Source organism: Cornus florida, unplaced genomic scaffold (assembly GCF_030987335.1).
Source record: "Cornus florida cultivar Cherokee Brave unplaced genomic scaffold, ASM3098733v1 CherokeeBrave_3.0.0_Hap2_Chr03, whole genome shotgun sequence".
NCBI lineage: Eukaryota > Viridiplantae > Streptophyta > Magnoliopsida > Cornales > Cornaceae > Cornus > Cornus florida.
Genome location: NW_026775573.1, coordinates 3728668 through 3779683, shown reverse-complemented (window position 1 = coordinate 3779683; position 51016 = coordinate 3728668). Strand labels below are relative to the sequence as shown.

At 35.1% G+C, this 51016-nt stretch overlaps 6 protein-coding genes across 7 annotated transcripts; 3 read left to right on the top strand and 3 right to left on the bottom strand.

The window, feature by feature from the left end:
* The first annotated feature begins 248 nt into the window (after positions 1-248).
* Positions 249-938, top strand: LOC132300954 (uncharacterized). Its single transcript, XM_059798255.1, has one exon. It carries the CDS (start codon positions 249-251, stop codon positions 936-938), a length of 690 nt encoding a protein of 229 aa, XP_059654238.1.
* Positions 939-1252: 314 nt separating this feature from the next.
* LOC132299109 (glutathione S-transferase 2-like) lies at positions 1253-6713 on the bottom strand. The gene is made up of 10 exons (XM_059795567.1): positions 6681-6713; positions 6458-6575; positions 6265-6321; positions 6025-6110; positions 5839-5910; positions 5228-5281; positions 5057-5132; positions 3537-3598; positions 3165-3224; positions 1253-1615 (listed from the first exon to the last, which is right to left on the bottom strand). Exons 1-10 carry the CDS (start codon positions 6696-6698, stop codon positions 1517-1519), a joined length of 702 nt encoding a protein of 233 aa, XP_059651550.1. The 5' UTR covers positions 6699-6713; the 3' UTR covers positions 1253-1516.
* A 985-nt stretch (positions 6714-7698) lies between these two features.
* LOC132299106 (peptidyl-prolyl cis-trans isomerase FKBP43-like) lies at positions 7699-22781 on the top strand. Its single transcript, XM_059795564.1, has 13 exons — positions 7699-9115; positions 9663-9736; positions 9953-10185; positions 18656-18795; positions 19399-19777; positions 20088-20327; positions 20464-20700; positions 20836-21075; positions 21483-21756; positions 21927-22014; positions 22104-22145; positions 22269-22317; positions 22424-22781. The coding sequence occupies exons 1-13, from the start codon at positions 9103-9105 to the stop codon at positions 22503-22505; spliced, it is 2091 nt and encodes a 696-aa protein (XP_059651547.1). The 5' UTR covers positions 7699-9102; the 3' UTR covers positions 22506-22781.
* A 924-nt stretch (positions 22782-23705) lies between these two features.
* Positions 23706-35814, bottom strand: LOC132299107 (ATP-dependent DNA helicase 2 subunit KU80). Its single transcript, XM_059795565.1, has 12 exons — positions 35633-35814; positions 34523-34615; positions 34398-34449; positions 32194-32325; positions 31150-31553; positions 29594-29880; positions 29286-29481; positions 28981-29187; positions 25434-25601; positions 25019-25342; positions 24118-24248; positions 23706-23992 (listed from the first exon to the last, which is right to left on the bottom strand). Exons 1-12 carry the CDS (start codon positions 35645-35647, stop codon positions 23923-23925), a joined length of 2079 nt encoding a protein of 692 aa, XP_059651548.1. The 5' UTR covers positions 35648-35814; the 3' UTR covers positions 23706-23922.
* Positions 35815-37394: 1580 nt separating this feature from the next.
* On the top strand, positions 37395-39548 carry LOC132299105 (uncharacterized). Its single transcript, XM_059795562.1, has 7 exons — positions 37395-37609; positions 37697-37753; positions 38000-38125; positions 38654-38732; positions 38940-39032; positions 39124-39237; positions 39353-39548. The coding sequence occupies exons 1-7, from the start codon at positions 37485-37487 to the stop codon at positions 39404-39406; spliced, it is 648 nt and encodes a 215-aa protein (XP_059651545.1). The 5' UTR covers positions 37395-37484; the 3' UTR covers positions 39407-39548.
* A 313-nt stretch (positions 39549-39861) lies between these two features.
* LOC132299104 (proteasome subunit beta type-1) lies at positions 39862-49433 on the bottom strand. 2 transcript variants are annotated; one of them, XM_059795561.1, is made up of 8 exons: positions 49281-49433; positions 49097-49204; positions 47586-47667; positions 42749-42878; positions 42523-42665; positions 42345-42431; positions 40263-40287; positions 39862-40196 (listed from the first exon to the last, which is right to left on the bottom strand). In XM_059795561.1, the coding sequence occupies exons 1-8, from the start codon at positions 49325-49327 to the stop codon at positions 40147-40149; spliced, it is 672 nt and encodes a 223-aa protein (XP_059651544.1). In that variant the 5' UTR covers positions 49328-49433; the 3' UTR covers positions 39862-40146. The 2 variants fall into 2 exon arrangements, with proteins under 2 accessions (XP_059651544.1, XP_059651543.1); XM_059795560.1 differs by having other exon boundaries at positions 39862-40287.
* Positions 49434-51016: the final 1583 nt, after the last annotated feature.

The window sequence follows — 51016 nt, the reverse complement described above, 5'->3', positions numbered from 1 at the left end:
GTTCACAGCCATCGCCGGAATCGCGAGTTCACTCGTCGCTGTCCCTGTTTCCGCCGGAATCCTCTCTTGTCCGAGGATCAGACCTTGCTCGCCGTCCGCCGTTCCAAGCCCTCCACCGACCGGACCCGTCCTTGTCACCGGTTATCTCTCTTGACTCTCACAATCGGCCCTAATATCATTTTCCCCCACCCTAACCTCCTTACTTCTCATCTTCATCTCTCTCTCATTAATATTTTTCTGCCCGAAACATGATAATCCGAACCCATTCATGGAGGCTGAAGAAACGCATTTATCATGTGGAAGATAAAACAATGGATGCTTTTGTCATGATAGCTAAAGTTCACAGAGTTACATATGACAATGCCTTTGACGTAGAAGAGAATGACATCGATATTAAACAATCAGACCCAATTTCGACGGAATCTTTGTTGGATGAAACATTGTTCTCTCAAATCCTGGATCAATTCCTCTCTACAGTTCGAATCAAGACGAGTGAAGTCTTTGGAGACCATAATCGCATTCTATCTATTTGTCGTGCAATGACGAGTATTGACACAATAATTCGCAGTACTACTGCGGTGCCTGTTTTTATCATGGACATCTCGATTGTGATAAAGCCGGATGTGATGCCAATGAGGGCTCTAAGGAATCCGGATGAGACACCAATGAGGAGGGCTCTAAGGGATTCAATGGTAGAGGATGTAGTGCGGACTGTACCGGCAAAAAAATCATCGGTGGCGGCCTTACAGACGGAGATGCTACTTGACGGTTGTTCCTCCATGGATCAATGTGTCATCTGCTTCGAGGAGTTTCGTATTGGATTTGATATGGTTACTCATTTGCCGTGCAATCATATCTACCATAGAGACTGCATTTTTCGTTGGCTAGAGACCAGTTACTTTTGTCCGGTTTGTCACTATGAGTTTCCAACCAATTGATTCGAATCATCCATATCATTTTCTTTGTAATGTAATTGTTCATGACAAATTGTAATTTGTGATAGTTTTCATTTTTTCTTACCTATAAGAGGGAATAAAAATGCTTACTTTTCTAATCTGTCTTTGTCTTGTAATTATATGACGATAATTTAGCTCTCTTAGTAAATAGTATGTAATGAATGTTGCTTCCCTGTGCAAAAATTTTAGTTAGAGTTGAGTTTTTGCGAAGAATTGAAACCGTATACATTTTGCTGTGAGAACACCAATGGCTTAAAGCCAGTTTGGAAACAAAACATAAAAGTTAGTCGTGTGCAAAAAGGAAAAGGCAATCTTCTGGATTCATTAACTCCAGTTCACTCAAAAAACACACACACACAATTTCACTTCCATTTATCTAGTCTAGGTGATACAAACTCCCTTTTTCCACATTCAAGTGGCAGTCTTTTGAACAAAGCTAGCATTGGGGAAGGCAGCCTTCCCATATAAATACATGAATAAACGCCAGAATCCAGAAACCATATAAAGCTGATAGTGTAAATACAGATTCATTGCGTCTCAGATGCACAGATAAAGCAGACTTAATGTACAGCATCAGGCTGTCTTTCGGGCAAAGAAGCTTGGAATTCTGGTAAAGCCTTGCATGACTCGTATATAGCACTTAAAGTGGGGAAGTTGGACTGCAAAAACAGTCACATAATTATTTATCTTATGAAAGTTGAGGGGTTAACTGGTAAATAGAGTAGTTATCCCGAAAGCCATATATTGGAAGAATAATGAGATCATTCTATCACATTGTATTGCAATTCTGGAAAGCAACCATGGACAAAACGCAATCCTATGTAGTTGGATGTTTACTTAATGTCAATTGTTCTTTGTCTTTCAATACTGCATTACAAGATTTTTGTTTCACTAGCAATCTATCTATTTTAAATATTCAAGAATTAGGGGTGCCAGTGAGTCATGTCAAGTTGGATTTGTGTAGGGTTGAAATTAGCATGCTAGGCAAGATAACATGATCAACCCGAACCTCTTTGACTAAAAGTATACAATTTTGAACTGCATCTTACAATCCTATGCTGTGATGATCTAGAAATGTTAAATCAAGTTAGGCAACATTAAAAATTTCTGTAGGGCAAAACCCTTGTGGTCTCCCTATAGGATTGCTAGAAATGTGGGATTGCAAGTTGGCTCCCATCTTCACTGATCCTACTCTTTGGCCTTGAAATAATATTCTCGCCACCTCTTGGAAAAATTAGTGTATATTGCCAAATAATATTAAAAAATGAAGACTTGCTTATCAAAAAGTATTATAAAATGAAAACCAAGATCCACTGAAATGGTGGAATTGAGATATTTGTACAAAATTTGACCTCATTTTGACTAGTTGACCGCTTAATTTAGGTCATACCTCTTTTTTTCCCTTTTGATTGGTTTATCTTGCTATATAAGTAACGTAAGAAAGGACAAACTTCTCTCCCTAAAACTCAACGAATTTATTTCATACCCATTAACCTCTTACCTTTATATTTACATATAGGTATATATTTTATCAAGATATGAGATGAAATTCAATTCCTTGTCCTCTCTCTAGTTCCAGAAACTCTTTCAATGTCCTGTTTACGCTATTATAATACTCTCTAAAGATATTCTACTTATTTTAAAGCTATTTTATTGTCTTCTATTCCTCCTCCTCTATTCTCAACCATCCACTGCAAATGTTAATTTGACCAACTCTTCGCACCAACTAATTAATATCCCATGGAATTCATGAATATATACAATAGACCCTTTCCACATGCATGGACAAATCCTTCTAAACGGATACTCTGAAATCCTAATTATAACTATTTTATGTCTGTCCATATTGTAGACCTTCGTTGTGGACTTGGCACAGCCTTTCATAATTCTTCCACAGCAGCTGTTTCTTAAATGATCTTACTTAGATTAATCTGGTACTAAGGAAATGAAGCACTTAAACTTAGGTGGGAAATTATATGCTTTTGTGTCTAGGCTTTATTTGGAAATGATAAAATGAATGAATGGAAGTCGGAAACAAAGATGCTTTCACCATATGCAGCAAGAAAACAAGAAACAAACAATTTACAGTGAAGCAATAGCTATTAAGCATTATATGGAATTGAGTATTGGTATCTGATATAGAAAAAACATAGTACAGTGCTGTGTGTGTTTGACTGAGGGGAAGGCGGCAATGGGAAGAGGGCATACCATGTCAACATTAAACCTCTTAGTGGCTACAGCGATTTGCGGGGCCAAAAACACATCAGCCTGCAAATGACAACCCCTAGTTAGTCTTGGCTCTTAGATATTTTCTGTTTAAACACCATAATTGTTTTTCTGTTTTCCTCTTCCTCATCAAGCATCGGCTAATATCAGAACAACTCGGAATTCCTAATCAGTGAAGCATCATATATATATGACAATTATTAATTAAATAACACCAAGAAGCACAACAGTGAAACAGTTCCAGAAACAAACCTCTATAATTGCAGTAGCACAATATATATATATATATATATATATATATATATAAATTGTTTGAGTCAATGTGAAAGAGAAAACAAAGTATTAGAGAGATACCATGTAAACTTTGTCACCAGTAGCATATCTGCCAGTGAAATCTTTCAGTAACTTTTCAAGAGCTGTACAAAAGATGTATAAATAGTCAGGAAAAAATGCTTTCTGTTTCAGTTTATTCAAGTCCAGTGCAATAAAACTTTCAGGTCGCATTCAGCTCATTATTATGATTTGAACTCAGTGAGGTATTACAACTACAGCTTGGAAGCAAAAGAACTTTTAATTAATTTTTTTTTAGATAACTAAAATTGTATAAAAAGCGCTCAAAAGGGGAGCGAATCCCAAGAGAAATACACAAGCCCAAAAAGAGCCTCTAAGCCTTCAAAGAGGCCAAAGAATCAACACTCTCCTCTAAAGATCTATAATATCTCCCTGAAACCCAACAAAAAAGAGTGGAAAGCATAGAGAATTTAAGCATAGAAATAGGCATCTCCTTTCCTTCGAAATATCTCCTATTCCTCTCGAGCCAAATACACCACCACACACACAGAGGCGTAGCCCTCCAAGCATCCTGAATAAGAGCCCCCACTGGACAACCTCTCCAAGCCACAATCAACCCTATGGAGGATCTAGGCATAACCCAATGAATCCCAAACAAACCAAGCAACAAATCCCAACAGTCCATTACAGCAGAATGTTCCGGATTGGAGGCCAGCAAAATAGAAATTTATTAATGCAGAGTGTATAGGAAGTATTCCATGTTGAACCTAAGAGATCTATCAACAACGTGACCCACATAACATCTGGTGATTTGATATAGTCATACCATTAGTTTTAGTTGCCAAATATCACTTCAATGACAAAGTAAAACTCACTTGCACAAAGATAATAAATAAACAATAAATATATTTTTCAAGGGTTGCTGCCAGCCTGCCAATAGCAACTAGTGCCTATTATTGAGTCTAGCAGCTTAGAAGGATGCGTCTTCACCTCAACAGAATGATGTGACTGAAGAAACAAGTACCTGTAATGGTATTATGCATATGATACCAATAAGGCTTCAACCCAACAAAGTAGGTTTCAGCGAAAATTATTTAGTATAACTTCGTTACCTACCCAAAAAAATGAACGGGGTGCCAATATAATAAAAATATGAAACTTATCAATAAAATATATACATATATATAACAAAAGTATGAAGGTCTTTACTACATGAATGAAGTTATCTCAAGAGATGGTCAAGGTCATTCAGAATCTTGTCATCAACAAAGTAGATATCATCCAGAGGAAATATAATTGGAGAAAATTAAAACAATTTATCTATCCCATACCAAACATCAAGTCATCAACATATATATATATAAACAAGGGCCAAGACAAGGGCACATTATTTTGAAACTCAATGTTTAATATTGTGTGGTTAATATGAATCTACAACAACTAAATTCTAACAAAAAACCTTCAGGAAAACAAAGGTATCTAAGCAGAAAACTTAACCACCGTGATAAGGCGATGAGACAGAATAGTAAATGAATAAAAAGATAGAAAGAGAACACCTTAGAAATACAAAGATATTTACTTACCATTGAAACCTTTCACTATGCTGTATTGAGCCCATGATAGTCGCTCTTCAGGACCAACTTTTTCCTCAATATACTTCTATATGAAGAGGATATATTCAAAATTTAAGTGCAAGTAACCAACTCAATCCGTAATATATATGTGACTCTAAATCATAAGCAATCTAGACATACCAGCACTGCCAACATATGAAGGGGCTGTATACTGGAACTGACAATACTTGCAGCCTGTGACATAACATACTTCTTAGCTCTTAGCATAGTGGACACGCACTACAAAAAAATCTATTTGAAAATCATCATACATCACAAAAAGACATAGAAATTCAAAAATGAGTGTCTGATTCAACGTATCCACTATTTTTTTTTTTTTTAAATTGACCCATAATGAAGGAATCCCTCTTGTAGCCTACACGCTTCAATATTTAATAGTTTTATTTATTGGCTCCTTTGCAATGGATTCCACAGTCAAAGTCATTGACTGTCATGAGTGCATTTAATCCAGTAATTCTAACTACAAACAACTTTAATTAGCCTTCGTTTCTGAATGTGACACATGGCCCTTTATTTTCTGATTAATTATTTAATGAAAAAGGAGCCTACTAAGTACTAACGTAACACACGCACATTCAAAAGAGGAATCCATGACATTAATCTCAGTGTACATTTTTTAATCCCACATACAACTGCACAATGCCAAAAGAAAAATCTCAGTGTAAATAATGCAGCGAGTCTTTATAGGAATACACTTCAGCATGAAGAATAAACAATGATTTCAGATCTACCTGGAGATTGATAGCTCTTAGACGAGGATCAACGGGCAATAGTGCATTTTGAGGATACTTCTCTTCCAAATACTAACCAGAAAACGAGAACAATAATTTGCGTTCGCTTAGAAATGTAAATAAATATTTGATAGAAAAGGAAATCGTAATAAAACCACACACTGGAAGTCAATCAATAGTACCAACCAGCAAGATTGCATGTGAGTCCGAAACAACCAAATCACTGTCAACTAAGACCGGAACGAAATGAAGTGGATTTAATTTCTCAAATTCTGCAAACTCAGGCACATCATTCATTAATTTTATCAATTAAATATACAATTATGTAATTAATCACCGACTTATTTTTGCATAAATAACATTTTTGAAAGAACAGTGACAGTACGAACCAAGATCTTATACTGAAATTGTGACTAATGTATTCACCTGGAGTAAACTGCTCTCCTTTTGCAAGATGGACTGATTTGTATTCATAATAGAGTCCTAAGCATCCAATTTAAGTAAGTCAAACACACTAATATGTGCAGCACACAAGCTTAAATTACAGAGATTTACATCGATTCGGCCTTAATTGGAGCTCAAAATTCAAAAATTAGGCTAAACATAGTACAATTTTAACCTTTGAGTTGTAATGCGAAGCGTACACGCCACGCACACGAGCTTTGCCAGTGTGAGTACAGAACGAGCTTCGAAGCCGAAGAAGACAATGTTGATGATGAGGAATCGCCAGGATTTCCCTGCAACGCAAATTGATCAGAGAACTACACAAATCGAATCGTGCATTTGGATATTGGATGTTCGGAACCCTAATTTTGTGTGTTCGCGCGTGTGAGAGAGAATACCAGTGTTTCCGAGGCCATGGTAGAGAGAATTGAGTAAAGTTGAAGAGCGATAATTTAAACCAATCTTCACACAGTTAAAACATAAAACGCCATCGTTTTGTCCTGTAAGTGGACAAACTGTCAAATTCGGTTGGTCCACGAGTTCGGATGCAAAGTTGGACTACATCGAGAATGGGTATAGACTTTTGTGTCTTTATTAAAGTTCTAAATTCTTAATATAGTTTATAAAATTTCAATAAATAAAAAGATTTGAGATGGTTTAAAAATAAACAAACGGATGAAGTTATTAAAATGGATAGAATGAAATTAATTTATCAAAGATTTAGTTGTTTATTTCTTACTATAATAATTTCATTAAATATTATAATAGATAGAATGAACAATAAAATGTGGATTATTATCCATTAAATATAAAAAAATTTGCGAATGCAAGGATATTTGCGTGTAATTGAAAATTGGCTAAAGTGTACTACACAGCTGAGATTCTAGTTTTAGATCATTATATTCCACTTATTAATTCGGCATTCTTCATTTTAAATTTTTTTGTGCGGATAAGTGACATTTTTTATTTATTAATTAAACTCAATGACCTCTAGTGAAGTCACATTTATTTATTCTTTTACCACGTTTTGTTTTTTTATTGCTATATAATTCAATTTTAAAGTCACTTGGTTAGTGGTTGGAAAACATACATTCTATCAAAATTTTCAATAAAAATATGAAAAAAAAGAGTAAATTACACCGACATTTCCTGATGTTAGGTCATATTTTAGTTAGATAAATATTTTGGTTTTAACTTTCACTTACACCCCAATTTACTTTTTGGCATTGACACATGCAATTTGACCATTTTACCCTCAAATTTTTTAATACAAAATATATATAATCTTAAATGAAAAAAAAGGCCCCTCAGTGTATATACATATATACGTACTGTTTGTAAATGTCAAAATCTTCATTACCAGCCACAGCTGGCCGCAGTGCTTGAACCATCAAATCCCCGTCTTCGATTTTCATTTTCATTTTCAGCCCCATCATTTCAACTTCACACATCAAAAAACACACAAACCACAAACTCATTTTCATACCAAACCCATTTCATACCCGTCTCTGCAACTTCACACACCAGAAAGCAAAAAAAAGAAAACATTTTGTATGTATATACGACAGTGGTGTTCCTCGTCAACCACCTCATACCCCTTGCCGAAATCCAGTCTTTAATTAAAAAATTGAGAACCATCATAATCTTGACATACCCCTCATCTCCTCGGTGGTGGTAATTGACAAGGAAATAACGGTAATAGCGTTTAAGACAATGGTGGTTGTGATGGAGGTGGCGATTAGTGATGAGTTGGGATTGGACTTGTGTGTGTGATTTTGGAGCTGATTTGCGACGGCAATAATGAATTCACAAATTGGCGCCCGCGCTATGCCTCGCATCGGTGATTGACGACTCGTCAGTACTGTTGCCGCAGACGCCTTGACGAAGCAGGTTACCTCAAGATCTCCGACTTCGGCCTTCTCCACCCTATCGGATTAGCTCGACTGCCCCCCTGCTCCTCTGCCAGAACCATTCGACGGAGCTTGGTTCGTCACCGGCAACGGAGCCCTTTGCTTCATCGGCTTTTTTACTGCCCTCCATGTTTTTAGCAAGCTCTACTGCTACCGATCTGGTGCCGCACGAGGTTGTTGACAATGGATATTCAAGGCCAAACCCCTATCATCGATCTGGCCGACGCTTGTTTGGCTCCCCCGTGTGGCTGTTTGTATGCGTGTATATATCTATATACATATATGCGTGTGTGTATATGTTTGGTTGTTTTATATATCTATATTGATATATATGTGTGTAATTTTAAGGAGTTTGTTTTGGGTGGTGGTGGTGGTCCGATAGTTCTGTTTAAGGTTGAATTAGGGATGATAATAGTTCGAGGAGAAAGAAGAGGAAGGTGTATGTTAGGGTAGTTTGGTTACAAAAATAGTTAACAAGAGATCAAATGGTAGTATAATTATTTAATATCTCAAAAGTATTATGAGTCACAAAAAAAAATTGACATAGTTGACATTTGAAATATAAGTGAAATATTAACTATTAATTTAAATATAAGTGAAATTAAAAATTAAAATGTTAATTTATGTGTAAAATGATGACTGTAATTCACCCAAAAAAAAAAAGAAAAAAGAAAATTGAAACAAATGATACTTTTTACTGTCGCTTCTCCCGCGCTTACCTAATTGGCGCGCAAGGTCCCACAATCCAACATGTTCACTCCTCACGCAGGTGGTCCCCACTCACCACCTCCGAATAGTCGTCGTTTAAACGAGTGCATACACAGTTATACACACACATGGTTTAAGAGAGAAACCCTCGTATGCCGTTCGTTAGGGCTTCGTCTAAACCTCGAACGATTCAGCTTGAAGGATGGCTTTTTGGGGTTAGCGCTCTCTCTAAATACCTATATTTGTATGTAATTTATACATTATATCATATTTTTGTATGTGTAAATTTGTATATTTACGTTTGAGTTATACAGATTATCAGAACTTTGTTTGCTTGCTAAGAAAAAGAACGAGAACGGAAAACAGAAGGAGATTTTTATCATATCGCAATTTCTATCATTGTAGACATGAAATTAAAAATATGTAAAACACTGAATCGTGTCTAAGTCAGCTAATTGTATTGTCCGAATTGAGTTTTATGTTTCCTGAAAATGTTTCGTCAGCAACCAATAACAGGATGCTTTTTTTTTTTTTTTTCCTAGTACTCACACACCCTTGTCTCTTTGGAGACTTGAATCCTGACCTCCCAAAGGCTGATACCGTTAGGCCACTGGCCAGTTGGTGTATGTTTTATTTCTTTTGTTATTTTTATAATCGCTTATTTGCAGATAATCAATGTGCGCGTGTTCTTTTGACTCCGTATGTATTGGTGTTCATCTATTAAGAGTGCTAAGATTCATTTAATATAATTTGTCCATTCAGGAATTGAAGTTAAACCCGGTAAACCGTTCAGTCATTTGTTTGATATAGCGAGAGGAAAACTCCACATTTCCCAGGTGTTTACTTACTGAGAAACTTTGTATTTGCTATATAGTTTCTTTATTGGTTTATTGCTTAATATTATTTATTTATTTATTTATTGCTTGTATTTGAGGTTCTTTGAGTGATTTATTACACCCTTTATGTGTTATATTTCAAATTTGCGGAAATTTTGAGATTTTATGAACTGTGATATTATTGTGTAGTTAATCTGATATATTGTTATTTCTTAGGCGACATTGGGAATCGGTTCCTCGACAAAGAAGAGTTTAGTTCAGTGTAATGTAGGAGATAAGAGCCCTGTTTTTCTATGCGCTTTGTTGCCCAATAAGACTGAGTCTTGCCATTTGGATTTGGAATTTGAGGAGGCTGATGAAGTTCTTTTCTCAGTTATTGGTCCTCGAAGTGTTCACCTCACTGGTTACTATGTGGGAAATAGCCGGCATTCAAATTTAAATGATGATACGTATCTTTTGTTCATTTATAAGATTATTGTCTTTCATCTGACTTTTTATATATTTGATTACTTTCTTGCAATGCTATGCATAACCAACAAAGTGCTACACATCATCAATGAACTGTCATGAATCTTGGGTTCTTATTATGACTCCCACGACCACCATCTTACCTTTTTTCTTAGACCACTATTTTCACTATTTTCACATTTTAAGAGAGTTTTTCCTACCATGTTATGCAGTTGGTTGGGTTAGTAGAGCAAAATACCACCTATAGTTCTTTATTAAATCTTTTTATTTTTGAAGGGTATTTTTGGGAGCTACTAAAATATGTCCCGCACAGTTAAGAAAAGAAAGAGGTTCTTGCAAATGCGAGAGAGTGGGATATAGTGTGGCACCCCATTGTGGTGCTGGGTCTAGGGAGTTGATTTCTTCCAAAGAGACTTTCTTCCTTTCTTGATGTAATAACTCATGCAGAAATTTCAAGGCTCGTGGATGGTTGGACTTGCTATTACAAGTTGGTCCAGCATACATATTACATACTATCATGTATTTGATAGCAGGTTGCAATGAAGTCAAGAACTGCAGTTTACAACGGTTTGGAATTCTTAAGCAAATTAGAGAGATGTTTGTGGTATTCACCAGCTTATTTCAAGGATAGTTAATCCACAAAATTTGTACTTTTCAAGTTTGTATTGAACTACTTCCTTACTAGTTTGCCCCATGGATGTAGTTCTTTGTCGAATAATGTAACCTTTGTTCTTGCTTGTGACATGTTTTGTTTATTTTTCTTCACTTCTTTGATTTCACACTTGCACATGATCTTGGAGGTAAGGTTGCTCCATTTTTGACGTGGAGATCAAGGGTTTGAAACAAGGTAACAACCTCTCTGCATGCGGAGATAAGGCTGTTTATTCCTAACCCTTCCCCAAACCCTGCAATGGCTGGGGCCTCATGCACTTTTGCCCGTAAATTTTTACATGATCTTTAGGGTATTGTGCGTATACATTCCTAACAACCGGTATCATATTTCCATATGTTGAAAAGGAAAGATTCGGTAGCAATACTACCAAATATTATTAGCTGTAAATATAATATTTAGGGGATATTTGTTGTAAATAGAATATTGGTCAAATGCTGTAAATTAGGAAATTATTAATTAGGCCAGCTAGTTATTGTAATCAGTTTTCTGATTTTGTGCGTGTATTATCTCCTATAAAAAGAACTCGTGTAAACTTGTGAATTGGGAGCTAAAATAGAGAAAAGGTTTATTCCATATTTCTTTTCTTTTAAATTTATATGGTATTAGAGCCACCCTAAGAAAAAAAAAAAAAAAAAAAAAAAAAAAAAAAAAAAAAAAAAACCCTAATTTTCTTTTCTGCATAATTTCTTTGCTGATCAGCCATGTCTGACGTTTCCTCCATCGCCTGTCACAACCCAGCCAACCAATCCTGTAACCCAAGCCCCCTATACCGATTCTCACTCGGTTCAGATCACCAATATTCGCCTTAATAGTGACAATTATTTACAGTGGTCCCAGTCCGTTCGAATGTAAAACAGAGGGTGGGGAAAGATCGGATACCTGATGGGAGACAAGAAGGCACCAACATTGGAGGACCCAACGTACGTGACCTGGGATGCAGAAAATTCAATGGTGATGACTTGGCTTGTGAATTCCATGGATGATGATATTAGCTCCAACTATATGTGCAACTCCACGGCCAAGGAGCTCTAGGACAACGTGAATCAGATGTACTCTGATTTGGGAAATTAGTCTCAGATCTACGAATTGACTCTAAAACTTCGTGAGATTTGGCAGGGAGAAGACTCGGTCACCAAGTATTTCAATTCATTGAAGCGTCTTTGGCAGAACATGGATCTGTTCAATGATTATGAATGGAAATCCACTGAAGATGCCAATCACTACAAACAGACCGTGGAGGCTCATCGCATTTACAAATTCCTTGCTGGGCTCAACGTGGAATTTGATGAAGTATGGGGACGGATCATTGGCAGGACTCCACTTCCTCTAATTGGCGAGGTGTTTGTTGAGGTTCGAAGAGAAGAGAGCCGCAAATATGTAATGTTGGGGAAGAAAACTACCAACGGACCTGTTGAGAGTTCTGCCCTTATTGTTGCCGAGACTGCTGCTAATAAAGCAGTTAATTTTCAGCGAAAACCTGAAGAGAAGCCACGGGTCTGGTGCGACTTCTGCAACAAACCGCGCCATACTTGGGAGAACTGCTGGTAAGGCTGCAAATGAACCGAGCAGTTCGTGAACAGCTCTGGCTCGGCTCGTTAAAAGCTCGGTTCGGGCTCGTTCATGAAGTAAACGAGCCGAGCTTGAGCGCATTTTTTAGGCTTGTTTAGTAAACGAACCGAGCTTGAGCAACGCTAAGCTCGGCTCGTTAGGCTCGTGAACAGGCTCGTTTCGTAAAATTATTAATTTTTATTTTATTTTATACTTATATACAATTGTGTGGCCCATTTAATATAAAGTTCGCCAATCTAAATACATATAAAGCCCAATTTCATTTAACTTTAAGCCCAATTTTATATCACCTTAAGCCTAACTCTACTTAACCTAACCCTATCATCATCATTATATATATATATATATATATATATATATATATATATATATATATGTAAATATCTCTCTCTTTATATCACGTTGGATTTTCTGCCCTAATTCAGTACAGTAGCCGCAACAAAATTCGCAGCATCACACCTCTCTTCTTCCTCTCTAGCACCTGGCGACTGTCTCCAACAAATCTCTGCAATATCTGTTATGAAACCCTAAACAAATCTTGCAACATCCCATCCCTTTCAACATCGATACATCATGGCTTCCTCCCTCTTACAGTGAGGGTTTCCAATAGACCTCTCTCTCCAATCTTTCTTTGGATCCTGATGTGTGAATCCCGTTTTAGTGTTGGGGAGATCAGAAGCTAATGCTCTTCAATCCATTATCAAAACACTATCAAATCTGAAGCTTTCGTGTGTTTTTATTTATTTATTTATTTTTATTTTTTATTTTTTGGTTTGAAGGCGAGCTCGAGCCGGAGCTTGCCAAAATATTGGCGAGCCGAGCCTAGTTTGGCCAAGCTCGCCTGAGCCCGAGCACCCTCCTGAAACTGGCGAGCCGGGCCCGAGTAAGGTAAAGCTCAGCTCGGCTTGGCTTGGCTCATTTGCAGCCCTAACTGCTGGAAAATCCACGGAAAACCAGCAAATTGGAAAAGTAACAAGCCTGGTGACAAAAATTGGCGTGCGGTTCCTACTGCCAATGAAGCTGAGACAAGTCCCTTAAGCAAGGAGCAGATGGATCACCTTCTGAAGCTGCTGAAATTTAATTCCTCATCTGGTATTCCTAGTGTTTCTCTTGCACAAACAGGTAATGCACTTAATGCCCTTTCTTGTTGTTTAAATTATACTCCATGGATCATCGATTCTGGAGCCTCTGATCATATGACCAGCCTTTCCAAACTTTTTAGCACTTACTCACCACGTTCTGGCCTTGAAAAAATTAGAATTGCAGATGGTAGTTTCTCACCTATTGCAAGAAAAGGTTTGATAAAATTATTCGAGAATATAGATCTTAAATCTGTTCTCCATGTCCCTAAACTAGCCTGTAACCTTTTGTCTATTAGTAAACTAACCAAAGAATCTAATTGTCGTGTAATTCTTACTGTGAATTTCAGGACTAGAGCTCGGGGAAGAAGATTGGCAGTGCTAAGATAATAGATGGACTTTACTACTTTGATGGGGACTTCTCCAGTAATAAAAAGGCCCAGGGCCTTAGTAGTGTTAGTTCTAACTCTGTTTATGAACAAATAATGTTTTGGCATTTAAGACTAGGACATCCTAGCTTTTTATATCTTAAACATTTGTTTCTTACTTTATTTAAAGGTTTGGATTGTTCATCTTTCTATTGTGAAAGCTGTTGCTTATCTAAGAGTCATCGTACTACTTATTTGCCAAAACTTTATACTTCTTCAAAACCATTTTATTTAATACACAGTGATGTTTGGGGACCTTCAAGAGTCACTACTATCTCTAGGAAAAAATGGTTTGTTACTTTTATAGATGATCATACCTGTTTATGTTGGGTTTATTTGATGAATGAAAAGTCTGAGGTTGAAATTTTTTTTAAGAATTTTTACACAATGGTTGAAACTCAGTTTCAAGCAAAAATTAGCATTTTTTCACACTGATAATGGAACCGAGTATTTTGATGAAATTTTGGGGAGTTTTTTGAAAGAAAATGGTATCCATCATCAGTCTACTTGTGTGGATACCCCTCAACAAAACGGAATTGCTGAAAGAAAAAATAAACATTTATTTGAAGTGGCTCGTGCTATAATGTTTTCAATGAATGTTCCAAAATATCTTTGGGGAGAATGCCAACACGTATTTTAAAATATAGCATGCCATTAGAATGTTTCAAAAGAATTTTTCCATTATCAAGGATATACTCGGATTTACCTTTAAAGGTTTTTGGCTGCATAGCTTTTGTTCATATACCCAATAATACTCGGTCCAAACTTGGTCTTCGAGCTAAAAAATGTGTTTTCATAGGGTATGCTTCTAATCAAAAGGGATATAAGTGCTATAATCCCTAAACAAGAAAATTTTATGTGAGTATGGATGTCTCTTTCTTTGAAAATAAATCCTACTTTCACAAAAATTCTCTTCAAGGGGAGAATGGGGGGTGATGGAAGAATTTTTTTGGGATTTATTTCTTACTCCTTTACCAAATGTGATTTTGACTATTTCACCTCATCCTACTGTTATTCCCGAAATTCAAAGTCAGGAACAATGTGATAAAACCAATGAAAACAATGAAGGGAATCCTAGTCATATAGTGCCAAACATTACTGTATCTGAAACAGGGGAAGAATCACTACAACCGGGCACAAAAGTTCCCAATACTGAGCCTCTGGTTTATACTCGGAGAATACCTCATCAAAAGAGTCAAAGTCAGCCTATTCCTCTTGGAAATGATCAATCTCGACCTTCGGGAACTGGACCTTCAGATATCATAGGTAATTCTGTTCCTAACTCATCTTCAGTTCCTGTTGCTTCTCCTAACCAAGAACCATTAGACCTTGATATTCTTATAGCTGTTAGGAAAGGTATTCGAATCAAATATCCAAATCCAAAATATCCCATTGCCAAATACCTTTCTTATGAAAAACTCTCTCATACTCGTAGGGTTTTTACCTCAAAAATCTCACACTTGTTTGTCTCGAGAAACATTCAGGAAGCTCTTGATGATCCGAATTAGAAGTTAGCAGTGATAGAAGAGATGAATGCTCTTAGAAGAAGTGGTACTTGGGAGATAGTTGATTTACGTAAGGAGAAAAGAACAGTAGGCTGCAAGTGGGTCTTTACTGTGAAATGTAAAGCTGATGGTATCACAGAGAGGTACAAGGCAAGACTAGTAGCAAAAGGGTTCACCCAGACCTGTGGAATTGATTATTAGGAAATTTTTGCTCCTGTAGCCAAGATAAACTCAATCAGAATTTTGTTATCTTTGGCTGTGAATTTCAGTTGGCCATTACACCAGTTAGATGTAAAAAATGCCTTTTTAAATGGAGATCTTGAGGAGGAGGTCTTTATGAATCTATCACCTGGGTTTGAGGGAAAATTGGGACCTAATAAAGTCTGTAGACTGAAAAAATCTTTATATGGTCTCAAACAGTCCCCTAGAGCTTGGTTTGAGAGATTTGGGAGAGCTGTGAAGAATTGTGGCTACTGTCAGAGCCAAGCTGACCATACCATGTTTTACAAACACAGTAAAGAAGGCAAGGTTGCAGTCTTAATTGTCTATATGGATAATATAGTCTTGACTGGTAATGAGAATGAAGAATTGGAGAGACTGAAAAAGAGACTTGCAGCTGACTTTGAGATCAAGGATTTGGGTGCATTAAAATACTTTCTTGGAATAGAGTTTGCTAGATCCAAAGAAGGTATATTTGTGAATCAACGTAAATATGTTCTTGATTTACTTAGTGAGACAGGTCTGCTAGGATGTAAACCAGCCGAGACACCCATTGAGCCCAACCTTAAGCTGCAGCCTTCTAAAGATGAAGATGTTCTGAATAGAAAGCAGTATCAAAGACTTGTTGGAATACTGATCTACTTGTCACATACACGTCCATGTATAGCTTTTGCAGTTAGCCAATTTATGCATTCACCTGGACGAGAACACTTTGATGCAGTCTACAGAATTCTCAGATACCTATAGGGGACCCTTGGAAGAGGTCTACTGTTAAAAAACCGTGGGCATTTGCAAGTTGAAGCCTATACTGATGCGGATTAGGCTGGGAGTGCTATTGATAGACGATCAACTTCTAGCTACTGCACCTTTGTTGGAGGTAACCTTGTCACTTGGCGGAGTAAAAAACAGAATGTGTTAGCAAGAAGCAGCGCAGAGGCTGAGTTTAGATCAGTTGCTCATGGAATTTGTGAGGTGTTATGGATTAAGAGACTATTGGAAGAATTAAATGTCTCTAATTCGTTGCCTATGAAATAGTACTGTGACAATAAAGCTGCTATTTCAATCGCTCACAACCCAGTGCTTCATGACAGAACAAAGCATTTGGAGGTAGACAAACACTTCATCAAGGAAAAGCTCGAAAACAGATTGATTTGTATGCCGTACATTCCTACTACCGAGCAAGTTGTAGATGTGCTTATAAAGAGACTTCCTACAAGACAGTTCGACAGACTAATTGGCAAGCTGGCTGTAGAGGATGTCTTCAAACCAGCTTGAGGGGGAGTGTTGAAAAAGAAAGATTCGATAGCAATACTACCAAATATTATTAGCTGTAAATATAATATTTGGAGGATATTTGCTGTAAATAGAATATTGGTCAAATGCTGTAAATTAGGAAATTATTAATTAGACCAGCTAGTTATTGTAATAAGTTTTCTGATTTTGTGCGTGTATTCTCTCCTATAAAGAGAATCCGTGTAAACTTATGAATTGTGAGCTAAAATAGAGAAAAGGTTTATTTCATATTTCTTTCCTTTCAAATTTATACCATAGTTGGTGTGCAAGATGTTTGATGGATTTCTTGTGGTGCTTCCAGGTTAAGTATTTCGGTGGCATAGGATGTATCTAGTTTCAGGTAGAGAATCTTGAAACAACATTATAATTCAACAGATGTATCGGAGTTGCTTTAGTAGTCATGGTTGGAGTCAAGCATAGAACTTGTGTTGCTACCGTGATTGTAGTAGTGCATTATGTCTACAAGCGGATATTGGATTAGTTTAGTTTGATGAGTTTTCAGATTAGAAAGTGAATCATGGGTTTTCCCACTGAGTATTCTCATGGTGTATTGATGTGGGGGATAATCACCTAGGTGGAGGTGATGGGTTGGCATTGTATGGGTGGTTTTACCATCAAGTTGAAGATTTGTCAAGTTGGTCATTAGAGATAGTAATAATCACGAGTTCAATCCATGGTTCTTTCTTAGTATGTTATTGGTGAATTTTCATCGTTGAGTACCAATATACGGTGGGAGTTGGACTCTCCCTTAAGACATTCTTTTTCTCCCTTGGTGTAGCAGTGTTTTTATATAACCAATATGTGTGTGTGTGTGTGTGCATCAAGGCTCAATGATCATGGGCCTCGCCATTAGGGATGTCAATTTAATTCGCCTTGGGTTTGGGTGCATTCTAATTAGGTTAGTTATGGGAAAAGAGTGAAAACCACCTCTATTATTAACTAAAGCCTTTTTTTTCATGCCAATTTACAATTTTAACTACGAAGTTAAGATTATTATTATTATTTTATATGTAAGAATATTTATGATTATGTTTGTAAAGTATTTTTTTCCTAGTTGTTTGTAAAATATTTGTTTATAGGTAGATTCTTCTAAAACTTTACCATCAATTTATTCAAAGATCGGACTTTTTTATTTAAATAGTATGCATAGTGGGGTGACCCAATCTAGGACCGAGGGCCTATGAGGGGTGGAGCTGGTTTGGGATAGGGTGGCCTGCTTGAACCTGCCCTGTTACATCCCTAGTTGCCATGACATGTGAGAGACTAATGGATTGCAGTGCAGCAATGGCTTTGAGTTTTTTTTATTGAGTTGTAAGATACAGGTTGTAATAGATTTAACCAGATTATCTTATGGAATATGGATGGTCAAAATGGTGAATATTACAATACCAGCATTGTCTTGTTTTTTTCCTCTCGCCGAACCAGTTAAACCCCTGCGTTCTTGATTGCGCTTCTGATTTTCAAACACTTTCTTTGATTACACAATTGCACAGGGTCTTGGGTGTTTTTTACATATTTATCCCTAACAATGTTGGTGACTTGTGACAATTCTATTATGAGGAATATCTTTATCCTTCTGCTTACACTTGTATCAGAAAAATGAGCTAGATCATTGTCCATTTATTCAAGTGTTCTCTTTGTTTTGGTTGCTATGTATCTACTTTTCCTTTACCATGATTGCAAAGAGATTCCTATGGGGAGGATATTGCAAACACTGAGACAGAGGAATCTAATCATCGCAGTGATGAAGACGAATACGACGATAGTTTTATTGATGATAGTGATGCAAAAGTTATCCCACATTCGCCCGTTTCAAGTGATGGAGGTCTGTTCTGCACCTGATACACATCCTTTATCCTATTAAATCCACAATTGTGATTATTAATTAACTCTGTCTTATTAACTTTATAGCCTTCTATTGAAAGAATGTGGAGGAAATTCTATATGTTTTACACATCACATCGTCTAATTACTTGATTTTTGTTTTGTTTGCTATTATAATCCACTTATACTTTGTGCTACTTCAAATATGGTAAGAAGACTTATCAAAAAAATATATATGGTAAGAAGTCCAGTGCCTTTGTTTGGACTTGGGTGACACCCATTGCAAAGCTTGTTCCTGTCTATTGAATCAGAATCTAGATGTTAACAGATTTTACAACTCTATTAGCGAATCATAGTTAGATGATCTGCATAAAATTCAACTCTGCATGATCTTAATGGAAGGTTTTCCTTTCCAATAATTTAGACATGCCTCAACCCGAATGAGATAAGTTTTTTGTTTTTTCTGTTGCATAAATTGATTTTGCGTGGTCCATGTTCATTAGAATAGTGCATTTATTAAGCAATTTCTATTTTGAGGGCTTCTTTTTTTTTTTTTTATCTTTTTTTTTTTTAACTGTCTGAGATACATTGCTTCTGATTCCAGTGGTTGATGAGGAGATGCTGGATAACAAGAAGCCAAAGGACAGGAAAGGCAGCCGTAAACGACTTAAGAAGAAATGCCAGTCTGTTGAGTCAGATGATGACAGTAGTTTTTTACAGAAAAAAATTGGCAATGGTAGTAGGAATGTTCCAGGACCAGAAAGTGAAGGGGAAGACAATTGCCCCATTCCATCTCTATACAAGTGTAAATCAAATGAGACAAATGTGGTATTGAGAGCAGAAGAAAATGCTGACAGGGTAATAGGTGAGACGGGCTACAAGACAGAAAACAATGGCACATGTGCAAAGACTGAAGATGATGGCACTCCTGTCATTGAATCAAAAGGAAAACCTAATGTAGTTATAGATGGTGAGCCAGAAAGGTGAGTGCTTTATAACTGATCAGTCACGACATATTCTCTGCATGAATTGGCTAGTTCCTAATCCCAGTAGTTCCTTTTGGCTCTTCTTGTTTGAAGTTTATGGAGACTGACCATCTCTGAACAAAGAAGTTGATAATCCATAAATTATTAAACTTAAAGAAACAAGCCTTGAAATCACTAGCATATACTCGTATTGGGGAATTGTAGTGATGCATGCGTGGACATCTTTTTGCATAACTGTGTCACTTGGAGAATTTTGCTGATCATTCTTTTCATTGCTTCTGTTCATATCATTTGGTGTATCAAGCAGGGAAAGGGACCCGCAATATAGTTCTATGCAGCCATGTGATGAAGTGAGCTCTGAGAATGACTCAGAGCCAAAGAAGAAAAAACAAGTACACAGTGAGGGAAAAACTCCTGAAATTGGTAGTATTAATGTTAGCAATGCGTTCAATGAGGATAAAATGCAGCACGAAGAGGCAAACACTGAGAGTATCAGCCAGTATCTGCTTGTTAGAAATGAACAAGATGAGAAGCTAGCCACTGATAAGTGAGTATTATAGTCTCTATTTGGATGTTGAATCTAAAATATTGCATGCAAGAGTGCATATACACACATTGTATCTCATTGGTAATTCTGTTATTTGATCATTGTTTTTCTTCGTCTTATATGACATACCGAGCAGAGGATCAAACCTGACATATAATTCCTTGTCCAATTCTACTGAATTGGGCACTGGAATCTGTACAAAGCCTAAGAAGAAAAGGAAAGAACGATCTGAGGGAAAAACTCTGGAGTCCAATAGTTCTAGACATTGCAGTGCCCTTGAAGAGTATAAAACCCATCAAGATGAAGCAAAGGGTAATACCACGGACCATGAGCTTGTGAGAAATAAGAACAAACCGAAGCCAGCCACTAATAAGTGAGTATTATCAGTTCCTGTAAAGCTGTGACATCTAATTGATTCAGCATGATGCGTGCATAAGTACAGACATGGAAACATTGGATATTTTTGATGATTCTGTTTGTGTCCACTTGATACGACATGCTCAAGCAGGGGAACTGACTCGTCATATAATTCCTTGCTGTCTTCTGCTGAAGTGGGCTCTGAAAATGGCACAAAGTGGAAGAAGAGAAGGAAAGATCGGGCCGAGGGGAAATCTCTTGAGGTTAGCAGTGCAAACCATAGTAATATTCTCTATGAAGGCCAAGTAAAGCAGGATGACGCAGAGATTGGTAAGAGGGGCATGGCTCCGCCAGATAGAATTGAACAAGATCAGAAGCCATCCAATGATAAGTGAGATTTTTCTCCTCTCTCCCCTTAAGTTCCGATTAGATCCTCGTTTTTGTTGTGACATCATCAACCACCCACCCTGTCCTTCCTTGCAGAGTGAGGAAATGTATATCTGAAGCGTTAGTTTTACAACCATTCTACTTGAAACCAGATAGAGCGTTTTTACCCTCCCAATGTCCATTTTTATCTCTTCACTTGAAACATATGCAATAGCTCTGACTATTGCAGCCCACTTGTCAATCTTTGTCCATCTGCGGTTCCTATAGTGGGTGCCTGTCTGTACATTCATACATTCTTGTCCTCATCTGCTGAAACAGTCATTTTCTCTGCTACCTTTCATATCGTATATTTAAGATATATTATTTTTTCTCTGATTGTTATAGAAAAATTTAACTCTACATTATGTGCAGGACTATCAAAATTGACTCAGAGCAGTTAGCTGGTGGATACCAGTCTGTGGAGAAGAAAATTAAGAAGAAAAGGAAGAGTAAAACGCTGGAGGAAAATGTGAATGTGGATGTACCTATGTTGTCAACAGGAGAAAAGAACAAGTCCAGCTTGGAATCCGGGGATAAGAATTCAGATGCCAAGTTATCTCAAACAAGAACCTTGTCTAATGGATTAATTATTGAAGAGCTAGAAATGGGTAAACCTGATGGCAAAATGGCTGCTCCAGGGAAAAAGGCAAGTTTGTTTGTTAACCGACTTAATGATCATACTGTTTTGAATGATTATTGGTGTATATAGTCATCCAAGTCAAGATCATGAACCGGAAGATTAACTTGGACCATATTGTAGAGAGGAGCACCCACACGTACATATATGTTAATTTAATACACACTTATTTGTTTCAGGTCAAAGTCAATTACCTTGGTAAGCTAAGGGAGAACGGAAAAGTTATTGACTCGAATATTGGCAAACCGCCCTATAAGTTTCGCCTAGGTATTAACATGACAAAATAAGATATATATATATATATATATATATATAGCCAGGATATTTTACCAAGTCCTTCCATGTTGTTCATGCAGGTACTGAAAAAGTTATAGACGGATGGAATGTTGGTCTTGATGGTAGTTACCTGAATGACTCAAATCAATTCTCTCAAGTTCCATTTTATACTTATTTCTGTTTATTTATATTTCACAAGGTTAGCTGTAATTATAACCTTAACCTTATTTGTGCATAATTCTCAGGTATGCGAGTTGGTGAGAAAAGAAGGCTCTTTATCCCACCATCAATGGGGTATATTATTGAATATCTTGCTAAGAAATATCTTCTGAGGTTTATGTTTTCTTTCTTGGTTTTTAATCTCCCTTGGATGACACTTTCTATTGTTCGTGATTTGCAGATATGGAAGTGAAGGAGCTGGTGAGAATATACCACCAAATTCTTGGCTGGTATATGAAGTTGAATTGGTTGATGTCCGCTGATTCAACTGATTCGTTGTTGTAGATTTAACCTGAAAAAGAGCTCATTTTTGTGCTAGATTGGTGGGGAGATCATTTTATGACAAAATGAGCTATATTGGTTTTTTGTTTTTTGTTTTTTTTCAAGCTACAATATGGCGAGGGGTAGTTGTATGGTAGAAATGAGCTATTAGTTGTATGATAGAAATGAGCTCTCTGTTTTGTGATTCAAAACTGCAACATGGTGATGGGTAATCTTAATTCTTATATGATAGGATGAGCCTCATTTGTGATTCAAAACTTCTTTGCTGTTATTATTATTTTAATTTCCTTGCTTTATTTTATAATAGTGGTAGCGACAGTATAGACAAGAGAATTTTTTTGATTTTTTTAAACCATTTAAAGATATATATTTTCTGTAAGGAGTTATTTCCACTGTTAAAGCAAATTTGCTAATCAGTTCCTTTTGGTCGAGGGGATCAATCACCGGTCAATTAGTGGTTGGGTGATCCTTATAATCTATCCTACCAAAATTTACAGTTTTATTTAATTTTTAGATAATAGTTTTTCGTCTTAGTGATTGAATAGAATGAAAGTTCTTTCCGTTTGATTAAATTGACTGAGTTTTGAAAGGCTTGTTTGGGAGAATAATAATTTATAAAAACGTTTAAGGTCTGCTTAGTTCAATTTTCAGTAAATGGTTTTTCAAAAACTTAAAAAAATAAAAAATATTAAAAACAGTTCTCTAAAAATGGTTCCTAAGAATTCTGAAAATTGAAAATTGTTTTTAAAAAATTGTACTAAATTTTCATAAAGCAGTTCTCAAAAACCGACAAGTTTTTGTATGATTTTCGGAATTTCAATTTTCAAAAAATAAAAAATTGTTCTAAGAATAATACTAAACCAAGCAAGCCAATATATTTTTTTAACTTAGTTTTCGGAGAAGAAAAAAAGAAAAAAAACCAACTAAACAGACCCTTAGGTTAAACACAATATCCTACATATTGGACATTATAACATTTAAGAGAGAATTGTTAAGAACAATTTGTAATTTTTAAACAAACTACTTCAACAATTAGCTCCATTCAAAGGAACCCCTATTTTTTTTCCCTTTTCCCATAAGGTTACAAAAGGATTGGTATAGCCCTTGGTATTGCAATCTCAGGTACACTTATGCCCACTCCTCCCAATATGGAAGGTGACTATTAGTCTATAAGCACCAAATTTCACTAAATGAGTTCCCCTAATAGTCCTCTGATATCCAAAATATAGCCTGTAACGGAAGCATATTCAATAATATATCCAATAATGGAAGCTCCAAGGACAATCTTAAAGCTAATCTTCATGTTACCTCAGATAATTTACATCCGATACAACAAAACGAATATTTTACCACAATAACAACAAAAAGAAGCAAAATAGAGCAGACCATGTTATTTCCTTAACGACTTTGCTCGAGTTTTGGCACTGTTTTAACCATAAAGCTTCTAGCCTCATCCTCTGTAACATCACTGCTTGGGGAAACAGAAAGAGGAACATTAAAATAAGCGATATTGATCAACAACGAGAACATGGTGAACAGTTTCTGAATGGAATTATGAAATTGGAATAACAAAGAAATGTGACAATATCAAACCTGTCTATGGCTTCTGTCTTGGTGATCAACATGATCCCTCTAGATGCAAGAAATTCATTGAAACTGTTGAGGTCTTTCTCGTGGCAGAATTTATAAAGATTGTGCAGGACATCATTGAACTGTTTTGGTTCCTGCAAAGGATAAAGTTTCATATAAAACCAACCATATAGGTATATAATTTATAATACTAACAATTTTTTTGTGCCCAGTTGAAATAAATTCCTAAGACTAACAACGACTTCTATTCTCATTTTACAACATACTGAAACTTTTTTTGTCCAAAGTCAGAGCAACACAAGAGGTCGCGTTCCCACCATCCAAGGTGCTGCCACCCTTCGATGTAGGCGGCATTCAATCCCAAGTCTCTAGTATAACTACCAGATTGACATTTTGACAGTGTCTCACATAGACAACTTCATGACTTCCAGTGGAATTTCATAGGCTTTAAGTTTTAACTGAAAGCAGGGAGTTAAGAGATTATCTCCATGCTTCATTTTGTCCCTAAACGATGAACGCGTGGTGATTTTGACAGAAGTTTCAAGTTTTTGAAGACAGATTATAGGTATAGCTTTTTAACTGCATACTTGAAGGAACTGCATGATCGATTCAGCAGAATTATATGCAAAGTGTTCCCTGTGAGTAAAAATGTCACAAAAAAGCCACCCTAATTGTTCATGATTTTACTGGAATGAGAATGGAAATAATTATGCTCTTGTACTTCTATTTTTTCTAACAGTATTTATAATATAGACACAGAGTTCATCAGATGCGACATGAAACCTAAAAATTCCATAATTAACTATCTAGCACTTAACTCCAGTTATAAATTAAAAAAAGAAAGAAAAAAGAATGTATTCAACAGAAATCATTAAGGGAGCAGGAATAAAGGAAGTAGGCATACTTGCTCAAGAATGCAACCCTTGCGCAGAGCTACTAAACATTCCACTGCTTTATGATATGGATATGTATCTCCTTCAACAGCGCTTTCCACCAATTCAAAAATTTTATTTTTCATATCCTTGACTGCTTTACTAACCCATTTTGGGCTATCCCTGCGAGACATCATGGCTTCAAAATCTTGAACAGGAGTTGAGTCCCCTATTTTCTCGACTTTGAAAGTAGATGCATTTTCTATAGAATTGACAGCTTCATTCCCAATAGCCTCTCCCTCCTCATTTGATCCAGAAGGTTTATCTCTTAATAATCTTCTAGTTGACTTCTTCAGCTGCAAGACTGATCAAGTTTAAACCCAATGTTTAAAGAAATTGATAGCACTATACAATTTTTTTAATTAGAACTGCTTCAGTAAAAATGACCTTCGGATTCTCCTTGAGTTCAAAGTGCATGCGAAATTCATCAATGACAGACTTGCTTTGCAACAGAAGTTCCCGGTCAGGTTCAGTTATCTTCCTGAGAGTGTCATCAAGTGGAGGCACAGCTGCATCTGGCTGCTTTGATTTCAACTCAAGGTGATGATAAAAGCGCTGAAAATGTACAACATCCGCCATTAGAATCAATCTATAGAAACCATGAGGGAAAAAAGAACAATTAAAAAAAAAAAAAAGCAAGTAAAGCAAAAGGGAAAAAAGATAAAAACGAAAAAGCAACACAACAAAATTTAGATCCCGATATGTTCATTCTTCTGATTGTTCAGTCAAAAAAATGGACATCAACTCCATGAGGTCCAACTCCTATTGTGCACCTCTACGTAATCTTCCCGTCTACAATAATCATGGCATGTTCTAATACTGTTTACATCATTTTCCTTCTGTTTGTATTTATCTTCTTCTTTTTACCAAATGAATCACCTTTCCACTACTTAAGCAGTTAAATTGATGGAACTTTTTTCCTTTTTAGCTATTACTTTTTCCATGTTCGTTTCACTTTGAAAGTAAAGGGTCATAGACCATGCTATTGTGCTCAATGAAGAGACAGCTTCATGAGAAGTATTTCTTCTTCATATACATATATATATTATTTTTTAAGGAAATATCCTAAATGAGATATCATGGAACATGGAGCCAGGAGATCCAGACCACAAAATCAGTATTACACCATAGAACCTGACCTGCAATTGTTCCCATCATTGGCATTTCCAAAATTAATGAGAAATTTCCAAACTTTTCAATATTTTACCTCTTAATTTATCATCTGAATAGGTATTGAAGAAAATAAGTTTGGCAATACGTCAGACAACTAATGCATTAAAAAGAAAAACTTACTCCAAAGAAAATCACAACCTGAGGGTTTTCCCCTTAATTTACTAGTTGAAAAGAAACATTGAAACATGTACACATATCAAAAGGGAAATAATATGCTTCCAAAGTAAACTCCATTAGAAGAAAACAGACTCGTATTTGAACATGGAAAGCCATCAGGCTAAAGCTCAGGGGAGGCTTTTATTTCGGTTAGTGCAGGCTGTCATGCTAAAACTACCTTTTGAGCTTGTAGACAATAGGTTTCACTCCTCGCCAACAACTCTGAACACAGCCAGAGAACAAACTTCAGAGTATAGGCCTGCAATGGCAACTCTAGAGGACAGGGACCTCCTATCCCAAGCCTGTTCCGCTAAAGTCTCGGATTAGTCCCATCCCTTATCCCAGATTTCCTCTCCAATTCCATCCCCAGCCCGTTCTGCCTCGCTTACAAGAGAGTTGAGTTCAGATTATTAGATATGTGAGAAGGTGTCGACCTAAGAAGAATGGATACGGACACGATACGACACGGGTACGACACATTAAATTCTCAAAAAGTAGGATACGGACATGGCATGGACACGACTAATATAAATAAAAACTTTCATTTATATATCTATTGAATGAGACAATAATAGAATTTTAATTAATTATAAATTCTATACAAAGTTACATAAGTTAGAAGATGACGCTATTCGAATATAAAAAAGAATATGTTATATTATATACGATATTACTGTCTAGTCTTGTCATTATAGTTATGTTTTTGTTCCTTAGAGGTTGACACTTTGATGTATGTCCATAATGTTATTTCCAGGATAGTTGTGTGTTTGTTTTATATAAGACGAAGAGTGTAGGATGTGTTGGTCAAGTGTAAGTGTTCGAAATAAGTCACCAAGTGTCCGAGATGTGATAACCAAGTGTCCAAGATGTGTCAACTAAGTGTCCAAATAATAAAATTAATTTTTAACTAACAGACACAGCCATGAAGTGTCGGACACATGTCTAGGAGTGTCCATGAAATGTCGGTGTCTAACGCGATCAGTGTTATTAAAGGCCCAAGGCGCACTAAGGCGCTAGAGGTCCTTTGGAGCCTAGGCGCGAGGCGCCTTTACACTAGCATAAAAACATTCATATCTCATAAGTCATATCAATATTCTAAAAATTAATATCAAATATAAAAAAGTAAATCCATCAACTATAGAAGCATCCAACAACCATAAAATAGAGCACAAATTTGTTTTCTTGAAATCAGTGAGGCACGCCTTAGTGAGGCACGCCTAACAAACAGGACGAGGCGCAATCGAGGCGCACACCTAGTAAACATTAGTGAGCCTGGGATGACAACAGGCTCTAGACTTGTGCCTCGAGCGTAGGCGCGTCTTTAACAACACTGGACGCGATATTGGACACAAACACTGACACTGACACGGCACCTCATAAAAGTGTCCGTGCTTCTTACGTGTCAACTGTCAACAGCAAGAACAAGAGGTGTGATGATGATGACAGAAGTTAGTGATGAGTTATGGATGTCAGATACTTTCAACTAGGGAGAAGAAAAAAGAAGAAATAATGCACAAAACAATCATTAGCAGATATGGTGATGACATTCATAGCAAGCTCTGATGATAGAAACGGTCGTGGCAAGGAACATTGGCAGAGGACAGTGGAGATCGTGTGAGGCGACTAAAAATAGAAGGGGAGTAAAAACGCATGGGAAACCCTACAGGGTACTAATAAAAGGGGGAGGAAGGCATTTACATAGGCATCCTTAAATAGGCCCAAAACGGTTGTTTGACATTTAAAGGGTACTAATAACAGGGGGAGGAAGGCATTTATGAAAGGAAGTAAATGTTTCAATACTTGAGAAATGATGATCATAAAGATTGAAAACAATATGTACCTCATCATCCTACAAACTAACATGCAACATCTAGCTTCCTGAGAAAAGGCATGGACTGAACCTGATTGTCAGAATTCAAACACCAAACATGTTCCACGTTGAACACATATTCTGAAAATAAGTAAGTAAATCAATAATTACTGATTCAATGTGTTGTAGAATAAAAGTAGGTTGGGTTCAGACTTTCACCAATGCTTTGATTATGCATGGCATTATTAATTTCTGGCTAAACGTTTAGCCCAATTTGTTTTGTGAACCATTACAACTAACAATTACAAGCCAAACGACATTATAATTGCTCACAATTCCACCAGAAACAACATTCATCCTACATAACAAAAAACCCTAGTTCCTATTGAAAAAGGACACTACTTTGTCTTGTTAATTTTGGACAGCTAAACCTGTGTAGATATGCAAAATCATACGCCGTTACAGTCTTTTGGAGGAAAGAAAGTTGGACCCCTCAAGTCCATCTTGAACACCAACACTTGTATCTTTGATACAGCTTAAATAGTCAAAACAGAATATTTGCAAAATGAAGCAATGCATTCGGGAAAAGAACACTCTAAAGGCAAATAAAATGTCAAACCATGATCAGACTCCTGAATGCCATCTTAAACCCGAAAGAGTACCAAACTAGTAAAGAGAATACTCATAAACAAAAGGGGGGTTAAATTGCTCAGATGAGGATTTGCAGCATAGTGTGTCCATGCCTGGGGGCCAACTTCATTAAACTAGTAATATGATAATTACATAATTAAGTACCTCTAAAACAGGATTTGGCATAAAGTCAGGCTGCAGAGCTTCCTCTTTGCCAGTTGGTGCAAGGTCAAGCATCTTTACCAAGTTATCTGTAGCCTCTTGCTGTTGTTTGTTCGGCTGGCATGATGAAGGGAAATTGCTGAAAGAGGGAAACTGGAACTCTCGAACATCCTCGGCGAAAGGAAGTACATTAAAGTATAATGAATCGGGCTGACCAGCAAAATCCAACAAGATTGTTGAATTAGAAGGCAAATGCTAAATAACAGTTTGAAATAAAGGATGGGGTAAAAGTTCACATTAAGACTTACAATATTATCATTGTCAGATACATTAGGAGTCAGTACCCCTACAACTACATTCCCCTGTCCTTGTCTCCATACGCAGCGGACAATAGCTACTTTTTTCATTTCCTTCATTGCTCTTGCAATGGCAGAAACTGCAATAATGGCCTTTGTATTGCCCGGTTCAGCAATGAAGATGTTGACATCTTTCATATAATAGTGCCTTTGAGTAGATGATGTATAGGGACAAGAAAGACATATTAAAAGATATGAATCATTTTAGTTGATATTAACCAACACCATATTATATGACAGTCTAAGCAGATAAATTTTACCGCATTATGTTTGAGGCATCTGTAAATCCTAGGAGCTTCAAACTCTTCTCTGCTTTAAACTTCACAGCTTCCCATTCAGCAGATGAGATAGGAACTACTTGAGGACCATAACGATAACCTTTAATCCTTTGGTCTGGGGGCACAGTCTTACTTGAATCTTCAACACTTTTATACTCAAAATCCAACTTGATTTCATGAGTGGCAAATTTATCCGTTGGAGGCGCTTTATCAGAATATTTTTTCAGAGTAGGGAACTTCTCTTCAGATGTTTTTTTGTAAACCCATACCTAATAATTAAAGTTAGCAACAAAATATATTGAAATGTTATTTTCTTATTTCAGAGGGAAAAAATAAAATTGGTCCACTAATAGCCACCAAGTTGTAATGGTAAAACAATAAAATAAGTATTAGTTCATATGAAAGAATGAGCATATCTGGCTCCAAAATATAACGTGAATAAAGCTTCTGAACATCAATCGTATACACGCAATTTTATTGTTATGTCATTTATAAGAATGCTCAATTATACAACACCGCAAGGTTCCACCAAATGAAACATGTGGAATCACCCATCACCGATGCTGCCCATTCTGCCACTCACCTCTGGGTGCTAACTGCAGTACGCGGAACTATGTGGCATCATGAGTTTCTTTCTAAGGACATTCATCCATACCTCTACGCTACTAGTACTAACTCTAGGTGAAGGAAAACAAAGCCCAAAATTCTGTACGCTTGTCTAAGTCAACAGTGGAGCCCCAAGGGATTCAAATGAGTTCATTTCTGCTCAACAGTCACCAAGAATGATTCTGCCACCAACTTACAAGATTCATTGAGGGTGTCCTGTCTTGTTACCTAAAAGAACTAAAGAAGCCCCCAAACTACAAAAGAGTTCTGCCTACAACTTTAGACAACCATTGTGTAATCTAATATGTAAATAAGTTGGTATAAAACTGCCTTCACTCTATCCTCTCTGATTAACTAAAGTTCTAAAGCTTAAGGTGGAAAAGAAAAAAGGAAGAAAAAAAAAGAGCCAACCTCAGATTGTAATGCAGGTGAAAAAATAACAGCACATAAAGTTAGATAAGCAACTGTGTGCACTTTGTGCATCCATTTGGGTCACACCAACATATAGCCGCATCACAAAGAATGTCCAGTGTTATAAATCCATTTGCAGCATATCAACAGAAAAAGGCCAATTTTTTTTCCTAGTTAACGAGGCCAATTGATGAACAAACAGAAAGCATCAATGAGCCGTGGTAGCGGAAAGCCCCAATTTTCCCAAAAGAAAGCTTCCCGAGTAATCTTTAATATACCAATATATATCATTTATAACAAAGCTTATGACATCGTCTAAAATCTTATTACTACAAGTAAAAGGAACAAATGCATAAGGTCACATCTTTTTCCTAATGATATAACAAACTAATTAATTTTCCTCCCTGTAAAACCCTTTTTTTTTTTTTTTTTTTTTTTTTTTTTTAATATAGGGACAATACAGTAAAATACAACAATTAAACATATAAGAAAAAGGACAGCACTGTTTGCTGGACTCTCACCTTGATCTTCATTTTGGGGCTTATTTCAAAATCACCCCTATATATTGTGACGGGAGATATATTCCGAGTTCTAAGTGCACCCAATAATGAAGCAGGACTCTCAACATACACGGTCTTTGAACAAGTTTTAGTCGAAAATATACTCAAAAGAAGATCATTCTCCTCCACTGTTCTTTTGTTTGCAACACAACTTTGCTTTCCCCTCGCAACTATAGATTCCAATTTCATGCCATGTTCAGTCATTCCTTTAGCAATGATGTTGACTTGATCTTCCTTTGTTCCTACCATTGGATCTTTAAGAGGACAAAGTGCTTTGGTAATAAGGCAAAGACGTTTCTTTCCCTTGTTAGTTATTCCATACTTTTTAATCAGCATATCCATTCCAACAACAATGGCATCGAGAACTAGCAACAAAGTCAAGGCATCACATATCAAGAAATCAAGAATAGATGCAAATATATAAGCAAGTCACAACCTAAAGACAACTAAACTGAGTTCACTTCGTAAAATAACCAACTTACAAATAATAGTAAGACAAGTCTCCCCCAACCCTTCCAATGAAGCAATTGATAGACTAACACATTTCAGGAAAATAAAATAACCATATATTCAACATACCATATACAATCTTATGCTATGCCACAATTGAAACATAAGCTATTTACCTTATACTAAACCTACATACTTCCACCTACCAAAAGAAAAGGACCTGCATACATCTTGGCAAGTTGGCTTAACGGATGAAATTTGTCAAACATAGAAATCCAGTAAAAAAAGTGAGTTAGTAGTCATGAATCATATTTCACACAATACTCAAAGAAGTATGATTGAGTCTTTTTACAAGCAGAGGAACTACAATTAGAAGAACAGTGACATCTTTGTAAAAAAAAAAAAAACCAATTTCTAGGATGCCAGATAACCTAAGGATGGCACTACTATGAAGCAGAAGACGCATGTTTGAAATAAAACTACCGTGATGTGAATTTCAACAAGCATTGGAGAATATATAATTCCACAAACTAATCTAGCACACTTCATGGATACAATCACCAGCAACAGTTCCTCGAGGAAGCTGATGTAAAGCTTCAACAAGATCCCCATCAACAACTTTGACATTCTGCAGAACCACCACATGTTCATATCCTCCTATTTCCTTAGTCAGCTGGTTATTAGTATCTGAAGATTTCAAGAGTAGCACATTCAACAATATTTCCTGATAATTGGAAAGAAAAAAAGAAAGGCCACAACTTCTCAATATATAAAAATGAATTCTGAACAGCACTGAAAATAAGCAAGGAACAAAAGTACTCTTAACATAAATGACCAAAAGGCAACATTGATGCTCGCCCTAGCAAAAAGTACGATATTATTTCAACTAAACAGGCATCTCTTCGTAGTTAGCTGCTGAAACAAATATTGGGAGGTAGCCACAGAGAGAAAAAAAAAAAATATACAACGGTTAAGTTATTGATTCTTGAATCCCTCTAATTACCAACAGGGTAAATTACTTCAACCTCCCTTGAGGTTTTAACAAACACCCTGAAATGAAACTTTTGAAAACTTTGTGTTCAACCTCAAGTTTGCAGAAATTATAGATTCCCCCTTGTCATTAACGGGCCATTAGGTCCGTTCAAGTTTTTTGTATTGAATGATAAAGTACCATTCTTTGAAATGAAATGTCAAAACTACACCTACTTATCCTTCTAAAAATACTACTATACCTACAATCACCCAGACCTCTTCTTTCTACCATTCCTTCTGTCCTCCTTCTACTCTCTCTCTATGAACACTCAAGTGGGTCTTCTTCTATGTATAGGCTCTTCAGTTCGCCAAGCTCCATTCTTCCCACTCTATTCACGTATATACATATGCTATTCCTATTATAGGTTCTATACAACAACAACAACAAAAACCACCAAACCTTTTCCCAATTACTTGGGGTCCTATTATAGGTTCTATATATTTGATACATACAAATATAAATTTTTAACCAGATCGTTTTGACAAAGAGCTTTACTACCATATATCTATTCTTTCTCAACCTATTCCATATACCACATATATATTATCCCGTCATACAGACTCTCCAATTCACCACTTTACTCCTCGTCACTATTCAGTAGCCACCACCTTATTGCCCCCTTTACTCTTCTCCTACTCTTTTCCTTTCCTTTCAATCTAGAACTCGGTTAGAATAAACTTGAATGGTTGGGTTGCCCGTGACAACATCAATTGTCTGCAGTAAGTTGACAATAGTTGCAATTGGTTGAGTTTATGGTTGGTTAGATGTAAATGGCATTGGCGCTCTAGGTTGAATGGAACGTGGACCACAAAGAATTGAGGACGCTGCAGTGGTGTTCTGCGACAGAGGTTTCATTGGGCATGGTCATTGGCAGTGATGGAGGCTTGTAAATAATGTGATTTGGTTGATGCAGTGCTACTTATTATTTATTAAAGTTAGTAATTATATGTATACATTAAATATAAATTGACACATATATATAATATATTTGATATATATATATATATTTTAAATTAAGAGGGGCGTGAAAAGAAAATTAGGAGGTTCAAAGAGGGCATAACTGTATTTTCCATTTTAATTTTTATTTAGAAACTATTAAATAAGGTGAGGGTAAAATTGCAAATTACACTTATAATTTAACAGTTTTGTTGTCAAACTCTGACAAGAGGTGCCACAGTTATTTTTACAGAAGTTTCATCAGAGAGTTATTTTCTAAAATTTCAGAGGAGACCAGCATAATTTTCCCTTACCAATATCTGCAACCACCATATTGGATGATAATAATGTACAAAAATTCACATATAATCTGTCATTTTTATGTCTTTGCCAAGTTCATTAATGATCACAATGAGAATTAGAGAGTTATATTGCATAAATAACTTTAGACTAAATTAGTCATGATACACATCTTGATACTTCTTTTTGAATATCCTGAAAAAGTTACATTTTATTGTTCAGGACTTGTTAAATCTCCAAGTATTTGAGAAGTATTTCATTATTTAAGACTTGTTAAACATGCATTAGAAGTATAATATACATGGTCGAAGTATAATTTACGTGTTAGAAATAAAAAATATATATATGTACACAATTTTAAATATGTTTACGAAGTATCAAACGCGTATCCACACATTAATGAGAGAGAGATTCCAACATGGATACGATGTGGATACACCCCTTATAGAAGTATCATTGCTCCATATCACTTAGGAAAGCATAAAAGTACCTTCAGTTCCGAACAAAATAACTCCTACTTCATCATATTTGCTGTAAACAAGCTGCATAGATACAACAAAATATTATTAAAATAAACTTTGTAAAAGGGAAGGAATTTGAAAGTGAAAAACTTACCTTCTTTTGTACTAGCATAGAGCACAATTTCTCAACTTCAGGCAAAATATTATGCATTGATGGACCCACATCAAGCAACAAAAGCAATGCTTCCTGTTAATATAAAGCATTGGGAAAGATACATTTTCATAATTATTAATACAGCAGAAAAATGGTGTCCATTTACACGACTACCAAAAAAGGAAGCTATCATCATACTTCTACAGTTTATGATCCTAACGTTTTTATCACTTCTGAATTTTTTCCTACCTAATTTGCCGACACTGTATTTGATTGTGCAACCCCCTTTTGCCATAGAAAATGTCCCCAATTATCTAGTTACATCACACACAATTGTAACTTCAAACAAAAGTAAATTTGCTTTTCATAAAGTTGTGACAAACTAATGAACAACTTGCATTACAGCCCATACATTGCCACAGCAAGCAATTCATATGGATTGTTTGCATAGAACATTTTCATTTTGTCTATCTGTAAATTAAAAAAAAAAAAAAAAAATTATGGTTTTTCTGTCCGTACATATTAATGGACTCTCACATGCTACTCCACAGTTTATACACAAGCATGGCAAATATACACAAAAATTCCGAGTTCTTAAAGCAAATCCTAACAAGTAGAAATGTGAAAACAAATCCTGAACCTCATAGTACATTGACCGGATGTTCATAACTCAATTGATTCCACTAATTTTCGTAGGTAAGATACATGGCGATTTAGGCCCTCAACCGTCCCTATAAAAGGAAGAGGAGATACCATAGTCCATACTCCATAGTGTGTGTTGAAATGAAGCCTATGAATTTGAAATAAAGCCTAAACCCTAAACCCAAAATCTAAAGAGGGTATCAAAATCAATAATCATATATTTATATATATGTATATATATTTGTAGTTCGGATACAAAACGCTAGCCAAGAGTTCTCATTTCAACTGAAGTACAGGTATCAAATTAACTACTATGATGAATTGAAACGAAAATCGGAAATGCTAAATTTGCATAAAAATATGTCGGTTTTTGAATTTCGTCAGAGTTATTGGCCATAATGGATGAATTCATCACTTACATAAAACAGAAACATGATAAACTGGATCAAAATACAACTGTAAATTTACCTTATTTCGAGCCATTTTGGAGAGGGAGAGTCGGAGAGAGAGAAGATGATTCTCGAAGAAGTCTTGAAAGCAAAAAGAGGGCTTTATATTTAAAATTTGTGGACGGTGCTTATACTGATTGGTTCCTCTTCCCGCTCTATGCTACCTCTCCGCCTGTTTGGATACACGGTTTTGAAACGAAAGAAAAGGGAAGGAAAGGAAAAGGGATAAAAGCTTCAAGGTCCAGATCCAATTTTGGACCCTACCCGATAAAGCTATTCAGATGGTTCTCGGTTTAGGTCATGAAGCCCATCCAGTCTGTGCAGGCCAGTCAACGTCCCGGCCCAATCAGATATTCACTGAGTAACTTATTAGGGTATGCTTGATTGCTTGGTTTGCGTTTTTTTATTATTATTATTATTATTTTTCAATTCAAAACAAAATAAGTGTTTTGTTGTATGATATTTTAAATAGTAATCGAAATTTGAAAGCATGTTCAGTAATATCTATTTGTTGTAAAATTCAAAATATAAAAACATTTTTGGTAAAAAAAGTGTTTTAAAAAACATAACGGCCAGTTTAGAAAAGTCATTTTAGAGTTTTTCTTTTTCTTTTTCTTTTTTTTTTTGGTACAGTTACAATGAGAAAACATATAAAAACACCAAATTGGTGTTTTGGCTTTTCTCCACTATTCACAAAACGCTTCGTCACTTTACAAAATAAAATATTTTTTGCCAAATAAGTTTTTTCCATGGTCACTGTTACACTAGCTGACAAATATAATTTCATTACCTAACTTCTTATCATCGATCTTTTCGGTCCCAATTTTTCCTTTTTCTCTCTCTTCTTCTTGTTTTTCCCTCCGAGTCTGGTTGTTCACCAATTCTTCTTATATATCTCCCTCTTGATATACACATACCTAAAGTATTCTAGAGACAAGATTCAAAATTCTTTATTCTCGCTCCTTTTCAAGATCACCTACTTTTCTCTATTCATAAATCTTCCAAGAATATATTCTTCCAATCCCAGATGAAAAATGTGCGAAGATTTTTTTTTTTTGTAAGTAAATATCCATATAAGAGTTGCCATTACAAAACACATTAATCTCTTACTAAAAAAAAAAAAAAAACAACTAACTAACCTAGAGAAGAGAAACGATAAATCTTCTCAAAGTTTCTGTTTGATTTTTCTGATACAAAATCTGAAGGAGAGAAACATTGTAGCTTTTATTTTCTTTTTCTTTTTCTTTTACTTTTTTGTTCTGCATGTTTTGGTTTTGTGCTTCTGGATTTACAAAACATGAAGAAATTTATTTTTTTTTTTAATTTATTTTATTTTATCTTCAATTTTGCGAAATTAGAAAGTGAGACAAAACTAAAATCAAAGATAAATTTGAATACAAAAGAAAAATTGAGAATAGAGGAAGAGAAGAGAGAGAAAAATTGAGAATAGAGGAAGAGAAGAGAGAGAAGGAAAGAGGTAGGAGTTATATTTTTTAAAAATAATTTAATGTGGCTAATGCTATGTTTGGTTAGAGGGAATGATGTTAAGTTCAACCGTTTATTCTTTTATTTGGTTAGACTCTGTTATCATTTTGCAATATCTCATACTTTACAGAAGGAATGTAAAAGATTTTAGTCCTAACACTTCGTTTAAAATAGATGAATCGGAAGGAAAAGAAAAGAAATGAAGTAAAATAAAGAAAATCTAAAGTCATTGAAACGGCGACGTTCTCAAAACGGACTGGATAACACTATAAATATACACAAAGCACACACTTTTAGTTGCAGAGAGAGAGAGAGAGAGAGAGAGAGAGAGACGATAGGGGGGATTGGAGAGAGAGAGCTTGATTCCAGCGACGGCCACAGCTTCAATGGCATCAATGTCTACCAATCACTGCTACATGAATTACTACAAACGCCACAGTGGCTCTCTCCTTCCCCGCATCATAGCTTCTCAGCAGCAGCAGAACAAATCTACAGACAAAATGAATCGAAGGTACGTATTCCCCCTCGTTCTCTCTCTAAACCAATCTATTATCTCTCTCTAAAATTCCTGAAACGAAAGTTACAAATGACTGTGAAGGGAAATAATACTCAGGAGCAGTGAAATTGCAGTGATTGGAGCCATTTTCCAATTCAGGTGTGTACCTTCCTATCCTCTCCTTATCCATTTCGCTAATTCATAGGCTTTATTTTAAATACATATTGAATATATAGGTACTCTTAATCTGCTTTATATTTATCTTTTACAATTTTGCTTTAATTTTTTTTACTGTTAGAAAAATATAGTTCAGAAATTTATTGTTCTTTACAAGCGGGTATAATTATTGGTCAAGGTTATTTATTTTAATAAAATTATAATCTGAATTATGTTGATGTAATGCAGCGGAACAAAACCTGATTACTTGGGGGTACAGAAGAACACTACTAGTCTGGCTCTATGTCCAGCCACTAAGAATTGTATATCAACTTCTGAGAATATAAGTGATCTCACTCACTATGCCCCACCTTGGTAAGAAATTCATTTTTTCAAATAATTAAAATAATGAGTAAAATCAATCTCTTATGAGTCCAATTTGTATGAATATCTAGGTTTATGTATATTTATTTGATACATAAAAGGGCTAGTTCACTGGAGCTCGAGGACTTTTTACTGTTTCGAATTGTGACCTCGAAATCATAATAGAATAACCATTATGTCACAGGCCCACGCTCACCTATATATAAATATGTCATGTGTTCCATGCCTATAGTTTTGGACTAGTAAAAAGGCATTGTGGTCAGTTTTGAGACTTTTGGCTCAAAATCATGATTCTAGACCTTTTCTTTTTTCTTTTTTGACCAAGAGCAATATCAAAACGGGGACTATTTTTTTCTTGTGAAACACATGGAAAATTTCATAGCTGCCCAGCTGATCAATCTCACATGTACCATGAACCTAATTTAATGGAACTATATTTTGTAAAACAGTGGATGATTATTCACCACTTTTGACATTTGAATGGCAGTTAAAGTGTGGGGTTGGTGTATTCTTTCGCAGGAATTACAACCCTGAAGAGGGGCGCGGACGTAAAAAGCCTGTGAGTAGAGAAGTGGCAATGGAGGAGCTTCTTCAAGTGGTAGGAATTGTACATTCAGGTTCATTCAAATATTTCGTATTCATTCACACACTATATGTACATGTATATGACAAAAGGTTAACAATTAAGGCCAAATTTCAAGTCAAATCAACCACAATTTGTGCTTGATTGGATCAATGACACTGGCCTTTCTAAGCACCAAATGAGCTCAAAAATCAACTCATTCTGTCTGTTTGCACTTTGCAGATAAAATCTACAAAACCAGACAAGTTCACGCCGCGGATAGTTGAGAAGAAAGATGATTATGTGCATGTGGAATATGAAAGCCCTATATTGGGGGTAAATGAATCATGCTTCGAACCTAATTTATTTTTGTTACTATTGTGCCTCTAGGGTATAGTGTTCATCCATTAATTTCCTCCTCTTCCAGTTTGTTGACGACGTTGAATTTTGGTTCCCACCGGGCAAGAAATCAATTGTAGAGTACCGGTCAGCATCTCGCCTGGGAAACTTTGATTTTGATATTAACAGGAAAAGGATAAAGGTGAGAGTTTACAGACAGTTTAGTTTGCTTGTGTTTGCATTTCGTATTACACTTGTCATAAAAGTTTTGATTCAATTTAGTGACTAGTTTGACTTGTTTTGGTCATTTGATGCAGGCATTGCGGCTGGCTTTGGAGAAGAAGGGATGGGCATCAGAAGATAACCTATGAGGAGAACAATAATAGATTGCTAACTGTCTATTCCATTCGAAGTATATGAATCAAGAATCAGAGAAAAAGAAAATCAATAATGTCTGTTACCGAATGAATACAAAGGAATTGGCTTATTTTTACAAGATCTACATTTTACGTTGATTGTGATTGGGACTGGGACGGGACACTCACTAAGGGTTCACTAGCCTCCATTCTTGCTCAAGCTTTCTGGGGAAAATAAATCAGAAAATTAAGCAAACATGGCTAACTTTAGATATGCACCAGCATGTTTATGGTAACACAGTGCTATTGAACACATGGCATGACAGAAAAATTAGTTGAATGATGATTCATTCCAAAAACTTCATAACCGTAAGTTTGTTTTCACCAGGATTATGAATTTTCATTTTCGTTTTCCTCCAAATGAAGAGGGTGGGTAAGAGCAAGAGTGTCATGGAAATATTTCCAATCTATACTTTCAAAAGAACCAATCATGGCTACGTTATAACTTAGATTGAGAATTGAAGACATGTCAAACACAAAGTTTCATGTTCACCATAGGATTCCTAATTGCAACACTTCCATCGAGTAGGAAAAGCAGTTGTTCAAACTGGATTCATTGAAAAGCAAAGAGATGATAATTGATGAGCCACGATGACGCAGAAAGATCATCCCAGCATATGTCAAGATTACCATAGATATATATCTGGAATGTCACAAAATCCCAGCAGCAAGGACTGCATTAGGAATGAGAGGGATCAATCTTTCCTGAGCTCCATATACTCACGACGAATTCCATCAGCATTTATTAGGAGTGAGAGGGATCAATCTTTCCTGAGCTCCATATACTCACGACGAATTCCATCAGCATTTAAGACGACTATCTCCAGCTTGTCCCCCTGTAACAACCACCCACATTTTCATCAGGAGTGAATAAGGTGGAAATTCATAGCTGAAGAAGCTATAATTTGAGCCTCCTATTCTCATTTAAATTTAAATATAGGGTTTTATACATTACTACCAGATTAATGAGGATCACCAAATGCTTCAAATATTTCCTCAACAAGAGGGGAGCCAAAGGTGGTCTCCAAAGTTCAAAACAGTAATAAAAAACTACGGTATAATTTGAAACAAACTTTAATTTTATAATTAATCATTATTAATTGAAATAATTTATGTATTTTGTCTTGAGTCGGAACTTTGGTTACAATTTAGTGGGTTAGCAAGAAGTACATATATCTCCTTCCAAAATGCATTCAGTTCAACCAACGTACAACTACAATCGGAACAAATTTAAATATACAACACGAACTAGTCATTGTTCTTAAATGGATCTTGACACGTCAACTTAAAGGGTTAAATGAAATCAATGCATATACATCTAGATTTTACCATATAGACTGCGCTATCATTATATCATATATTGAGAATTAAGCACCAAACACATTTAAAGCTAGTAATCAACCATAAGCTCCTCTGAAAATTAATCCATTGGTATTAAACGGCACAATCTCGTAATACAATATAGAACGTAACATTAACGGTTTTTAAATATATATATATATATATATATATATATATATATATATATATATTAAAGGATTAAAAATTGGACAATTGTTTTTTTAATTAGTCTAAGAATTATCTGAATGTCAGCGCCTTTAACAACTATGTCTGACACATCTAAGAAATGTCAGAAATTCTACATATCCTAATTCCAAACGCATGGTTGATACGTCTTTGATAGCTTGGATATTAATATAGACACACACACACACACAAACACACATACATATATATAACAGGGGGTCTGCATTTGCTGCCATAAATTATGACAAAGGCTCTGCCACTTGAGGTAGACTTTAGGTGGGCACCCCTCCTAAGTGCAATGGAGGTGCATAATTTATTTTACATGGAAATTAATTATGTAATTGTTAAGAGATCAAATTGAAGTTCATATGAAATTTATCAAAGAGTTCAACCATATTTTAAAAGCAAAAGTTAGAATACATGGTATATAAAATTTATCAAAGCGTTTGATCATATTTTCAAACCAAATTTAGAGAGATATTTATTTTATGGGGTGGGAATAGGAGGAGAGGACTCATTGCAAAATATGTTTGTACATGTTGATATATGTATCTACCTACATATAAGGACACATGCATAGATGTTTATCATGCCTGTTGTTGGATCTTTGTATCCAACGATATGGCTGGTTATGGATATTGTGATTCATAAATTTCAAATTTCATGTTACAGTCATAGAAGATATATAGATTTACTAATTATAAAGTAATGTTTGTCATTTTGTACTATGACTTGACATAAAACTAAAATTTCTTTGTTTAAGGATTTATACAAAAATTATATTACAATTTTATAAAATGAGGAGAAATTTGACACACACACTTGGATAATGTTACTTCAGTCCCGAGTAACTTAAAACAGGCACCGCAAAGCTGAGAAAAACTTGTATATATGTCATGAAATAGATAATTCAGAGATGATTTTTGAAGGAAAAAAAAAAAAAAATCGGATTTGTTATTTATCTTGTTCTTTACTTGTTCCTTCTTATGGTTTGAATCTGACCTCCATAGCTCATGGGATTTGAGCTTATTAACTGAAAATTGAAAATTTTGCTCAAAAGTAAAGCTTTTCCTGAAAAGCGAGCATGCATGAGGGTGGGAAGATAAGGGTGAAGAGGAGAAAAGGAGCAAAAGTGAAGGCTATGAAAATTGGACAATATATGTAGAACTATCGATATCTATGCAGTAAACATTCTTATTTCCATTCAAGAACAATTTATAGATCTGCTGGTAAAAATTACTACGCATAGAAAGACATTCTAATACATGTCTTGAATGCGGCTTTGGAATTTCTAGAGTCTAGGCATATATATTTCAATTTTTAAATTCATACGGTAAGACTGAAAACCGAAGAGGCAGACACTTACAGTGTATATATCCCTCTCCGTCGCAGATGCAAAACAGGTCTTCACCAAATCAATTGCTTCTGATTCTGAAAGTGGGGTAACTGCATCCTGCAAAGGTAATTGGGTTTTAAACCAGACACTCAAAAGAGAAATTACTGCAGGAATATCTGTCAGCAAATAATTGACGACAAATCCATACCTTGGCAGGTAACAAGAGAGGGCTTGGAGACTTTAGTTGGTTGTCCAGAAAAGGCATGATTAGTGTGGAACCAGAACCTTGGGAACTGTATCCAACTCTCTCATAGGATCCAACGGCATCATATGTGAAAACACAACCCTTGCCTTGAGTATTTGAAAGATATATGTGATGTTACAATAAAACAGGTGGCTAAAAACTGCATAAAAAAAAGCCTATAACATTTTACCTTCATTATCGAGACCACCTAGAACATTGAAAGAATAATAAGGGAAGAAGCGTTTGTAGTAGAGTGTGTTTGAGAGCAGTTGACCCATTGCAGGGCAGCTCATCTGCTTATTGTGTTGATGCTGATAGATCTGTCAACAAGAAATGATATGAAGTGACTTCCTGCAGATATTTTCATCAACCTCAAGCAGCAAAAACAGTTGAAACCAGAAGTTACGTACGTAATTCATTATTGTTAATATATCATGCACATGGGGCCTCACGTGAATTAACAAAAAAAAAAAAACCCTCATTTCTTCAGAATTGACAGTGAAAGTCGCACTCCAAGTGAGGTAACGGAGAACGTTTAAATATTTGACAACAAAGAGAAAATTACATGCACAAAAAAAAGTTCAAAAGCCAAGTGTTTTTTAAAAACAAGCAGATTACAAGGCGGTAAACCATTCAGCCATCAATATATAAGGAAAAAACAGCTGAGATATGCTTTATGGAGAAAAGTCACAAAAGTGTGTATTAACCCTAAATAATGGTGACAAGATGTTAAAAAAAAATAATTAGCTCCAATTTGGCCCTAACATACTTTTCTTTTTTAGTAATAAACGAGTGACGGAAAACCAGGAATAGTAATTAATGACAACAAAGAGAAAGCAGACTTGGGTGGTATGGTCATGGTAGATCCAAAGATGCATGGGTGAGAATAGGAATAGTTGTTTTCCTAGAAGGTAAGGAACAAAGGGGCTAACCAAAACTTACATGCGATGAAACTATTAAAAATGACGTTAAAAAATTAGGAATGTGTTCCCGTTTTGAACGCTTTTCTAATATATTTTTTACTAATCAAAAAAAAAAAAAATGATGTTAAAAAATTAAACATTAGAGGAAACATGGTGCATAATCAGATAGAATAGAAAAGTAAATTCGTGGTGTATAATCAGATAGAATAGAAAAAGTGAATTCATGTGGCCGATCCCATCAATACAGGATAAAGGCAAGGACGATGATGATACTTTTCTTTTTTAATCCTATTATGTTGCACAATATCTTAAATAAACTATAAAATATAAATCTTCCAAGTTATTAGGTGCCCTACCGGTGTCTTTCAAAACCAAAGTACATAATGCAACATAAATCACAAACCCAAGTGAAGTGAGGTGCATATCTAATAGAAATACTGATAAATACAACTGAAACATTTTAAAGCTTAAGCAATGCAAAACAAATTAGCCAAAAATATAGAGAGAGAAACTGTCACGCTCCCAACTTGAGGTCAAAGGCACTCTTGGCCTTTCACTCATCATTTCAACATTCAATCACATAAATAACCCAACAAACATGAATACCAACCTGTTGCTTCATCAATATCCCAACATAACCACGACTAATAATAATCACAACCCATGTCAACATAAAATAAACCAACTGATATCCAGAACTAAATAAAAATCCAACTATAAAATATCCCACTAAAGATAGTCCTCAGTATGTAAGGTCTCTTTCTAAAGCAAAAAAACAGAATAGCAAAATAAACCATTAGAGCATGTCTCACGAGCCTGTCTCAACCGTGCTACCGAGCAACAATCTCAAACGCAATCACTGGATGATGGTTTCCTTGCTAGGTTAATTGCCCCCTTCTCCATGTCTTCTCTTCTTCTTCAATTATCCCTTCTTCTTTAACTACAATAGTAGAGAATAGTAGGAAATCCTACTTACAATTATTCTCCACTTATATACCAGCCATATTTTCCCCTTATCTGGTTGCTCATTTAATATATTTTAGTTTACTTTGTTCTAACATGTAATAGTGAGCTATTCCCAAATAGTATAATTGTTATTATAATCATCTTATTTTATTTTATTTTTAACTTCTAACCATATCTTACTTTGAAATAAGATATGGTTAGAAGCATACCCCTAAATTATCTTATTATTTTAAGCATACCCCTCACCATATCTTATTCAACATTTAAAAAAAGAAAAAGAAAAAAAAAAGATATTGTTAGAAGCATACCGATAAGTTATCTTATTATTTTGAGCATACCCCCCTCACCATATTTTATTCAACAATTTTTATTTTTTTATTTTTTGTTGAGAGGCATGCTTGTAAAATAATATGTGGCATAATTGTTATTATAATATTATTAGCATCTTATTATATTTTTAACTTCTAACCATATCTTATTTTGAAATAAGATATGGTTAGAAGCATACCCCCAAGTTATCTTATTATTTTAAGCTTACCCCCCACCATATCTTATTCAACAATTTTTTTTTTTTTTTCTTTTCGAAATAAGATATGGTTAGAAGCATACCCCTAAGTTATCATATTCTTTTAAGCATAGCCCTCAGAGCCAAGTAATACTTATACGTGCATTGCTTCATCAGCATATGACTACTGGCAAGATCCTTGGCATATCAAATACCATTATGAATATACATTAATATGATGCTAGAACCCTCAAATAATTTAAAGTTATATTATAGTAATTGTAAATGTTAATGTTCAAGCAGCACATCTAACTCAAAGTAATTAAACAATATTATTTATAGAGGGTAAAATTATAATATGATAGCCCAGATCAGTAATAGTCACTTCAAAAAAGAAAAGAAAATAAAATGTTATGAAAATATCATTAAAAAAAAAAAATTTGAAGGCACAACTTGTTTTGCACATAAGCCTACCAACAAACATTTGCATGATGGAGGGCTTTGTGTACATCTGACTGAAGGGCTCTTGATAGCATAAAATGAAGTGCTTTGGCTCTGCCTTGATGAGCTCGAGCCCTTTTTTGGGCATAGGCACGCCTTCAATAAGTAACCAAAAATAAAAATCTAACGGGTGTGCCACCTTCTTAAGTTGACCGCTGATTTAAGGAATTAGATTCTTGCTAATTTTCACTATGTATTTAAAACAGTCCCCAGAAATTCAAACCACATGGGAAACAAGCGTTAAAAAATTCAATGTAATTAGCAATCTGCAAGCTATGGGTAGGCATCTCTATGTCCGAAGTGGTACTAGTATTCCTTTCCCGCCAAAATGCTTCACATTAGAAACATAGGCATCCCTTGCCAAGCCTTATGGAACCCTTTTCTAGCATGGTTCCAATGGTAAAACATGTAATTCCTCTATGACGAGTGGCATGACCCAAAAACACCAATAGGAAAAAGAAACAAGCTCTACATATCCCAATCCAAGTAACAATGTAATAGCAAAAAATTAGTACTATCTTTCATCAACTTGAAAATACAAGTACACCACCGAAGAGAATCCCCTTCTTCCCTCCCCACCCTAAGTTATCTGAGGTCAAAATAGCCTCCAATGCAGCAGATCATTCACAAAAGACGCCTTGGAAAGAACGTTAACCTTCCAAATATATTTCCAAGGAAAGCCAAACCTCTTTCTACCGTTAAAGACTACACTATAGGACTTCGCTGCAAACTCACAATTTCTTTCTGCAATCCCATTCCAACAGACTTCCAAGGTCCCCTAACCAGGTAAATCTAACATGTTTAACCAAACATGCCTGTCAATAGCAATACCCGGAAAGGAAAAAACTAAAAAAAAAAAAAAAAACGCAAAGGATATCTTCTGTCCCCTCTGTGTCTTGCCAACTCCATAATCATTAAACCGTCTCTGTTCTACATGCATTTTGCTTACAATTTATAGACAAATACTGCTCGTACAACGCAAAATCAAATAATTTTTGAGTCTACAGAAAGCAATTTGTTATTTTTTTTTATAAAATTTATAAAAACAAAATTTTTGCTCCATTGTTTCTCGCCAACTCCAACTCCAGAAATATGCTCTCTGTTCTATATGCATTATGCTTCCAAGGTATTATTATTATTTTTTTTTATGCTTCCAAGTTATATAGACTAATACTGTTTTAAAAAATCCAGATCATATAAATTTTTTTTTTTGATAAGTCAGATCATATAAATTTAAGTCTCTATAAAACAATTTGATTAAGAAGAATTAAGGGGACCAATTTTTTATCAGGACACCTCCCACAGTTCCTGGTACACATACCTCTAACTAGCATATAAAACCAAAACAAAAATGTTAAAGTTCAGCTATCCTTCCATTATATCCACACATATGCCTTTATATGAAGTTTTTTTCTTTTCTTTTTTTTGATAAGTATATGAATTTATCCATAAGTTGCCTCATTTATGGGCAAATCAGGGCGATCGGTCTTGACAACTCTTACATTATAACAATTTTGGGCCCCAAAGAAGCAAGAGGCAAAGGGAAAAAGGCAAGTGCAAGCCTACCCGAAAGCATGCAAGAACTATACACTCGTAGGAAGAAGAAAGGCAATAAGAAGAGAGAAGGCAAGCAGAAAATGATGCAAGATAAAGGAAAGAAAAGAAGCGGCAAGAGAAGTTTTTATCCATTTATATGGAGTTCATTACAAAGCCTCATTTAATGGTGCAAGATAAAGGAAAGAAAAGAAGCGGCAAGAGAAGGTTTTATCCCTTTATATGGTGTTCATTACAAAGCCTCATGACAAAGTAAAATCCTCATTCAATAAATTGTATGGTCTAGAGAAAACTTAATATTCTAATCAGGCCGTTTAACCACAGTTTCTTCCTTGATTTTCAATAAAAAAATTCAGTAACGACCAACAAACTAATAGTTAGGCACTTAGGCAACATACTGGATAGCCGCTCATAATTTCTGCAAATATGTAATTTGCATCGTACTGAAGAAATCAACAGAGCAAAAGATAAGAGATATAATATATTGCAGGTTATTGGATTTAACATAATTCATGTTCATGTGTTTTGTGGGAGAAAGACAAATGGAACCATTATAGTTAAAATTTTCAAACACTCACCAAGTGTCTAGCTGCCAAGACTTTTTGCAAAGCTCTAACATCAGCCTGAAAGCCTGAAGAGGCCATCACACATTTGTCGGCCCTGCAGGATCAACAAAAGAAAACCATAAATATGGTCCCTAAATAGGAAAATTCTGTCCAACAATTGGCTCCAAATAGGGAATTTTTGTCCAACAGACTAACTCTATGTCCAAATAAATATATATGGACTAGAGATGGGAACCTCCCAAAGGGAAAAACCAATAAAGGAAGAATGTCACTTATTGAGACAACACTTGGATCAACAAAGAAATATTACGTAATTATCAAAAAAAAAAAAAAGAAGACAGAAATATTACGCCATAAAAACCTATAAGCTGTGCTATGTGACGGGTTATGCATGCATGAAAGAAAGGGCACTGATGTTTTCTTTTTCCTTTTTATCAATAGATCATATCCATACTGCCATGCAAACCGTTTGTTATAGTCTTATAGACAACAGATTGATGCTAGCAACACAGTTGTATTGTATGCTATGAAGGTTGAGGATTGGTACTTTCTAGTCAAATTAACTAAAATTTGGTATTATCTTGTATTCCTATGAATTGGTAATAAATGGGGTAGCAACCTTTTTCTCTTTTTATAATTTTTGGTCCCAATACTTTGAGTGGCCACACAATGGACAGTAGCCCTCCCATACCCAGAAAACCCCACAACCACCACGAAGGTGGGATTCACAAAGGTCTCTGGTATAATTACCTAGAGGCTTTACCACCTAGGTTAGTTTGTGCACCATTGAACATATCTTGTTCGTTCCTCATTAACAACAGGGCCTAATTTAATTATCCGTAAGACAAAATCAGGTTCAAAAATTAAGGGATGTATGTAACCCAGGGTACATAACTACTTTCATTCACATTTTCTTAAAAAGAGTTTATTACATGTAGCCCATAATATATAACTACTTTCACTCTACATTCTTTTTTAAAATTTTTTTATACTAATTCAACTTTGTATAAATTTCCATATTCACAAGCATCTATTGACAAACTCAAGCATTCTACTTATTAAAAAATATGTTTAGTCAAATGTCAGCTAAAATATTTCAATTATCTTTACTTGATGAGTTAAATATTTTAATCAACATTCATTACAAAGAAAATCTTCCATTTGGTTTCTTTGGTCAATTACTTAGACAATTCTATAAAATTACAACTGCATTCGGCTAAAAAAAAAAACACTAACAAAATGGCTTGTCAAAAATTTGTTAATAGCATTCCAGAAAATTACAAAAAATTGTTTACATTCCAAAAACTAATGTTCACAAACTAGATGATTACAAGACGTTCCAAAACAATCCACAAGTGTTCATTCCAGAAATTATTCCAACCGTGTGAGTAAAATCAAAGTACGCATCTGGGGAAAATTTTACCTAACATAAAAATATTTTGAAATTCACGATGATGTTATCAATACAAAAACAAACATGAATATAGTACACAAATTGCTAATTCATACATTAAGGTACTTACAGTTTACAGATTTTGGAGTAATCGCGAGTGAGAATATTGTAACCCGTTGACATTCGAGTGTCGGCCGCGATAACACAATAATCTGCCCCTGCAATCGCAACGCAAGATCTGCACATGCCCGCACAAAATCAACACACCCGTATATAAATATATATATACATATACATCTATGAGAGAGACTAACCCTCCATTGTTGTCGTAAGGCGACCAGTTTGCTTGCTGCTTCGTCATTTGATCAGAGAACAGTGGAAATAGGGAGAGAATGAAGGTAGGGCAATAAAATGACTTTTATATAGGGTTTAGGAGTTTGGCTTTTCTTTCTATTCAAGAAATTTAAACTTAAAAAAAGAGCTACTATAATTGTCTAGCTTTGTAACCAAATTTTTAAGAAATTGAATGGGAATTTAAAAAGTGTGTTGGGAATAAAATAGAATTTAAATGAAATAAATTGAAAAGGAAATAAAATTTTATACTGTACTATTTAGCCCTGAGACGAGGCTAGTAAAAAGGCAAGATTGGCAAGTTAAAAAACTGAAACAAGTGGTTATTATTTAAGTCACATAAGTTTTTTTTTTTTTAATAGGTGTTGTTTTCAAGTTTCGAACGCATTTTGCTCTCACACTCAGCACTTTCATTTAAATTCAACTATTTATGTAACTCGGGTTATTACTTATTTTTAAAATTCCAAACCCTATCAAATTTATGAGATTTATTTCGCTTACCGTTTTTCTTGTAAAATACTATCAAATCCTAATTCTTTTAAAATTTCAAAGGTCCCAAACAACTTAAATTCTTTTTATAATTTAATTTCAGTGAAATCATACTTTTCACAACCATTTTTCTTGTAAAATACCATCAAATCCTATTTCTTTTTAAATTTCAAAGGTCCCAAAAAACTTAAATTCTTTTTATAATTTAATTTCAATGAAATCATACGTTTACAACGCGATACTACACTCTCTTATCTTTTCAATTTAACTCCACTTTTCAAGAAAGTATATATAACAATAATAATGGTTAATGGCAAAAAAGTAAAATGACACTTATATAAATTTGTAGCACTGTGCAATGCGCAGGGCATAAAAACACTTGGATAGTGTTTTCGGCCAAGTTTTCGGCTTTAATTGTATATTTTTAAAAAAAAAATTACAGTAAAATTAGAAATCTTAAAATAACAAAATGATCTATTTTAAAATTTTATTTTTTAATTTAATTGATTTAAACAAAATAAATATAACTACATCAAAAATTATTGTTAAAGTTTAAAATACTCTTTTTGTCATCTGGCTTATTTTTTTTGTTATTGAGAAGTATGCCAGTTACTTTTTGTTTCCTTCTTTAATAATTAATTAATTTTATTACTTTGAAGAAAACAAAGTAAATTGTCCAAATCGTAAGAAAGATCAGTGCAATTTATCCTTTTATTATTTAAGATTCTTAACTCTATCTAAATATAATTTTTCCTTTTTTTTTTTTAACTTGTAGCAGCAAAATTAGCGTAACATTTAAAATCAATACCACATGTGTAATTATGATATTTTTTTCGACATGCATTTTGTTAAACTTGTATTTCTATAATTCTATTATAACTCTTTCTAATTCTATTCAAATTTCGGGCATACAACCCTGTTTTTTCATCGAGGGGACCTTTTCCTTGCAATTGGTGTCGAGAAGGAGACAACAGTCATTGACCTGGTAATTTTAACACAAAGCACCTTTAATTATATAGTGCATATTTTAATTCTTCTTCTACCAAAAAAAAAATTCCCAATATGGTCCATATCAACAATTTCACTAATAGTTATTTCAATTTATCATAAATAGTCATTTTAAAGAAAGGAATTGTTTCATTTTGTGTCGGAAATATATATATATATATATATATATATATATATATATATATATATAATATAAAATTAA

Coding starts and splice junctions, on each gene's coding strand:
- LOC132299104 (XM_059795560.1), bottom strand. CDS start 49,327: ATGACGAAGCAGCAAGCAAACTGGTCGCCTTACGACAACAATGGAGG. Junction 42,432..42,522: donor CTCTCTTGTTACCTGCCAAG/GTATGGATTTGT, acceptor TTACCTTTGCAG/GATGCAGTTACCCCACTTTC. Junction 40,288..42,344: donor CGGAGAGGGATATATACACT/GTAAGTGTCTGC, acceptor TGGTTGTTACAG/GGGGACAAGCTGGAGATAGT.
- LOC132299107 (XM_059795565.1), bottom strand. Junction 29,881..31,149: donor GCCCCAAAATGAAGATCAAG/GTGAGAGTCCAG, acceptor TTTAATTATTAG/GTATGGGTTTACAAAAAAAC. Junction 29,188..29,285: donor TATCTGACAATGATAATATT/GTAAGTCTTAAT, acceptor TTTGCTGGTCAG/CCCGATTCATTATACTTTAA.
- LOC132299106 (XM_059795564.1), top strand. Junction 22,146..22,268: donor ATGGAATGTTGGTCTTGATG/GTAGTTACCTGA, acceptor CATAATTCTCAG/GTATGCGAGTTGGTGAGAAA. Junction 22,318..22,423: donor TTTATCCCACCATCAATGGG/GTATATTATTGA, acceptor CGTGATTTGCAG/ATATGGAAGTGAAGGAGCTG.
- LOC132299105 (XM_059795562.1), top strand. CDS start 37,485: ATGGCATCAATGTCTACCAATCACTGCTACATGAATTACTACAAACGC. Junction 39,033..39,123: donor ATGAAAGCCCTATATTGGGG/GTAAATGAATCA, acceptor CTCCTCTTCCAG/TTTGTTGACGACGTTGAATT. Junction 39,238..39,352: donor TTAACAGGAAAAGGATAAAG/GTGAGAGTTTAC, acceptor CATTTGATGCAG/GCATTGCGGCTGGCTTTGGA.
- LOC132300954 (XM_059798255.1), top strand. CDS start 249: ATGATAATCCGAACCCATTCATGGAGGCTGAAGAAACGCATTTATCAT.
- LOC132299109 (XM_059795567.1), bottom strand. Junction 6,322..6,457: donor CTTCGCATTACAACTCAAAG/GTTAAAATTGTA, acceptor TTGGATGCTTAG/GACTCTATTATGAATACAAA. Junction 6,111..6,264: donor AGGAGAGCAGTTTACTCCAG/GTGAATACATTA, acceptor CTGAGTTTGCAG/AATTTGAGAAATTAAATCCA.